The following is a 60,948-nucleotide window of genomic DNA, read 5'->3' as shown; positions in this document are numbered from 1 at the left end:
TTGCTACATGGAATTATTGAGGTGAAACCTGTTCTGCCAAACTCTGTATACACGTCATTATCTTGAGGAGACCTGAAAGTCACCGGTAAAACACCAGGTCCTGCTAAGCAGCACTGCTGGTGTCTGTTTGGGTCACAGACACACCTCCGGACAGCAACATGCACCGGTCACACCGTACTGACCTCTTGGCTGTGGCAGCTGAACTGTAGCAGAGCTGAACAAGCACCAAGGCTTTTCCAAGTGCACCTCCTGCCTGCAGAAGACCCCTGTGAATTTTTTGACACAGACATGATGAAACTTGTTTAAAGGACTATTACCTTTAAGGCTTATCTTTTATGATTGATGACACATATTCTGGAAAAAAAGGCACATACATTTGCTTTCAAAATTCTGCTGTTCCAGTAGACCTGAAAACCATAATGTGACTGAATTGTGTTACTGTGAGCCTATTCAACTACAGTTTCTGTTGTAAAGAATCACACTTTCTGCCTCCCAAGCCATTCAGTGAAAACCTATGTAATGACTTGAACAGTTTCAGCTAACACCTCAAACTTTGCAGAGGGATTGCAACAATAGTCCGTGCCTTTTGATTTATTATTACTGGTATTAACTAAAAAAAAAAAAAGCACATGAGCACAAAGCCAGTGGTATCAAGAACAGATTTACACCCAGAGCGAAATTAAAAAGAGAAATGGAAACTGGGGGCGATGCCTGACGATTTTTGTTTTTTCTCTTTATACCCTTTTTATACCCTTTTAATACATTTTTTTATACCCTTTCCCATTCCTTATACCTTTCACTCCCTGTACCTTAGCCCTACATGTCTATAACCCTTGAACTCTGATTTTTAGCCCAGTTTGGGGTTCTCTGGGGAAGATGAAACATTCCTACTATCTCAAAACTAGAGGCTCCAACCTTAGATGGAGCCTTCTCTCTGGGAACATGTTTTTGTAAACCAGACTGTAGCCTCACTTGTGGGGGGATAATTAGAATAGGGGGCAATTATTTCATTTGTTAAGTTTCTTATTGGGGGACTTTAGTTTATTTGTGAGGTCCATAAATTTGTATATGCATTGTACATGGGGTGTGGTCCTCGGCATGACGCCGCCTTTGACAAGTGTGCACTAGGATCCTATCAAAACCAAGGTAATACTCTTTTTCCCTATACTGCTGTGTCTGCCTCTTATTTTTACCAGCTTTTGAGACATCAGGGGAGATGGTGGAGTTCTGGAATGCAACCCAACAGCTAAGCATGAAATAAGTGGGAGAGGAATAGTCACTACAACATACTAGTACAAAGAAATCTTTACTTACCAGCTGCTCATTAAGCGGGTTTGTGAGGGTTTTTCAAGATTGAAAAGTTGAATTTGAAGAAAGCAAACACCTGCTGGGCCCAGACAGCAACCACGTCTGAGGTACTTTCAGGCTCAGTAACATATTTGGATTCCCATTTATCCTGGTCTAGATACACCCCGGATTCCTATTTAAGATCACATTGAATAAGAGCAAGGAATAGACCTGTTAGCCTCTTATGTAAGCAGCCTTTTTTGTATCATCTTGATTTTCTTCATCTCAGCACTGCAAAATTTGGTTTGTCTTTGCTGCCCAGGAATGCTAAAGAACAGCAGGAACATGGAAGGTTAACGCACAGACCATAAAGATACTGTACAGGAGCGTAAGAAGAATCATTCTGAAGGCCAATAAATTGTACCAACTATTTTTTTTTTTACCATGTACTTTATTTTCACAAGTTGTGTATGTCATTCAAGTTATTCATTCTGTATTTTTATTATGTGTATTCAAGATGTGGGTAAGATGAAGCACACAAATGCCTGTTGAATTGCAAGCCTAATCCTGTAAGTTGACACTTCCACACTGTATTTCTACTGATGTGTTCTTACTAAAAATAAAACCCTAAAACACATGATAGCAGAACAATACCAAAGCAACAGTCACATGAGAAATTTCTCCACTTGTGGCTTCCTCAAACAGCATATAGAAGACTGACATCTACCACTGACATCACCAAAGTCTTTTGATACATATTTTGCATGGTAATGGGCATGAAAAACTTCACATCAGTATTTTACATCAGTAGTGAAAGAGTGAAAACTTACCAGGCCTCAGTTCTGGAAGATCAATCTGAAGCATAAAATCTCTAAGGCTAGACCCACAGCCTAAAGCCATGGCAATAGAGGTGAATTCCCCCCAGTTCCAATATGTCATGGGACGTATACCTTAATGGCTACTTAATCTGCCAGTCTTGCCAGACCCCTGTTTAATTATTTCTGCTTAAAAGTCAGTCACTTCACTGAGGCAATGCTCTGCTTTCTCTTTACAGTTGCAACTGCCTTGTATTTTCTCTCTCTGGCAGATGCCTCTCTCGTGCCCCTTACGGGGGAAAAAAGTCAATGTAGGCAGGCCGTAGAAGGATGGGAAACCAGACATAGAATATAGCCCGTCCTTAGGCAAGCAAACAATACCAGCGGCCTAGAACAGGACATCCCCTTCAGACTGAGACATTTGTTTTGTAATGGAGCCACTCAACCACAACAAATGGCAAGAAGAACTGCAGTCATTTCGTTCTATCTCCCATCATGTGCCTGTTGCCTTTTAGCTGCAGTGCAGGGAGTTTCAGTGCACTTCAAAGAGGGTTACTGACAGCTGTATTTGCTGCTGGCTGCCCTGCCCATGGCAGCCTGAGACAAGTTTTAAAGAAAGGAGTACTTATCACACCGACATGCTTTTCGAGAAAGAGACTGGATGAAGGCACTAGTTTTCTAGTTTACTTAGCCAATGAAGCCATATCAGTACAGAGCTATGCAACTCTGACAGCTTGGAGGCTCACTGAAAAGAAATAACACTGGCTCTCATGAGGTGAGAGGCATTACTGGACTACCTCACTCCTGTGTGAGGTACTTAGACCCTAGGATGGTGCCTGTTACCAATTTCACTAAGAGAAGATTCTATGTATCACTGCAGTTTCACCTCATTTCAATTAAAATGGAAGTGAACTGAATATCGGGGTGAATTCCACATGAAGCAAGCAAGTCTCTTTTAAAAAAATGCAAATAATTAGGGCTTACTAATTAAATTTTTTATATATTCACTCTAGGCAAGTTCACTTGCAACTAAACAGCAAGGCCTTTTTCCTTGGAAAATGCCTCAGTCACCCAATAATTACAAATTAAAACACAGACCATACATTTATAAACCATAAATTCATAAGCCACATGATGAGCTAAACCAATATCCTTGGGTTATGTTGTGGCTGGGTTCTCTTGTGCTGTCATCTGAGAACTCAAACCCTAACATTCCTGCTCATTCCAAAGTGTGCAGGAGAAGAAAAACATTAGATATACTCTTCCATCTGTAAAACACGAATAATTTATTCAGATAAACCTTAAGAACTGTCTTGAGCATCACAGTATACTACTGTACAATTAATGACACTTTCAGAAATCATGCATTCGGTGCAAAGCATAAATTTAATGTTGAATGCCAGAAGATGTTTTTTCATTACTTCAAAGCAGCTTATGATTGACAATAAACTTAAAAATAAATATTATCAGTATTAAGAACTCCATCTTTTATATAGCTTTGAAAAACTCTGGATTGCTGGGAAACAATCTCTGATAGCTGTCATAATCAGGAACATTCCTGGCTGATGTAACACATTTCAGCAGTGTACTTTTAAGTGCAGTGAAAGTATTAGCTTCTTCCACAGAACAAGTGCATGATGGTATCACAGCACTCTAAATAATATCAGTGAGTTCATTTTAGTCTCTTTTTTCCTGGTAACAATATTTCCTCAGGATTCTTGCTTTCTTGTTGGTTTATCTATATAAGGAGTGTTGTCTTGTAGCAGATCTTTCCTGGGTATGAGTACTGAAATAGAAAATAAAATACCCAGTAAGACCATAGTCTTATGGAAAATACTATTTCAAATTCTAAAGTTGTTTTTACATTTACAAACAAAAAATCAGATTACTAAAATGAGGATCTGAACTTCTGGTAAGCGTAAAAGTAGCACCATGATATCTATCTAAGACAAAATAATACTAATATTTTACTTTCAGTTGGTCACAATAATGTTTACCCCTGTCTCCTTTTATAAGCATTGAAAATTTTGATATCATTAAGAAGCCATAAAAAATTATAGTCTTGCTGTAACTTTTAGCAGGAGACTGAATGGCATTTTTTTCAAGCCTGAGTCATATTATGCTCAATTTGACAGTTTCAAAAATTAATACTGAATTTGGCTTAGCTCCCTCTCCCAAGTCTTGGAATCTGATCTATAATATTTGTCTCACCAGTTTTACAGGCCAATGGGAAAAGAAAGCATCTAATAAAAGTTACTGCCACTATATTGTCACAGAACTATTCTGTGTCCTTTGTTACCAGGTCCCCCATCCTGTTCTGTTGCAGGCCCACATGTTCTCTCTTCTTCCTTCTGTTGCTGATACACCAGGCTGTCCTAACCCCATCCTGACACACTCCCAACAGGATTAGATTACAAATTAGTATTTGAACATGAATCTATGTGGCTTTTTCAAGGAAAGTTCTGCCTTTCAGTCCCTGCTAGAGTTCTCGAAATGGCTCTTCGGAGGTTGTCACAACATGTTTGGATTCCCAAATGTCCCTCAGTCAATGCTTTTATAAAACAACAGCCTTACTGTGACAGAAGTCTTGAACAGATAAATCACTGGTTAAACTGTAAGAAGTGAACAATAAATGATCAGGTCATCCACTGGAGTTAATGTCAAATGTGGAGTTCTACAGGTATTTTGGTTAGCACGTCACTGTTCAACATATTTGTAATTATTTTGCAAAAAAAGGGTTTTTAATTATACCATCCCGAACAATTTCATTAAGAAAATGGCTTACTGTGAAAAATGGAAAGACATACTTAAGACTTGACTGAGTAACCAGTAAATTTACAGACAAAATTACACCAAGAGACATGCAATGCACGCAGGTTAAGAAAAATACTAACTTCACAAAGTAACTAATAAGTTCAGAACTGATTATGACCACTCTGATGAGTTTAATGAGTACAATTTTTTTAAAAAAAATTAAGTAATATGTATGCTTGGCAGCCAAAAATTAAATTTAGAATTAGCAGTGACCAGGAATTCAGTTGAAAATGAAAGAGAAAACATTATTGTGCCATCGTTGTGTGTATAAATGCCTCCTTGCCCACAGCATTACAACTGCGCTCAGCTCTAAGACAGCAAGGCCTTAACCATCTTGAGAGAATCGAAAAGGGTGCAGTGAATAACAACAGAATAATCACAAGTATTCACCTGTTGCTTCTGAGAGAAGTTTTTTCATGGGGGAAGTGAACAAAAATAAAGCAATAAAGGACTTAAAAACTCATGAACAACTTGGTAAAAATTAACAGTAATTGAAGCCCATTGAATTTAATTTAACCAGAAAACATCCCTGGCTCAAGAAGTGCTGCCAGGTGTGAAAAGCTGAAAGATGTGAAAATTCACTTTGTCTGTTTCTGGTCTTCAACTGCTATCTGTCTGGAATCACTGTGGAAGACTTGACATTGGTGCAGACATATCTTTGGCCTTGATGATAACTGCTGTTTTAAAGTTAAATGTTTTACCAAATCTAAAACTGAAAATTGTTACAAAACTTTACAGAAAGCACTAAACAGAAGTAAAACGAAACAATTTACACAGCTCAAGATTTCTCCTATTCTCCACCACACAGCTGTAGGCTAAACCTACCTACTACTTCTCTTTTTGACTGTAAAATAAAAGAACTTCTAAACCAGGAATCAAGATGTCAGAATTTGATAGGCTTTGCATCAAGGCCATCACTGTGTCACAAACCTTACACGGCACAATCTGAAATTGTTGGAAAAAAATTTTGGGATAGAACACTCAATCCTCAAAGAAAAAGCTGTTCTACAGGCAGTGTACATACTGCACTTGCAAATTCCGCCTCAGGAAGCTTCTCCCTATTTGGCAGAGTAAGCACCTACAGATAGGTGCTGTGGCTACTGCCTTTAGACATACACTGACTGACTAGCCTGAACATGCATGCTGACTCGCTATCTAAGTGCTGGCAGTCCCAATAGCCGTAGCTAGTTAAGGCCATTAAAAGTAGCCACTGCCTCTTTTCTAACAGACTCCATAGTTGTGTAGAAACTTTGTACCTCTGAAACCTCCACCTGTCCTACTCAGTGACATAATATTTAAGTCTACATTAAGGGTTTCAGCAGAGAATATCAGACAGGCTATTTGCCTCACTATCTCTTTACTTATTTTCACATTCTATATTTATTTACTGAACAACAATATATTTAAACACCTTTTTAGCATGCAGGCTTACTCACCTATTTTGTCAGAATCCGTGTGAACTGCCTGAATAACAGAAGTTCTGAGAATCACTTCAACATCTGAACCTATTTTCAGAAGCTAGTAAAAGGAAAAAAAAGAGAGGAACAACAGAGTAATTTAAATTATATGTGACTATTCCTGAAGATTTTTTCCATACTATAGACAACTATTCAAATAATAGAGCCATTCAGTCCTATTATTCAGTTACTTATTTACTACATATACATATCTTTTGCCTTGGGGATCCTGCAATAACTTACAGACTGATATATAAGCGGCCTTGACACAGAGCAGATAGAGAGGGAAACTCCAGCTCAGTAACATACAGCAGTACATACATCTATGTTCCCAATTAAAACTGCACATGAGTAAGGTGAAATGCAACTACAAAACAAATTAACTAGTTTCCAATGATCAAAGACATTTGTGAAAGCCTCAGTAACATTTATAATATAACATTTGACTTCCATTAGAAAGGGCAATCTCACTCTTTTAACACTACTGCTCTTGAAATAAGGAGACAAAAACAAGGGCAAAACATTACATGAATTAAGAATACTGAGGCTTCACAGAAAGCTGTGCAGAAACAAGGCACTACCTCAAGATTAGCAGAGGCATTAGAATTTGGCAAAAGGCCTAGAATTCCTTTGCTCACTAAGAGGATAAGCTGAAGCACCCTTGCTAGCTTTGCTGAGCCATTAAGAGAAGTCTAATACTTGTTTGCATGATACCTGTGTCAGAAATAAATGGAATTGCTCAAGTGAGACACTTGAGGAAACATGCTTACACTAGGAAGCGGTGCATACCAACTGAAGTGGATCTTTGCAAAGGCTAGAGCTCAATACTTGAAATCTACACTGCATTTCTTCTCATGCTTCTCTCTTTCAAGGGCTTGAAGCAGGTACCCTCCACTTCCCCCTGCTGACAGCCCATTAGCAGCCAGGCTGCATGCTCCTGAAGTACAGCTTCCTCTTCAGACTGATCTTAAGGGAATTCTGCTATTTCCTCTGACACTGCTTTACAAAACAAGACAAATCACAGGAAGTGGAAATAACCAAGGTAAGTTCTTAAGTACACTCCTGATTTGAACTAGAACTGAAGCATTAGATTCAGCTGTCACATTTCTCATTCTCATACTGGAGACACTTACTTCAATCTCTTTGTGTCATTGCATCCTTGATATGTACACTTAGGTACAGATACAAGTACTTGCTGTCATATTAGAAGACACTGCAGCTTTCTATCCTGGCTGGTTAATATTCCATTTTTCAGTCGCTCTCCAAAGCTTAACGCTAACAGCACCATGTTTATGCAAGCATGTGCCCAAACTTTCTCAAGTCCTGTGTATCATTTGATTCAGTTCCTCTGCAACCAAGTTTATTCAGTGTGTACATGTAATAAAGATGACAGCTTCTGTGATGTTCTAGGAGTGTGTAGCCGGGATTGAAGCCAAGCATTTCTTTCACTTCAAGTACCAACTAACCCATACTAAAGTTTCGTATGTGTATTTTCTAAGTTGCCAATCCTAACAAACACGGATTTCAAAATTACAGCAAGTATTTTCCCCGCACATCTGTTAAAAAAACCAGCCCTGAACCACATAATTTAGCTGATCAGACAATGGTAACACAAACACTGAGTACTACTACAAGAGGCTGATAACAAGCTGAAATTCTGAAGTCCTAACTAAATGGTCAGAACTACTTATGATACTGTTTCACGGCTGGTATGAGGAAAAGGTTTACATTTATTTCTGCAAGGGATGGATGTAGGCACTTTCTTCCAACCAGTGCCCACTGACAATGTATATACAGTCTGATAAAAGGCGGAATGACAAGGACTAAGTTAGTCACTCTGTATGGATGTTAATAACTAAAATTATCTAAAATACAAAAGTTCCATTTTGGGCCTCAGTAAGTATTAAAAAATGACTCAGCAGAAAGTTTTAAGGTGACAACTGAGCAAAGGTAATGAACTTGGTGAGTTAACAGAATGCTCTACTTGTAATGCACGATGAGGAAAGAAGAAAAAGATCCCTGTAATATAATTAATATATACTAGTACTACTATATTATACTACAATCAATCATAATAATTTTGCTGGTTTTTGCCTTCCACAAAGATGCTGACTCATTTGTGATCTGTCAGCAACAGATTGTTTAATTTCTCTGTATGTTTCTGTGTTTGTCTACACAACAATGATCAGGCAAATTTAAGTGACCACTTTAAGGCAGACAGATATTATGAGCAAAGCATAAAATATTTACATGAAAATAGCAACTTTAAAGATTTTCTCATATAATTTTATTATAAACTTCAAAATAATCCCATTGAACTATCAGAACACACTTTCTACTTACGTGTTTTTGTATGCATAGAATTCTGTAACATACTATTAATACCACTGGAGGTATCTATACATTTACAAGCAAAGATCCATGTAGAAGCCTTTCTAAACCAAGCTGGTTTTCATGATGTCTCAATGTATTTACATTGGTTTAGAAATACTTCAAGTAAAAAGTTCATTTCTAAATATTCTCATGCAAAGTAGAAAAACCCCAAACAGAAAATAAGAACACACCTCATTTATCTTCTCTTCAGAGGTCTCCTCTCGGTTATTTCTAAATTCTTCATTTATCTTTTGTCTTGCAGCTAAATAAAGTAAACAAAAAACTGAAGCATGAGCAAAAATTGTATTATGAACCTGTCACTGCCCAAAGTTAAGAATCTTAAATCCTTTACAGCACCTTCCTGGGGCACTCTGCTTGAAGTATTTCAATGTATGATTTCCATGCAGTTCATGTGCTGTCGCATTTTAAGTTGACTGTATACAAATAAAATAAGATTCCCTATTTAGCATTCTGTATTGCATACATTAGGTGGTTTATGAAAAAGCAGCATTAATCCCTTGAGGAAAAGCTTCATAGAGAATTAATTCTAATGCTTAGTACAGTTAAACTTAATTTGCTGTACTGAAGAAAAGAAGTTAAAAAACAAAAGAAAAAAATCTCCTAGGAAGATAAAGAACATTCAAAAAAGAGATGTTTCCCTTCCAAAACATGAGTGCTTGAGTCTAACAACCATTTTTTTGTTTTAAATTAGAGGATGCCTGGTTATGGACATGAAAGTTTTCCCAATGATTACTTAAAAAAATATGGGAGTAATTTAAAGAAAGATTACGTTAAGAATTCTCTTTCTCTGTCTTCCAGGAAGAAAGTTCCACAGAAATATAGGTAAGTACACACCACACAAAACAAATATCTCACCTTCAAGGGCTTTGGTATCATTTTTAAAAACTTCTTGCCTTGTTCTGTGTAACAACTTAAAAAGCTTCAAAACCTGCCAAAACAACATCAATAGAATTAACTTATTTTCTAGCAGGACTGTTAGTTAAAACAACATGATAAAATTGAAAATGTTTTCATTGAAATTTCATGTTATTTTCAAGTAGTAAGGAATTTGATATGGAATCAGTATCTAAGATGTGTTACTTCAATTCCTGATTAAAAAACTTGCAGCCAAAGCAGATGTGTTGTCATTAAAATCTTAGACAGGTATTTCAAATTACCCTAAGATGCTGGCACTACAACCCTAAATAATAATCTGGCATGATGGAAATATAATCCTGGAAACTGCATGGACATAAGCATTATTTATTGTGCTAATCAAATAAAGCCAACAGAACTGGAATAACTCTAAAAGTCAAGTTACTTAAAGGCACTGTCAAGGGTACATCAGTGGATATTCTCCAGCTATTGGAAAAGACAGAAATAGAATGGATGGCTGAAGTCTTCTCACATAATAATCTTCTACAGGTGGTGTGGCAAAACCAATGCAAAGTCCTTCCCTTAAATGTAACTGCCAGGTTAGCAAATAATACTTCAGTGAAAGCAAGCACTCAAAAAATTAGGATTTACAATGTAGAGAAGAGACACCTGAATATGTATGAAAAGCAAAACCCCTGAGGACCACAGCTCACAGTCGTAGTTTTGGTTGACCATTCATACAGACTAATTCCAGAAATATAATAAATTCCTGTAATAAATGCCAGAAATCCTCAGATCATTATGAGACTTTTTTGGTGTTTGCTAGAGACTATAGAGAATCTCTGACAAGCACCAGCACAAACAAAGCAACAATATGATAACAATAAGCCTTTTGAAGCTCCTTCTAGTACTTCCTATCATGTTTTGGTACCTGTAGAGGGCACAACTCCAGGTACTTCATAATAATCTTTGTTTTCTCATGATTAGTACTCCAACTATTTTTTAGAAGGACACAGAGGAAACACAGGGCTGTAACTCAGAAATCATGAATAGAATCATATTGCCTTTAACTGCACCATTCCCTAGATAGGTGAATCTGTGGAAAGTAAACTCACAGAATTAAAACACAACAAATAGATTTCTTGCTTTAAGGATGTATTTAAACAGATTTTAACACCCTAAAATTTTTCTACCCCATAATATTTTTCCCATCCCTGCAAATAGCAAATTAATCTTACAAGCAGTTTTATGTTGAAGACTTGTATGGTAAAACTTGAAGTTTTTAATGGCAATTTTGAACAATCTGATGAACCATTTTCAAGCACCTTCCTACCCTCAGAGCACTCTACAGCTTCCTCACAAGGTGAAGAGGACAGGCAGGCACTGATCTCTTCCCTGTGACAAGTGACAGGACCCAAGGGAATGGCCTGAAGTTGTATCAGAGGACATTTACGCTGGATATCAGGAGGAGATTCTTGACCCAGATGGAGGCTGGGCACTGGAACAGGCTCCCCAGGGAAGTGGTCACAGCACCAGCCTGAGAGAGCTCAGGAGTCTTCTGCACAACTCTCTCAGGAGCATGGTGTGACTCTTGAGGATGGTCCTGTGCAAGACCAGGAGCTAGACTCAATCACTCTTGTGGTTCCCTTCCTCAACCCAGGATATTCCCTGATTCTATTTCTGAAAATTCCTCCTGGAAAGCTTTCAACACACCAGCTACAGAATAGCTGTATGAGATGGCCTTGATCAAGACATATTAACGCAGACTCCTCTGACCTCTACAGTCACCTGGTTTAAGAGAGAGATCCACGAACACCTCATTTTACTGTTCTCCTAAAACTAGGCTTCAAAACACTTCTCAAAGTGTTTTCAAAAACCGACAGCACATTACACCGCAGCAATTGAAAGGTTTAGTAATTCTCAAGTCTTTTTACCCATCTTACTCTCACGAGACGTGCTTTTGATGTATTTTAACCTCTGCTTATCACACCTCGCTTCCTTTTCCCGCAACGGCCTTCGTGTGCAAACCCCTGCTTTCTTTCACCTAGCTTTGTGTCCTTCTAGCTCTGAAAGCCTATGCCTTTTGGCTCCACAAAGGCTCCAGAGCCCCAGGCACCCGGCACGCAGCGGGAGGCTCCCGCAGGGATACGGTGTGCGTGTGTCACTCGCCTGCCCGCGGCTGCCCATGGCGCCCGCCGCCCGCACCGACCCGCCGCCGCAGCCGCCGCAGCCGCCGCACCGGAACCGCCGACCGCCCGAGCCGCGCCCCGCCCCGCGCCGCGCTGCTGCCGGTGCTGCCGCCAACGCCGCCCGCCGGACGCCGCTCGCCGCCGCCGTCGTTCCGAGCAGCCTTTGTGCCCCCGCCTCGCTGCCTCTGCCTCACAGACTCACCGAAGGGACTTCAGCTCGGGCTGGAAGGGACCGCAGTGGCTGATCTGGTCCAGCGTCCCTGCTCAGGCAGAGACATCCCAGAGCACCTGGCACAGGATTGTGTCCACGCAGTTCTGTTGCCAGCGGGGGGACACCACAACCTCACTGGGCAATCTGCTCCAATGCTCGCCCACCCGCACAGTAAAGAACTTCTTCCTCGTGTTCAGGTGGAAGTTCCTGTGCACCAGTGTCTGCCCGTTGCCTCTTGTCCAGTTCCTGGGCACCACCTAGAAGAGCCTGGCTCCATCCTCTGACACCCTCCCTTCAGATGCTGATAGACATTGATGAGGCCCCCTCCCAGTTTTTTCAAAGCTGATCAGGCCCCGCTCTCTCAGCCTCTCCTCATAAAAGAGGTGCTCCAGTCCCACCTCCCTGGCCCTCTGCTGGACTCACTCCAGGAGCTCCATGTCTCTCTTGCCCTGAGGAGCCCAGAAGTGGACACAGCACTCCAGCTGTGCCTCACCAGGGCACAGTACAGGGACAGGATCACCTCCCCTGCCCTGCTGGCAACGCTCTTCCCAATGTACCCCAGGATTCCACTGGCCTTCTTGGCCATCCAAACAGTGCTGATCCTCGGTATGCCAAGGCTTGGTGGGAGGCTGCAACTGTCTGTAAAAGCAGCTGAAGGCGGTCCGCAGCAGGCAGGCAGTGCTGCCCAAAGGCTCCTCAGTCCATGGGAGCTGTCAGTGGCCCCCGGACCCTTGCCCTGTTAGGGGAGCCGCAGGGGGGATGGAGGGCTGCTCCCTGTCCAGCACCCCCTGCCCAGGGTCTGCAGAGCACTGCCCAGAGTAGCACAGACCAGTGCGTTCTACCCATTCTTCTCAACAAAAATCTGATTGTTTCGAATGGGTAACTGGACAGCCATCAGTTTGTGTGTGATACCTAGAATGGCCAATAAATGATGATGTTTGCTGCTGCTTCAAATCAGCTTTTATTTTCCCAGACTGTTTCCTTGCTCTTGAAGTTAAAACAGCTAATGGCAGTTCAGAATCCTTCCTTACCTGGGGTGCCTTCTCCTTTCCCAGTCTATTTTTTCACCACTTCAAAAGAAAAGTTCTGGTTACAGTTCTGTGTTTCTGCACTTCTCAGTAGCATCTCAGGACCTCTCTAGTTTCTAGGTACCCAGCAGTACTTAGGCCAGCTGCCCTTTTCAAGGACACTGTTGGTGTCCTTGGCAGGCTGGCAGGCTTTTCCTCTGCTGGTGTTTTCTGACAGGCATTTTCTGCTGTTCAGTCATTTCCCCTCTCTAGCCAGGTCACTATTTTGGCTACTCACATCAAGTTCCCCGCAGCCCTGCCTTATCTTACTCACACCCTGACTGACCAACCCAGCCTTGGCCTGACCATATCATGGCCATGTCTGGTATGCCTTTAAAACTCAAGTGCCATTCTCTAGAAAAACAAACAAGCTTATAACTCAGTAACACATCATTCAGCATTAGCTAAAGGCAGCATAAAGATTTTCCATGTAATCAGCTTTACTGCTTACTAGACCTCTAGCTTCAATATGGAGTCTATTTTATAGTTTAATTGCAATTACACTGTAAGCTTGTAATTGAAATATGGGAACACTAAACTATTACTCAATAATTTTAATATTTTTATCAATTATTAATTAATACTTAATCACAAGCTTACTTAATCTGTTAAATCCTTCTTACTGTGTAACTCAAAAACAAACTTTATCTGTTAGCAGGAGAAGTGATGTTTATTCACAGATTTGTTTCCAAGAATAATTATTGCATATGTGAACGAATGAATGAATTAGACCCTTTGAAAAGACCTTGCTTTATTCAAAATAATATAAAATTTGCTGGTTACATGCTGAGACAAAAATATATGCTGAAGACAACTATATGAAAAAAAGCTTTTGCTTTTTCAGAGAGACTTCTAAACTTGTCTCTATTTCTTCTCTTAACATAGAAATATGCTTTCTAGACTGACTCCACAGCAGCCTGTGGAACTACTTAAAATATACTACCATGTGCAAATGGATCCTAAATAAGAATTTGTATGTGAAACTCCTGTGTCTGTCTAGTTAGTAATATCAGATCTTCTATTCTGTCACAAAATATGTTTAATTCCTGATAAAATGGGGGAAGAAAATTAATCATATATTTACTGAATAACCTTGGTTCAACAACAATAAAATTCAAAGAAATTTGTCCCTGAAACACCGATTCCATCCTTTTTTTTTGTTGTCATAAATCTCCAATACCATTTGTAGGACATATACATGTCAAAATATCTTTATCCAGAACTAACAACAGAGGAAGAGAATATAATTCCAGTGTATAATTCCAATATGCTTTATCAGAGCTTTGTTTAAGGTATCTCAAGATAAACTATTTCAGAGTTATTACCATTTTATTACCAGAAATATGTGACAAATTCTGCTCCTTTTGTACCAAGTTAAAGCAATCAGCTGTGCAACCTTATTAGGTTTAAGCCACTTAGCAGTGTTTATTCCCTGCCTCGACCCAAAATGCTTTCCTGTGAGGTTTTTGTCTAGAGGCAAATATATAAAAATGTCCTTATTAATATTGTCCTAGACAAACCTTCAGGGAAATTAATCTATTTTATCTGTGAAGTTTAGAAAATCATAGAATCTAGGATGGTCTGGGTTGGAAGGGACATAAAGATCACCTAGTTCCAACTGCCCTGCAATGGGCAGGGAGACCTTTCACTAGACCAGGTTGCTCAGAGCTCCATCCAGCCTTGAGCATTTCCAGGGATGGGGCATCTACAGCTCCTCTGGGCAGCCTGTTCCAGTGCCTCACCATGCTCACAGTAAAGAATTTCTTCCTCATACCCAATTTAAAACTCCAGTCTTGCAGTTTGAGGCCGTTCCCCCTTGTCCTGTCAGAACATGCCCTTCTAAAAAAATCTCTCTCCATCTCCCTTATACCCCTTGCAGGTACTGCAAGGCTGCAACTAGGTCATCCTGAAGCCTTCTCTTTCAAGGGTGAACCATCCCAATTCTCTCATCCTGTACTCATGGGAGAGGTCCTCAATCACTCTAATCAGCTGGGTGGCCTTATCTGGACTCACTCCAGCAGGTCCATGTCCTTCCTGTGCTGGGACCCCAGAGCTGGATGCAGCGTTCCAGGTGGGTCTCACCAGAGCAGAGCAGAGGGGCAGAATCCCCTCCCTTCCCTGCTGCCCATGCTGCTTTGGATGCAGCCCAGGACACATTTGGCTTTCCGGGCCGTGAGTGCACATGGCTGGGTCATGTCCAGCCTCTCATCCATCAGCACCCCCAAGTACTTCTCAGCAGGGCTGCTCTCAGTCTCTCAGCCTGTGTTGATACCAGGGGGAGCCCTGACCCATGTACAGGACCTTGCACTTGGTCTCGTTGAACCGCATAAAAATGAAGCTTTGTTGTTATTCTTTTAGGTTTCTGGTTTTTTCCTTGGGTTTTTCATTTCTCCTATTTCATGACTGTTGTCATATAAGTAAAAAAAGCATTTACAACTAGATATATAGCTGTGTAACTTTGTGATGCCCTCTGTGAATTAGTGCTAAGCCATATTGATCAGTCTGTTTCATGGTTGTGAAATTATTTATGTGCCGAAGGGCAGGCACATTAAACTGCCCTTCTGCAGGATCCATCCTGATTCCAGGAGTAGCAAACACCTGCAAACTGTATGGAAAACCTAACGGCAGCCCAGCCCGGAGCGGTCTGCAAGGGGTCGTCCCAAGAAGTCACTCAGTTATTTGGGCTGGATTTGATAAGCAATACTGCTGCCCGCAACAGCCTCTCTTCAGACCGCACTACTTCTGCAGACGCATTTCACTTAGCAGCGTTGATCCCTGCGCGGAGCCGCCAACAGTTCCTTCCCGCCGGATCCCTCCGCGACTCCCGGGTCAGCGAGGGCGCGCCAGCGCGGTGGGCGGGGCCAAGCGGGACAGTGACAGACGAGACCACCAATCAGGCAGACGGGCACGGCCGGCTGCCGGCACCGGCCCAATCAGCGCCGTGGGGGGCGTGGCCGCGGGGAGGCCAGGGCTGGCGGGCGGCGGGAGCCGCGCGGGATCCGCTGTCATGGCTGACGAGATCAGCAAGGCGCAGGCGGCGCGTCCTGGCGGGGACACCATCTTCGGGAAGATCATCCGCAAGGAGATTCCCGCCAACATCATCTACGAGGACGAGCAGGTGCGGGCGGTGCAGGGGTCGGGGGCGCCCTGGAGGCGCTCGGGAGCGCGGCGGGGCGGGCGGGGCCCCTCCGCGCCTTCCTGCACAGTCCCTAGGGCTCCGTCGGGCTCCCAGCCAAGGGTCGGGAGTTCGCACAGCTGGTGTGGGAGGGTAGCTGTGATTCCTTTGCCACCCGCAGGCAGCCTCCGAGCCGACCACCACGACTGGCTGCTTTTGCAGATCAATAGCCTTACAGAGGCTTGTTGAGCTCTGCCTGCCAGGCTTTGGCAGTGAACCTCCGAGACTGATTGCTGGTGCATCATGGCATGTTAGGCCCTAAATGGGTGCCTAAATTTCTCCTAATTAGCTTTAGAAGAAATGCGGAAGTTATTTCCAGGATGTAAACTAACTAGTATTCAATATAAGGTCCTCTGCCCTTCGCCCCAAACTGAAACACAGGGGGCCCGTTAACAGGGGTTTTGCTTTTGAAAGAAGGGGTTATTCTCAGTGTAGAATACAGACTCGCTAAGGGTGCAGTCTGTCAGATTTATGTGCTTCAAAGTCGCGCATGCCTTGAACCAATGTTTTCTTAATAGATGCACAAATGTTGCAGTTGCCACTTGCTGTAAAGAATATTGGAAATGTTTGCTTCTTTCTGAAAGTCATGCGTGTGTTACTGCTCTGTGTTTTCGTGAGGGTGTTCGTTCTTTTTTTTACCCGGGTCAAAGCTGTGTGAGTTTTTTCTTCAGCTGTAATGGCTACAGCAGAGTAACCTGAGCACTGCTTGATTAGGAATCAGGCGATTGACTTTGCTGAGCGTACAACCAACTTTGACAGCCATTGGTGCAGAATATTTTCTGGAAGAGTCATTCTCTGCAGCCCCTCACTTGAATTTTACTTCAAAGTGCACAGAAAAGTAGGACTTGTTCTAGATTTTAGTTGATTGGTGGGTGATCTTCACTTAGCTTTGTTGACTTTATGGATGTAATTTTAGAGGTGGCTGGAAGTGTTAAACGGAGAACAGTAAGGAAGGCGTTTAATCAATAATTGATCTTCAGAGAAAATGAAATACTGAAAAGTACGAAGTCTCTGTGGAATAGTGCCTTATCGCTGTTTTTCCAGTTGAATCTAAACTTGCTGAAATGAAGATTGGCTTCCCATGTACTCATGAACTTTTGTGACTCTGCTTTTTCCTTAATGCTACTTCTGCTTTCTGTCTCATAGAAAACTATTTACTTCCAGTCTTCTGCTCCTTAAATTCTTTGACACAGTTTGGCCATTTGCATTCTGCCTCTGTGGGACTACATATAATAAAAAAGCTGCTTACAAAATGGTGAACTTAAAGTAAGATTTATTTAATTGGGTTAAAATTAGTTTTATTCATCAATTATTTGCTTACCATCCTGCTCTGTTGGGAAGAAATGAGCAGTTCATCAGAGATTCAAAACTGGGCGTTATCTTCTTAAAGATACCTTAAAACTGGGCAGAATTGGTGTATAAAAGATGAGTGGACTTTTCACCACCTTTACTTTTGACAAAGGCCACATTTCTTCTCAGTAGAATAAAAATGCAGTATAGTTGCAAAGAAAATTATTTGTATTGATTCACAAAGAAAAATATCTAGGAAATAAGTATTTTGAAGAATTTAGGTATGTATTTTTAAGTATCCACTGTCTGTGACATAACTCAGCCAGTAACCACCAGGTGTTTTGCTGTTAAATGGGTTGGGTAAGTCAGAGGTGTCCTTGGACTAACGATGGCAGAGTGCCTGCTGTGCGTCTGCACATTAGTCATGGTTGCAGTAGCAAGTCCCGTTTCTCTGGTTGGCTTTTGTACTGAGAGTCATAGTTTAATTTTCTCTTATCTATTAGCATTTCCTAATTTGAGATTTAGATGATGCGTGCAATGTCTGGTTGGTTGTCGCTTTGGTATTTGGGTAACTTTAGTTGAGATTCAGCTAATCACTGCAGACAAATACAAATACAGTTTTTATTTCACAAGTGATGTCTTTTTGTCAGTGTGAGAATGTCTGAAGCAGAGCCAGTGTTAATGCATTACTCTGGAATACTTGGTGCTGTTGAGAACAAAAGTGTAATATGGCCTCAATCATGTAACTTCAGGATCTTTGGAATTACCTTGCTGCCTTTAACCAAGGAAATATTCAGGCGTAACTGGAAGATGATTAGCAACTGTTTGCCATTTGTTTTATTAAACATGGTGTTAATAAAATAAAAAAAAGCATAAATGTACTTTTTATAGGCATGCATACCAACAGCTCTGCTAGTTGTTATGCATATGTTAAAGTAATAAATCATAAACCTGACTACATATTACTTTGATGAGAAGGCTATAGCTTTTAAACAGTACTTTACAGAATAGTGATTTTTTTCGTACCACTAGGTCTTCGTAAGTAGTGTTTTGTGTTTAGAAATTAAAGGATGTAGAATAATGTATCACTCAAGAAAAACTGTTATCGCTGCTTATGTTTGGGTATCTGATAGTCTGCTGAAGTATGTGTTTAGAGAGGCATGTTGATTTACTGCAGCTCTTACCTTTCTCCAAAGCAAATTATATTTTACCTGTTTGCTGCTCTTCCAGTGCCTCGCGTTCCATGATATTTCACCCCAAGCTCCAACACATTTCTTAGTGATTCCGAAGAAGCCAATTGTCAGATTGTCTGAAGCAGAAGATTCTGATGAATCTGTAAGTACTCTAAAGGTTTTCTGTACACCCAACTGTGCCTCTAATTACTTCATAATGTATTAGGCTTTCCCCATTTTCCTCTTGACATTTCAAAGAGGCAAAGTAGTTTTCTGATACTATAATCCTTGCCCTCTAGCTTAAAAAGATAATAATGTTAAGGTTTTCCAGTAAAATTAGCCAGAGAAAGCAAACTACATCTCTGTGTATGTATTTTACATGCAAAATGAATTGGTATTTGTTATATTATAATCTTGATGTCTGTTTTCATGGTTTACAGGCAATAGTACTTACTCTAATATGGGTTTGGGGGTCTTTAGCAGGTCAGAGGTGAAGAAAAGGAAAGTTAGCTGAAGAAAAGGAAAGTTAGCTGAAGAAAAGGAAAGTTAGCTGAGTGGTGCTGAATATTTCATTTGTAACTATAAACAGCAAGCTCAAAGATTTTGTAAACTTTACATGGTAAGATAAAGTTTATTTTCCACCAGAATTATATATATTATATGAGGAAGTAGTGGGGGCTTTAACCATGAAGTAAATTTAGCTTCTATGACACTTTTGTAGTCTGTTACAGCCTGGCTTGAAAAAAAATCTGTAGTTCTATTTTCCCCCTATATTACCCATAGTCAGTCTTTATAGTTTTTCTTGGAAAATGTCAGTTGCAGGCAAACAACTATTTGAAGAGCAGTGGCTGAATTTCTAAGAATTAACTTACTGGCTTATGGTTCTCTACTCTCATTCCTTCCCTTCCTGCCCTTTCCCCTTTTCTGTGTGTTTTCTCTTTGTTTTTTCTTTTTTTTTTTTCTTTCTCCTCCAGCTTCTCGGGCATTTAATGATTGTTGGCAAGAAGTGTGCTGCTAACCTGGGCCTGACCAATGGATACCGAGTGGTTGTGAATGAAGGGCCTGAGGGTGGGCAGTCTGTCTATCACGTACATCTCCATGTTCTGGGTGGTCGTCAGTTGGGCTGGCCTCCTGGCTAGGATTTGTGCACCACTGGAGTTAACTGCATGCATACAAGTTACCACCACATAGATTTAATATGTTGTCCATCAACCTAGCCACTGTTAGTGTATTTTTTTTTTTAATGTGTGTCTACAGAGGGTAATAAATGCTCTGAACAACATTCGCACAATAAAGATTAAGCATGTGGGAATCGTCTGTGTCTGGTGTGCCTTACTGATGGAAACAATTCTGAAGGTGAAAAAGGTGTTTTCTGGAGTTTAAAGTATGTAACATGTTTCTGTCTCCTAACAAGTCTTCTGTAGTTGTCTGATTTACTGAGGCATTTGAAACCTGAAGGTGCAACCACTTAGCAGAATTTCATGTCTTCTGGGAAGAAATCTTCTAAGCTTTTGGAATGTGGTACGTAAATATTTGTAAAGCCAATGTAGGCTGCTGCTGGAACTCCTTGAAAAAGTGCAATTCCAAACATGCTGTGTGCAAGGGATTTGTCAGTACAGTGCAGTATGTTAGGAGCACACTCCTGTTGGAGCTCTCTGTCAATGGCTGCATTGTAAGCCTCCATTTTTCCAATGAGAATGGGTAAAACAATAGTCTTAATGGCAGCTGTGATAGTTCCATAGCAAATGGGTACTTAAGTCATGATTTTGATCAAATTGAGGATTTAAATGAAAATACTGAACTGTTGTAAGTTGTTCAAGGCATTTCTTGGCACATAAGCAGCATGATGTAGTATGCATATATATATATAATTTTAGATGCCAGATTTTAATGAGGAGATCTGCTCCTTCAGTTAATAGTGTTCTGTGTGTTGCTGCATACAGTTGTTCATGCAACACAGTCGTCAGATCTCCAACACAATAAATTTTCTTGAAGTTAGGGTTACGGATGTTTCTACCAGTGTAAATATGGAACAGCTGCGCTTTCTGATAAAATTAAGTCACAGCTAACTAGTTTTATGATGAAAGATACTTAAGCCTCTAGACAGATGCCTTGAGAAAATTTGGTTATTTGTGAGCATCAAAAGTGTTAAAGAAATGTGGGAGCGTGTAAAGGGTGTGCAAATAAAGGCAGTGGATTATATTTTCTGTTCAGATAAAACTTGGAAGTTTGGTAAAGCCACTCAAGGTCATTCAAGCAGAAAATAATCTGTAAGTACTTCTGAACATTCTGAGCTTTCAGAGTTTTTACCCGAAGATATGACTTAAACTGGAAAATCAACTAGTACTTCTGAAGGGGATTGTTCTATAGCTGAGTTAGGAATAAACAGGTGGTTCTGTAGTGGTAGCATAATGGCTTGTCTCCTGTGTGGCTTGTGTAGAAGTGAAGAAGAAAATCACCCAATCCCCAGAGGTACAGTGTTCCTGAGCAGAAGCTGAATGCATATCACAAAATGAGGTATTACTAGCAGACACAGTGGGGCTGCAGTAAAGGTTCATGGCTGGGAAACTGGCTATTGGAACAAGTTCATGGAAGGCACTTAAGGATAGTGAGATGAACCATTGACACCCAAATGTGGGAATAGTCATATGATGTGTGTCCTGCTTTGATTTTCCTAATTTCTGTTGTATGTGTACCTTTTACCAACATGGCATATGTGATTTGAAGTATGACTGGTGGTTTTCACTGCTGAACTCTGTTTGAAAGTAACCCAGTAAAACTTGTGTTGCTTTATGTGGAATCTTGGAGATGTACTTACAGATGTATGTACTTCAGGACGGTAAGAATGCTTCTAAATGAGGGCAGAACTGTGAATCTGTTGCCAAGGTAGCCATGAGGCTAGCTTGCTGACCAATTTAATTGTGCTTAGGTTTCAGATGAGTGCCTTCTGGATTGATGCTCAAATGATGAATTGTACTAAGGTCTGTCAGACAGTGGTATACTCAATGTGGGAAAAATATAATGGAAAGAAAACATTTCTGTCCCTAATTTATGCCTTTAGGAAGTGGGAGAACTGGGCATTAAATGACCTTTTCTACCTCTCAGACACACTTGTCAGTTTGTTGCTAAAAGGTAGAGCAGTCTCCTTGTCATCGATTTTCTTCTGCTTGCATTGCTTTTACTTTTGCTTTTTACTTTTGTGGCGAGGTGATGACTCCAGTACAGCCGATCCATCCTGTGATTTCTAAGGCTACTGAGCAAAGTGAGATGTGTTAACTGTATCACAGGGAGGCAACAAACTTTATCTGAGTAAAAACCAGGGTGATGGACACAAAAAAAGTAGAGTTATACTGCATGTCCTTTGACTCTACATTAGTGATGGACCTGAAACACCCAGTGGAAGGTCTTGATCTCTTCTCTCAAGTAATGAAATATAGTTGGATAACAAAGCCTGTGACCCATTCAAGGACTTCGCCTTTATATAATGTTCACTGGCTGAAGGTGGAAACAATTTACCTGAGTTAAATGCAGGCTGATGTATAATCTGCATCCACTTAGTGGAATGCTTGAGCTAGGCAACATCTATCGTTAATCTCTGTAATCTCCTTGTTTGGAAGCAACCAGGAATTTTAATGGTGCTTGTCATTTCAAGAAGGCTGCACTATTATTGTAAGCTTTAGTGGTCTCTGGAGGAATTTGTGTCTAATCTTCCAGGTAATACCACTGTTACACTGCTCATAGTCAGAGACAACCTGACAGACAGAGAGAGCTAAACTGCGCATCTGAATTTCTTGTCAGTTTTTAAAATGTCTTATACTGAGTTTGAGGTAACACTTCCTAGGTATGAAATTTTGTATCCTTTTAGGTATTGAGCTGTGCAGTCTTGTTGAGCCAAGCTGGCCACTGGTACCCATGCAGTTCTTGAAAACCCCATGACAGTAACTCTTGCAGGTTTGGACAAGTCATCCTGACTGAAGCTGCAGTTGTCGTATTTTTTCCTTTCTGTTTGCTGTTTTCATGGGTGTTAAAACTCGTTTTTGCGGGCCACCCTCAGTTTTTGTGGAATTTCTCTCGGGAGTACTGTGTTGATATTTTATCTGATTATGTTTGTGTTTGCCATGGACTTAAATACAAAGTTCTGTCTTGTTTTATTTTCTGCTTCAGTTACTGGGGGAAAAGCCAGCCATTGCAACAATTCTTTTTACTTCTTAACAGATAGGAAATGTCTGGTAAACTAGGCAAAATTTAATCTTGTTTTATTGTCATTTCCAGTTACAAATTTCTTTCCTTTTGGGAAACTAATAGTGTACTCCAGCCAATTTATAGCTGAGCTTGAAAGAACTGGGGGAAAATCAAAACCTAGGCTAATGCCGTTGGGCAGAACTGTTGGCCAGTTTTGATCATTGGGTATGTGCCCTATACTTACCTGTTACCAAGGATTGGAAGAGGAAATGTGGGCTTCATTGGACTGTGATGTGCTTACACAGGACACTTGGGGTAGTTACAGGACTGCCAGGTGGGAGAAAAAACTTGGCTCTGAGTCTAAAATGCAGTCTTTTGGGTAGAAGTTGAAGAGGGAGGGGCATTTTAAGGAGAAGTCACTGCTTTAGTAACTGGGTTAGGACTATGTCTGGCAATAGGAAAGTTGGGCAATACTCCTTCAGGTGGCAAATTGTCCTGGCAAACGGAAGGATCTTGAGAGAAAGAACATCTAGAGATTGCAGAAGAAAGAGACTACCTCATCTCAACTTGTAAAAGTGAAAAAGAGCCAGCAATTCTGCATGCAAAGGATAAAAAAGGTAAGTATTAGCCAGCAGGGTCTTCATGTTCCTTATGCTGGAAACCCGGCAACATCTTTGAAAATAGTTGTACTTGATGACCTTGGAGGTCATTTGCAACCTTGATGATTCTGTGATTCTGGCATGTTATGGAGTAGATGTGAACATGGTTAATTTTGTCTTGCTAAACAAGCTTAAAACACAGACTTACTGCAGAGAATGCCCTTAGGATGTGAAGGGTAAAGGGACAAAAACTGAGGCTGGAGATGTAGTTGCTGACCCCTTTTTCAGGAAGAATTTGTCCTGTTGGTTTGGCTGAAGGTCAAGGTCCAGTCAATGTGTTACAACAGAGTTCAGTAGCAGAGAAGACACAGTTGAGGATAATTATACTCCAGAACATTCAGGTATTTTTATTTTGTTACCATGTTGTCATGGTAGCTGTAATTCTATTGTATTTTCATACAGCAGAATCATAGAACATGCCTAGTTTGAAGGGACCCATCAGGATTACAGAATCCAACTCCTGGCCCTGGGCAGGACACCCCAAGAGTAACGCTGTGTGACTGAGAGCATTGTCTAAGTGCTTCTTGAACTAGACAGGCTTGGTGCTGTGACTGCTTCATTGAGGAGCCTTTTCCAGTGCTTAGCCACTCTCTTGGTTAAAGACCTTTTTCTGATATCCAGCCCAAACCTCCCCTGACTTAGCTTCATGCCATTTCCTCAGTTCCAGTCACTGGTCACAAGAGATTGGTACCCGCCACTCTGCTTCACCTTGTGAAGGTGTTGAAGACCTTAGTGAGGTCTCCCCTCCATCTCTCCCAGGCTGAACTGACCAAGTGACCACAGCCACTCTTCATACGGCTTCCCCTCAAGACCCCTCACCGGCCTCGTGGCCCTTCTTTGGATGTTTTCAATAGCTTCGTGTCTTCTTCTTATTGTGGCAACCAAAACTGCCCCCAGCACATGAGGTGAGGCCACCCCAGTGCAGAGCAGGGCAGGACAATCCCCTCCCTTGCCCTGCTGGTGATGCTGTGCCTGATGCCCCCCAGAACAGGGTTGGCCCTCCTGGCTGCCAGGACACTGCTGACTCATGTTCAGCTTGCCACTGACCAGGATCCCCTGTCCCTTTCTGTGACACTGCTCTTCAGCCTTATTCTGAGGTCTGTCTGTACATACAGGGTTGCCCCATCCCAGGTACAGAATCTGGCACTTGCCCTTGTAAACCTTCATGTGGTTGGTGATTGCCCAGCACTCTAATTTGCCAAGGTCTCTCTGCATGGTCTTCCTGTCTTTGAGGGAGTTGACAGCTCCTCCCAATTTAGTATTGTTGGCAAGCTTAATATTCCTTTGAGTCCTATGTCCAAGTCATTTATGAAGATTTTGGAGAGAAATAGGCCTACTGAATATAAAAATTCTATTACTGTGAAGAAGATAATAAATTGTCTAGAAATGTAATAAAACATCATACTAATGTTTGAAAGATGGAAACTCTATGTGGAAAATTCCCACCCTTCTGTGTTATAGTTGAGAAGGAGAGCATTCTACCTTGCCTTATGACTTATATTTTGTAGAAAGCTCTAAAGGTCTGTGGTCTTGTATCCTGTTGCAAAACAGGAACAAGTCTTATCAGCTCATTCATGAAATGTACATGTGCTTCAGGTATTTTATTTTTCTTCTTTGAGAGTGCCAGTCTTTTAGTACTGTTTTACATAAGCAGGAAGGTATGGTAAGTATTTTAGAAAATGTTAGCTAGTGCTTTCTGAGGCATCTGATCGGACCCATAGGCTTTGGTTTCTTACAAGGTAATTTTTCCTTGCAGAGTGGGGCTACTGCTTTATATCCCTATGCTTCTCTTTTATTCTTATAGTAGGATCTGAAGTGCAGTGTGTGGCATGTGTGGAATAGCAATTCCAGAAGCATAATTTCAGGAAGAAAATATCTGCGGGGAAAAGGAGAAAGAGAGATGATGAAAAAAACCTCACCTTTTTTTTGCATGGCATCGTATATTTCTGGTGTTTTTCTCTCTGGGTACTTTGCTGAGTGCTCAGGTGTAGAAATCTGGAAGTGAAGTTGTGTAGCTCCCGAGAATGGTTGCTCCTCCGTGGTTCAGCTCCAAGCTGGGTAGGGGTCTCCCTCTGTCAAAAAACCCAGTGGCAAGCCAAGGGAAGCTCAGTGCCTTCATTTGCATCAGAGCTTATCCTTTTACCCGTAACATTTCTGTACTCTTGCACAGAGGTGAGGTTCCAGTGAGCTGTGGTGACAAACCTGACTTCACAATACTTGCATAGGTCTTCCTTTCTGTCATATGTTGATTGGAATGCATTCAGTGATTAGATTGCAAGTTGCACTGCTGGTTATTAATAATACTAGTTCTTCTTCCTTCATAATAATTTCTGGAAAACGATTTGACTTGATTTAATTTTTAGTCCAAAAGCTATATCCCATAAATTGTCTGGATCTTATTTTAGTTAGGACAGTTGGGTTTATGCTTGATGGAATTAATTACCTCATTGCTGCCTTTTTTGTAGTTAGAAAAACCTCATTTGATTCTTAATATTGTGGGGTTTTCTATAATTTAGCAGCACAGCAGCATCCACAAAATTGCTTCTGTTTTTATTCACAGTAGAACAAAAACATGCATTTGCTTTTCCAGCTGTGACATGAAAACACTCAAATTTTGAATCAGAAGATGTGAATTAAGTGGGAGTTATGGTACAGTTCACTTTCTGCTCTGAGGCACCTTGTTGATTTCATCTTGGTCTCCCTGGAGACTCCACTTATCATTTAGTCATAAGCTAGCCTAGGGCCTTCCTCTGTTATTTCTGCACAAACAGAATGGAATTTCAGCTTCATGGCCAAACAAGATGCATTGTGACTGTATATCCAGTGGTTAGAATACTTATTTATATTCAGTGAAGCTTAGGTTAGAGAAATGTGGAAAACACTGTCACTCTGGTTCCAGAAGATGTGTTGAACAGTAACATGAGGATAAAGCTAATGTTTTGCAGAGGAAGATGGGAACAACAAGAGGTAGAATTATATTCCTGTATTTGAAACTCAACTCCTCTATCTCATAGTAACGGCATTTGGGATGGAATGTACTGACTAGTTTAAATGCAAAACATTGGATGCAGGGGTAAACATTTTGCAATAGTTAGTATTTTCCTTCAGACAGCTTTTCAATGAAAAGAAGAAAAAAAGTCCTGACTGTGTGATATATGTCCTGATCTTGCTGAGGCAATTGTATGTGATGTCTGATTCTGTGTGTGTGTAAGTTATGCTGTAACCATACTTGCCCTCTTTGAAAAAATATAGGTAAACACAGACCTTTCTGGAGATAACCAGGTCAAACAAAGTGTTTCCTTGCACATTTAAGCACTTATATGTCAAGGGTGGTGTTCTGTCTGAGGTTTTTGGACATGGGTGAGGCACAGATCTCTGTCATTTTTAGTATCATTATTTTCAGACAAGAATGAAAGGCCATGCGTGTTACAGAATCCATCTGCGTAAGTAGAATAGTGTCCTGTCTATTGCAGAGAAATAAGAAATGTTTATGAAATTCTTTCAGACCTTTACAGCAGCACATTTACCTTTGTAAGAGGTTCTAGTTTAGATTGTGTTTATCATTAGTGGTACCACTTTTTCATCAATATATTAAGAAAGTGGTTTCCTGAGTTTATCCCATGTATTATTGCAGGAAAAAAGGAAGTGTAGCAGAATAATAATCCTTGTCTTTAAAAGAGCAGACTTACACTTCTTGAGTCAGCTTGTAGATTAGATCCCATGAGAGGCAGGTGTGGAGTGGTCTAAGACAGCTTTTTGATTGTCAATAGCCTCCTTTGGGCATAGCAGCAATGTGTTTTGAAGTTCACAGGCTGAGGGGATGTGTCAGGAGGTCCACGTGGTTGAATGGGCAGCTCTGACTGAATTCTAGTGCAGAAAGCACTCATACACCAGTGGAAGGGGGTATAGGCTGCATGAAAGAAAGAAATTTCTCAAATGTTGTAGAAGAGCCAAACTAATCTGGAGCTGGATTTTGTGGTGGTTGAAAAGGGCAGCAGACTGTGGTAACTGCCTAAGCAGCAAGAGCAGTTTAAGGAACATGTAGACCTGCTGAAAAAATTAGGTGGTGGACCTAGGGACATAGGAAGTAGAAAAACTGAGTAACATTTTTTGCTTTCGTTACTGGTAAGGTCTGCTGTCAGGTCTCCTAAGCTTGTGTACACAGAGGCCAAGTTTGGGCCATGGTAAAGAAAGATTGAGTTAAAAACTTCTTAAACAATCTAGAGTTACAGAGAAGGTCTGAGTGAGGTGCATCCAGTGCTGCTAAGGAAATTGACCAATGTCACTGTGAAACCTTTCTCTGTGACATTCAAACAGTTACGATGCCTGAGTGAACTACATTATGACTAGAAGAAGGCACATATCACAGCTAGCCTGAAGAAAGATAAGGTGGATTTGGGGAATTTCAAGACTAATTGAAGTCCCCACAAAGATCATCGAGCCAGTGTTGCTGGAAATAATTTCTGGGCCCATCAGAAAAAGGTGATCGGGAAAAGCAAGCACAGAATTACCGGTTCAGATTGTGCCTGACCAGCCTGATTGTCTTATACAATGATGTGATTAACAGTGTGGGTGTGGAGACAACAAAATATGTGACACAGCCTCTTTGTATCTGAAGAGGAAAAACGTGGTAGAATTCCAGGTGAGTGGAAAACTGGCTGGACTAATGGGTTCAAAGAGTAGGGGTTCAAATAGTGTCTGGTTAGGAATGACATTCCTCAGGGGTTTGAATTTCTAATATTTACTGTCTTTATCAATCACCTAGAAAATGGTGATTGATAAATCACCTTACTTTTCCCATAGAAAATGGGATGGAGTACACCTTTAGGACATTCACAGGTGACAGAAAATCGGGGATGGCAGTGATTGATAAGATGGAAGTCAGGACTGACACTCAGAGGCCCAACAGGGGACCTTTTGAAGTTCAACAGAGGTGCTGATCGCTGCACTTGGAAGGGACCAGTCTCATGCAACAGCTACACTAGGGATTGACTGACTGCAAAGCTATCTTGCAAAGCAGGATCTCAGAATGCTGGTGGACAAGAAGTTGAACAAAAGTCAGCAGGATGCCCTTTGTAGCAATGGAGGCTAAGCATATCTTGTGCAGCATTAGGAATGTTTAGTTGAGGGAATACATTAATCCCCTCACTTATAAGATGGTAGCTGAAGTACTTTGTGCAGCTTGGGGTCAATAGCACAAGAAATATGCTGATGTACAGGAAAGAATCTAGTGGTGTGCCACTGAGGCATTTGCTGAAGCACATGGTATTCAAAGAGAGTCTGAGAAGTTGTGTTCTTTTCTCTTGAAGAAGGAATGGCTTGTAGGGGGGCTTTCTCTTTGCAGCTTTTTAATGGATTGTTAGAGAGAATAGATACTTCTGGAGGTGCAGAGGGAAAGGGTAGGAATCAATGGGCTGATATTGCAGCAGGAGAAGTTCTGAATAGGAATATTAGGAAAGATTTCAGAGTGAGAAAGGTTAAATGCTGGAGAAAGTTGCTTAGAGAGACTGGAGATGCTCAAAGCTTGACTAGACAAGACCCTGAGCAATGTTATATGACTTAAAAGTTGGCTCCCATCTGAGCAGAAACATGGACTAGACAGCCACTGAAGGTCTCTTCCAACATTGTTCTGTGGTTCCATTAGCAGCGGCATAAACATCTTCTATGAAGAGTCAAAATAAAGTGAGGGAAAGAACAAGAAAGCCATAAGGCAAAAACCCAAACAGTCAAAATTAAAGAATTTAAATAAAAAAAGTTGAGGAAGAAGAGTTGGTTGTATCTGAATTCCTGTAATTTTGGAATTTAAATGTAATGAGATTCCATATGTTTGTGTAGAATTTATGACATATCTTACCCTTCTGTCTTGAGGCAGGGAGAAATGCCATATTAAGCTGCTCATTGTTAGCCACAATTAATTATAAATCAATGTCTGGAAACAATCAGAATGAGGAACACATTTCTTGCAAGCACAAAAAAAAAAATAAAAAAAAAAGAAAAGAACCCAAAGAAATGAAACAAAGGAGAATTAGAGCTCTTAGGCAGTTAAGAACAGATCGAATTTTCTATGTTGAAAGTTGCATGATTGTTTCTTGTTTTACAGGATTGTAAAATTGTAAGAGAAGCATGGAAAATGTCCCCTCCACCCCTTGCATTCCCTCATGGATTAAAACTATCTTGGGATGTTAGTCCACCATTGTTAATTCCCATGTGAACTCAGGAAAAGCAGATTAATGTGATGTATTAATAAACTGTCTGGGAGTGGTTACAGACAAAAAAAAGCTGTTCTATAGGTATTGTAGTCTGAAACTCCAATCCCCAAACTTCTGTTGTATCTTAGTCTTCTTGTGTCTTCTTAAGAAAAAGTGAAAACAAAGTTGTACATGTTACATACTTGCCAGTATTGTAAATCTTGATGCAAAGATTTATGAAGTTAATTTGGTTAGTTGGTACTATGATGTAATCAAACAGGAAAAAATATTTTATCCTCTGTCAACTAGTTTTTCTGTCTTTTGAAATTATAATTCATGAGGATTAAGGAATTGAAAAATGACAGTATATCATGGTCACAAATGTTTAAAACCATCTTCATGGCTCAGAAAGAAGTGGCCTGCAGCAGTTGGCTGGCTAATGTGGGCAGTCGTGGCCAGACACTGAAATTCTTCCTCTTTTCTTTCCCCATGCAAAATAAGTTATTGATGGCTAGCACTACATTTTTTCTGACTCACTGTGATCAGTCTGAACTTTCTTGTGGCTCCCATTTGAAAAACTGTGATAGATTTAAATAAAATAATTCTTAATTTAGTATTTGATAAGGAAATTTTTTATTAGTTGTTTACCTTAGACTGCTAGAGCTTATGAAATATACTGCATCTCATGTATTTCAAAAATGATGTGACAAAATGAGATGAAAAATTGAATAAATTTAAAAAGTTCAATACATTGTAAAGGAACAACAGATAACTGAACACAATAGAGTGAGAAAGACTGTGACAATCAAAAATTTAATAATTATGTATTATATATAATGGAAAGAAAGAAGGTGAATCTCAAGACAAATAACAGGATAATGGAATACGGAGAGATAGGAGATGAAATAAATATGGCTCACTGAACATGACTGCAGGTCCAGATACTGAGTATTCCAGTAAGTATAACTTTAATGTATATTTTATTGAAGTGTTTTTCAAATGCTCTTAGCAGACCGTTGTAATTTACACTGGTTTCAGTGGGATCCTCATTCAGCCCTTCCTGAGCACTTGTAAAAATTCCTTATGTGCTGTCTGGCTATGCGAGGGCATATTAAAATATGAAAATATATGAAAATTATTGTGGTAGTGAGAAATATCCTTGTCCAATGAGAGACATCCTGATTCTGGTGCGTGCTCCTTAGGTGAAACGGCACGGACTTTGTAAGCGGGTTCAATGGAAAGCGCCACACCCAAGTATCCCCAGTGCAGCGCGTTGTCTCTGGCGAGCAGCATGCCGCGTTTCCAGCGGCGGATGGAACTCCGAGCGGGTTTCCGCGCGGTGCTGCCCGGCGCGGCCGCGCGGGGGCAGCCTAAGCCCGCAGTTGGCGGCGCGGGTGCCGCGGCTCGGCGGGGCGCTGTGACAGTGGGGAATGAATGCTAATGGCAAAAGTTGTAGCGAAAGACAAGAGAGACAGGCGTCTAAATGGCTTCTGCTCTGACGCACAGGATTCTCGCTTTGCAAAACAGCATTCGCCACTTCGGCGTGGTTTACAGCGCCCTTTCTCAGGGTTTTAGCTTTTAATTAGCTGGATACATTCTTAGGAGCTGCAGTGTTAGTTTTGAAAAATTCTTGCGGGTGTCCTTGTGCATCATGCGTTAATTGCTCTTGAGAATTCATTACATACACTCAAGTTTATATGAACTTGATGTTTCTGGAGGGTCCTTTCCAAGAATTATCAGGGTAAGTGCTACAAGAATGACATGTGTTTCATGTTTTGAAGGTGGCATGTGTAAAAACTCATCTTCACATCTATTATATAGTCACTGCAGGCACATAAATCATAGGTGGTTATATAACTCTTTGCAATAGAGATCCTCCCTTTGTTGTCTCAGGATTTGGACAAGTACTGGATTGTTGCAGCATATCATTACACTTCTAGAACTATATCAGAACCTTTAGCGGAAAAGGGTTATTAAAATCTCTGACTAGTAGCTCAAAATAGCTTAACAACCACTTAACTGTAATTATATAACAATGCAATCTGTTTTTCATAAGTACTTTGGATTTATGCACAATACTATAAAAGCCCCTACTGAATAATACTGTAATCACTTAATAGTGACTGGAAAAACTTAACAATTTTTCTAAATCACTCTTCAGGTGAAGAATTGCATTTCAGTTAGGAGCAGCATTAAGGTACAAAATGAGGGACTGTATGCCAAGAGTTGTCAAGGGTATTCTGAATCTCAGTGGCTCTTTAATTTTGCTGTTTGTTGTGGGTTTTTTTTCTTTTTTTGGTAATATTTTTTACCCTGCCAGTGATATTCTTGTATCTGATTCACTAGCACCTTCCATATGTTTTCATTTAAATGGCAACTGCTGCCTGCATGCCTCAAAAACTTAGTGAAGCAGGAACCAATCATGTGTATGTTGTCATGGACAAACCCTTCAATTAACCCCGATAGCTCACAAGATGAGGTCCTTGAATATTCATTCAGTCAGAGGTGCCTGTTCATTTGCAAGAGCATAATGAGTATATGTGTTGCTGAATAAATTAATCCAGATTAAAGGGGAAAAAATCCAGGAGTGCTATCTATAGGTTAGGTACAGACCTATGTTGGAGTGGAAAACACAGTAAAAAGTGTGTTGCAATTCTAAAATAGAAAGGTTTAGCAATAAGTATTGGAAACTAATGAGAAGATTTTTACTTCAGGTTACACTGCTTCATCACCTGTAAATATCCTTTTCAGTCTACAATCAAAACATCTGTTTTCTTTGTGCATTTTTGTAGGAGCTGTATATGTGTGCATGTCTGTGCATTGCTGCTGTTAAAACAGCAAAACCAAGAACACAGGACTTACTCATGGAGTCATAAACCAGATGAGACCTTTAACACAGTATGTATCTCATTTCTGGCTTTAGGCTGCCAGTGATCTGAAAAGGTAAAAATAAAGCAGGGAAGGATATATTTTCTGAATCTTAATGTCCAATTCAAAATAATTTTGAGAACACTACTTTCAAGATGTAAATAGTTTTAAAGCATATGTAATTCCAAATCTTTTAGGAATACTTCTTTGAAGAAGTACATTGCTTTATGGGTTTTGTTATTAAAAAAAAGGAAAAAAAGGGTAGTGAAAACTGTGAGGTATAGTTTGGCCCTTGTGTTGGGTTTGCATGCCAGGTTTTGGTAGTGGGCCTGTTTGTAGGGGGATTAAAGGGCTGGCTTCTGTCAGAAGCTGCCAGAAGCTTCTTCTGTATCCAGCAGAGCCAATCCAAGGAATCTCCAAGATGGAAGGGCCACTGGCCAAGGCTGGGCCAATTAGAAGTGATGGTAACACCTCTGTGATAACATATTTAAGAAGAGGAAGAAAAAAATATTATTGCACAATTGTAATTGTGGCCAGAGAAGAGCAGAGTGAGAGGAGCGAGGGCCCTGCAGACACCAAGGTCCATGAAGTAGAGGCAGGAGATGCTCCAGGCATCAGAGCTGGGATTCTGCCGCTGCTGGTGCAGCCCATGGTGAGGCAGCTGTGCCCTGCAGCCCATGGAGATCGATGGGGATGCACAGATCCACCTGCAGCTGGTGGAGGAGCCCATGCCAGAGCAGGTGGATGCCTGGGATCAGGAAAGCTAAGACACAGCTGGAGCTAAATTTTACAAAGGATTTGAGAAAGAAATAAGGGCTTCCACAGGTATGTTAGTCAGAAAAGAAAGACACCACTCCGTACACCCTTAATAAAAGAAACAACTGATATGGAGACAATGTGGTGTTCGAGAACTGCATTGCCTGAGTTTTCACTGATAATTCTCTTCCTGCTGCTATCAAGTCCCTGCATGTCAAGGGAGCAACTAGAGACATGAAGTTGCATCTACCGTAAGAGATCAGGCTCAAGACCTGGCTCTAAGAAATTAAAAATACTGGACAGAATAGATCCATCCTAGAGTCCTTAGGGAACTAGCGTATGTAATTGGTAATCCAAAAGCTCAATATCTGATTAGAAAAATTCCTGAATGGTGTCCCTCAGCGGTCCATATACTGTCCAATAGTGTTCAGTATCTTTATATCAACATAGACAGTGGGAGTGAGAATGTCCTCAGCAAGTTTGCAGATAACACCAAGATGGAAAGAAGGCCAGGTGGAAGGGCCTTTAGCTGTGTCAGGGCAGTGACCAATATCAGTATTTGTTGGGAGGTGAATGGATTGATGACAGCTCTCAAGAGAAAGACTTGGCCATATTGGTCAATGAGAAATTAGGTATGAGCTATCAATTTGCACTTGTAGTGTAGAAAGTTAATCTCATCCTGGGCTGCGTCAGAGTGAGCATGGCCAGCAGGTACCTGGGGTGATTCTTGTTTTCTGCTCTTGTGTGATCTCACCTGGAGTACTGTGTCCACCTCTGGGGTCCCCAGTACAAGAAGGACATGTATCTGTTGGACACTGAAATGATCAGAGGGCTCTAGCGTCTATCCTGTGAGGAAAGGCTGAGAGAGCTGGGGTTGTTCAAGCCTGGAAAAGAGCAAGCTGCAGGGAAAACTCACAGCGATTTTTCAATATATGAAGGAGATAGCAGAAGGACAGAGAAAGGATTTCTGAAATTGAAAAAGGGTAGATTTAGAATGGATATAAGGAAAATACACTGGTTTAGCTTTGACACTTTTGACCATTCTAATCGAAACACTATTGTTCAGGTGCAGCTCAGTTTATTTTTATGTTTTCACGGAGAAGAGATACGGATGAGAGATGGAAAGTGGAAAATTAATTTGGGAACAATTACTTTTAATTTTTTTAGGACTGCTAAAGGCACTATAAAGTCACTGAGTCCCTAGGGAAATAAAATGCAGCTTTGAGATGCCTGGCAATCCAGGAAAGAGCACAGTCATAAGAGGCAGTGCCTCTGTATGCTGATCTGAAGAAGGATTGCTTAAAGTTCTGGCTTCTCTCCCATGAAAAGAATCAGTCAGAAAGCCACAGATCTATTTTCTGTCTTTCTGGAATATGTAAGTTTCCATGTTGTTGCTCATTTCTGTCTCATTTTTGAAAAGCCCTGACTTTGTCTGCACTATAGTGGTTTCAGGAGTTCATAGCTATAACTTAAAGACACCAGACTTGCTTTTCTTTCCCCAGGCTTCTGCCACTGCTTGCACTTCTGTTAGGAATCAAGGATCTTGCACTGTACTAAGCCTTACTTTCTTATAGGAAACTGTTTCCTATAAGTTGATTAAAATTATTTTAAAGTGGAAATATTTCTGGTAAGCTTGTATCACTGACTGAGAATTTCAGGGATCAGTTTTTCACTAGACAGCCTGTGGGTTCAATACATCTTTTAAAATATAAAACGCTTTTTCTTATCTCTTTTTGAGATAATTTTGATGTCTAGCTGTTAGCTAATTGGTGAGTTTTGTATATGCATTCAGCAGAGTGCTTCTGTAGGAAAATAGGCTGCATTCTTCCTTCATAGCCTGTTGCCAGCTTTCATGAGGCTACATCTGTAGAAATGTCACAAAAAATGTGCACTTACAGGTAGAAGAGTGATTTGAGCTTAGAAAAGTTCTTTGTAAGATATTCAGAATGTAGCTCTGCTAATAAATGGAAATAACCAGCACCGTAATAACACTAGATCCTCACAGGGAAATGAGATCAGAAAGGAGACAGAATTAGCTTAACAAGATGTTTATCTTGCTTCTAAGTGGAAGTTAGAGACTTGCAATGACAAGATTGTTAGAAAGGTTAAGGCTCTGCCTATTACAACTATTGCTGCTGTTTCCAGAAAACAGCAGATAGCTCTTGGAAATAAGACTGTTAAACATACGAAAACTATGGGTTATTTTCTATTTATTCTGATGATGCTATATGGTGAACACTAACATATCCTTATCTACCAAAGTATCAGGTAATACTGTGAAAGCTAGGTGTGCAATGTAATATTAGTTGCTTCACTGCTAATTTCTGCTTATATAATTGGAGTTCGTTGGGGGTATTTCAAAGATGCTGGGCAGAATGCTGAGCTTAACTGAAAGATTTTAGTTAGCTATGTATAAAAAATATGTTAGTGTAGGCTTCCCTACACTGTTTCCTGCTATACCTGAGCATTAGAGTGAATAGTTAATCAATGCTTCTGTTTGCAACCTGTCTACCACCTCTGGCGATGCAGTGGCAGTGATAAAATTTGCCAGTCTGTTTGATAGAGGTGAATTGTTTTTGGCTGTCTGTTCAGGGATGTAATCACTAGAGAAAGTATGGAAAGAAAGACTGAATTCCTCAGGGCTTGAATGTAGTGATTGGAAGGCTCAGGGCAGCATGCAGAAGCCTATGTCAGACTGACAAATATCCTTCTAAGGCCGTTCATATGGGTACCCCATCTAGCAGTATTTGGAATGAGCCAGAGGTGGGGCTGGGAGTTGAGAAGATACATCATGAGCAGGCTCTGCTCTGATACAACAACCAGCAGTTAGAGCAGCTTGGTGGTACTGCTCTGAATCTGAGAACAAGGACCATCTAATTTATGGAAGTCCTTCTTAATCCCTGGTGAGCAGCAGAGAATCAGAAGTTTGCAAAGTGCTCTCAAGTAATTTTAACATGTTTCCCAGTGTGTTTTGTCTCTTTTTGGTGGATTCTGCATCGTGCCTTAGAGGGTCTGTACTACATCTTGCACTGTTTTTAAGGTCACCCTGTATCTGCTGTATTTTCATTGTTTTGATGGCAACTTTTTGAAAGCACATTTCCATAAATGAAGTCCAGTGATAGTAAGAAAAGAGACTGTGACTGAGATATTCCAGTAAGACTAGTGACAACCGCATTTTCTAATCTGGGGAAGAAATTTATTCTCTTGTTATGCTGGCAGAAATGAAAGAATTCCATAATTGAGGGAAATATTCTTTCTATCTGTGCTTTTCTACAGACACAAGTGAAAGCAGTAGGCAGAGGTGATGAATAAAACATTAAAGCTAAGGTTTACTGTATGGTTCTGATATGAAAATTTGTTCATAGTATTTCCTGAAAATTAATTAATACACAGGAAGCACAGCTGATTCCTGATTGCTCATACATCGTGCAATTGCAAGGTGGAAATAAACAAAATAATTAGACAAGCTTCATTGTTATGGGAATGAGAGTAACATTTGTTTATCGGTATTTCAGCTATACTCCTACCATCCTGAGACTGAAATTCACTGTTAGACAAAAGCTGGTCTCATACCTCTGACATGTTATTTTGAGGATTCCATGGTCCATGGAGTCTGTTTGTACTGAACCCATTGTAACAAACTGTCTTGTTTTTGTGATCTAACGCTGTAAACGATATATTCTGCAAATGGTTTTCTGGTATTTTTTCTTTCTGTTAGTTACGCTGTTGAAGCGGTCCACCTGGCTTCTGATATATAATTGCAAGTATTGTGTTTATTGTTTTATTGTGCAAAATAGATTTGATGTTCTGATGATTGTTTTGTTGGTTCTGGACTATTTCCCTTTGTAAAGCTGTGTATCATTAACACGACATCAGAAACAGAGTCAGCCTTCACTGACAGAAGGCAATTTCAGCTCACATCCTGTTTTTCCTCTATGGAAAATTTTGCATCCTTTCCAAACGAGATAACCATCACCTGAGTTCTGCAATTAGTTTGTACCTTTAAAGTGAATATTTGTAAAATGGGAATAAGTAGTTAGGATAGGTAGATGGATAGATAACTCAATGAATAAATAATTGGGTTATATAAGCATTTTGGAAATGTTACCATGACTCTCCTATCGGAACTGTCAGATCTTCCTTTCAGTGCATTATTCTTATTATAAAAATGAGAGTTTAATTGAATGCATTATATTTTTCATGCCCCTGTTTTACTTCTGTGAAGACAGTCTTTTTGCTCACTGTTAGGAGACTTAGAAGAAACTGCGTTTTTTTCCACTGCCAATATTTTTTGACATCATGTAGTGATATAACATACAGTGACACATTTAAAATCACTTGAAATCCTCTTAAAATGAAAACTCTAAAACGTACATAAATACTGGACTACCTTATTAAGATTTGAATGTGTCTTCTTTACTTACACATAAACTGAGTTCTGAATGTGAGCTTAGATTTTTAAAATTAATTATGTTTGGGTTTTTTTGTAAACTACTCCACTTTTTTTCTGACTTAGGAAAATTTGGTGTTTCATGAGAAGTTGCATGATATCAAATTAACACAAAAATTAAATTAATCTTTTCAGGAAGAATCATGCAAAAGGAAGTAAGGGAATGCTGGGTAATTGTGTTGAGAGGATGATCCTTTGTAATATTAACGTAGTCCTACTCAAAATAATGAGATTTTAAGGTGCATCTGTAATATCCAACAGCTTCTTCTCACAAAGGAAAAAGGAATACTCATTCAGAACACAGCCACCTTAGGAATCACTCTTAGTATTGCTCTTCCACATTTATTTAGTGAGCCTAACATGGGTCTGTGATCCTTCAGTCAAATGTAGGGGTATGACTTATTTTTGAGAAACATCAGTCAGAAATGTTAGAAACTCACGCAGGAACTGATGTTTACGCTTACTCTGATGTAGTGTTCCAGCACAGGAAATGGCATGGTGACTTTTAAGGAAAGTCATAGGACTCTCCTTAACTCCAGACTTCTACTGGTAGAGTAATAGGACTTCCTGTGTTTTGTTTTCATTAGTGGAGGCCAAAAAAAGCTTTCATCCAGGCCTTACTCATGGAGCCTTTCATATCACTGAAGACAGTGAAACTGCTGCTTGTGTTTTAAATGTTCCCAAAGACAAATATTTGACAGAGAGCTAAAATGGTTTTGCAGTCAATCTTCTAAGAAAGTTCAAGAAAGATGTTGGGTATCTTTATATGGTGGTGAATTAGATGATATCTGGGTAACTCAATGGCACACACCGGAGAATTCATTTTGTAATACTACACTTGTTATAAGCATTTTATTTGCTTCCTAATTTTAAGTCATATATGTTTCTTCCAGGTATTTTCCAAGACATCACAGTTTGTCTTACATTAACCCTCTTTTCCTTGTGGATCTGTCATATCCATATTTGGGTTTTGTGGTTTTTGTTTGTTTGTTGGTTTGGTTTTTGGTTAGGATTTTTTTTTTTTGGTTTTGTTCTGTAAAAAAAACTCTAATGAGCTGGTGTCTAGGCATTGGGATGGCCACTCTAACTTTGACTCAGATTTTCTATGCTCGTTTGAGAAAACCACAGACCTCTAAAGGTGCAGCTATTAGATTTGATTTTAGCCAAAACCAACAGTTCATGTTTCCAATGTCATGTGCCAGCCACGTCGGTTGTGCAGATGCAGCTGAGAGTACAACTCCAGAGCAGTTTAGGCCTGCTCCCCATCTTAACTGTCACAAATTTTAACTTCCCCTCTTCATGCTTTCTTGTCCTTTTTCTTGTGCTAGTAATTATACTGTTTACATTGCACAATGAACTATGAGATCATTATGGTAAAATTTTTTGCTACTGCCACCACTAAAATATGTTTTTTACCTTCCTTGTTTCCTGCACCATCCTGAACACAGAGCCAGTGCAGAAGAGAAGGTCAGAAGATGGGCCAGGAAGGGTGCTGCCAGGATTTAAAATGCCTGAGGCTGCTGTGGCACCATACTGCTGCTTTTGCCTGAGGTGTAGACAATAAATAATACATGTCGTATAAACCTGCGTATTTTCCTATTTCTGTAAAAACTGCAAATACTGGAGTAAGATAGGAGCATTAAGACTCACTAGACAATATGTTATTAGTAAAGTAATGTGAAGATGACAAATTAGAGCCTATTTTTCATCTGTTCTGTAGTTGGTCGTGAAAAGATTTCATAGCATCATAAAATGGCTTGGATTGGAAGGCATGTTTAAGACCATATGGTTACAGCCATCCTGCCATGGACAAGAACACCTTTCACTAGACCAGGTTGCTCAGAGCTCCATCCAGACTGGCCATAAACACTTTCAGGAATTAGGCATCCACAACTTCTCTGTACAACTGTTCCAGTGCCTCATCATCCTCATAGTAAAGAATTTTTTACTGCGACCTAATCTAAACCTACTCTCTTTCATTTGGAAACCATTGCCCCGTGTCCTGTCAGTAAATGATCTTGTAAACTGTCTTTGTCCAGCTTTCTTGTACATTGTCTTCAGATGCTGGAAGGCTGCAATTTGGTCATCCTGAAGCCTTTTCAAGAGTGAATAATCCCAATTCTCTCAGCCTATCCTCATAGGACAGGTGCTCATCCCTCTGATCAGCTTGGTGGCCTCCTCTGGATCTGGACTGGCTTCAACAGGTCCATGTCCTTCCTGTGCTGGGACCCCAGAGCTGATGCAGAGTTCCAGATGGGTCTCACCAGAGCAGAGCAGAGGGGCAGAATCCCCTCCCTTCCCTGCTGCCCACACTGCTTTGGATGCAGCCCAGGACATGTTTGGCTCTCTGGGCTGGGAGTGCACATGGCTGGGTCATGTCCAGCCTCTCATCCACCAGCACCCCAAGTACTTCTCAGCAGGGCTGCTCTCCATCTGTTCATCCCCAGCCTGTGTTGGTACTGGAGGTTGGTCTGACATAGGTGCAGCACCTTGCACTTGGACTTATTAAACCCCTTGAGATTCCCATGGGCCTTGTTCTTGAGTTTGTCCAAGTACCTCTGTACAGCACTTGGACAAGCTTGTTTTGAGTCTATAATATTTTCATAATGCCAGATTCACTGTGGATATTTGGGCTACTCATAGACTGCACATTCCATACAGACTCATTTTTTATTTTGTATCTTCATTGTCACTTTGTCTGTCACTGAATGAATTATCTTTTGGGTGATAGCAGAAGGGAAGAGGGAAGAATTACATCAATTTCCTGGTTCCTTGTTTTTTTCTGAAGAAAGTGAAAACTGTGATCTGAGAAGAGTAAGGACAGAGACTGTGTTGGCTGATGGATCAGAGCACTTGGCTGGGTAAACTAGAATTAACCTAATTTTTTTCCTATGGGATTTTGAGTAATTTGCACCATCCTTTTTGTGCACTGTACCCAGCCACAGTGAGGTTCTATCTACATGTTAGCAGGGCCTGTCTCTCTTCATACATTTGTACAGCGTGCAATACAAGAGGGTGGTGGTATCTATCTGTCTGTACACATTGCCATAATAAATCTCTGATTGCTTCCTGGAAACTCAGCCACAATTTGACTAGCTGATGACTGGCAAAGTAGTGCTAGAGTTCAGGTTAGATTGAAATCTTAATCCCTTGTAAAATATTTTGATGCAAAATCAGTCATAGGGGCTGCATCTGGGTAATTCTCTGCCTTATTTACTTGACTTTTTTTCAGTTAAATAGCTTTGGTTATTTTCTCAAGCCCCATCTGCTGATACTTTCCTTATTTAATGTATGTCCTTTAATTGATTTTTTTCTCACAGAGATCTGGAAAAACTGGTGAACTCTGCTTTCCGTTGAGAAATTACTGTGGCATCCATGTGCAGGTCCTGATCCAACTAAGTGCACTTCTTAAGCTGAGGGTAAACTGCACTTAAAATGAAACACATGCCTTTCTGGATTGAAGTTTTAAATGTCAGAGTAATTTTACCTCAGAAAGCCTTATGCTTAAAAAAGAAAAGATAGTTTTATTTTCCAAAGAAGATCTCTAGGAACTTCTGAGTAGATATGCAGTGCAGATTTCTTTGGTTAGCTCAATCATTGTGAACATTTTTGCTTTCATTTGGCAGTGTGAAAGAATGTGTCACTTGGACTTTTTTCCTTTTTTGCCTGAGGGAGCAATCATGTAATATACTGTACATCTTGAGGTTATGTCTTGCCTGTCAGAATTTGTTCTAGATCACTAGTTTGCCTGATGCAAGATGGGGTCAAACCTCATACAAATGAAAAGTGTCTGCGTTGCCAGCTGTGGCAATAAAGCTAATGTTCAATAGGAAAGAAATGTATTTAATCAAGTTAGATTCTTAATATTTTTGTAGCTCCTTGGAGCTAATTTCTGAATGAAGACCAATCTTTTGTAAAGTGTATTACAATAAAAGAAAAACTCTGATTTTCATTTGACAAATGGAACAATCTTAGCTCTTGTGCTCTCAGCTGCTTTTTACAAGCAGGATGTCTTTAATACTTGTCTATATTGGCTAATGATGGAGAAAAATACAGAAAGCAAAATTTTTAGGGGCTAGAAAGTCGGGAAAAGAAGTTAAGATATTTCTCAAAGAGCATAATGACATACTTGTGCTTGCTTTACTTTCTCACTGAAGGTGAGAGTTGTTGGATATGTGTAAGGAAGACCTAATCTACTTTCTGGCTTCTGGATATCCTTATTTCATGGGACAGAGTGCAGAGATAATCGATCTGCACTGATGTCTCCACACCTGTGAACAAATTTGACCTTTAGAGAAATATTTTTGTGTGGACAAGGAAAACAAAGGAAAGGTTGAAAGAAGTGAATGGTTCTCTGACTTCTGACTGAGAACTATTTTCCGGCCAGTTGAAGTGACATCCTCATGTTGCCTTTCTAATACAATAATAAAGGCACAAAGGTCCGTTTTTAGGATTTTGTTTTCAGAACTGATGATGGACAATTGTTACTTGCATTTGTAAAGTGAGGGAAATACAGTGTTTTTCTTACATGTAAATGGAGCAATACAGCATGTGATAGGGGTAACAGTACTTTCACGTGCACCATAGCTTCATTTGTGGACAAATAGTCACCAGCAAATTTTAATTATAGCTTTTCTATTTATAGTGAAATACTATATTGTTACTATTTTTGACATTGAACTATAAAAAATAAAGCTGTAAAAGTCACAGTAATTTATGCAACTCTGCAAGTTGTTCCTAGTACTGTGAAATATTCATTATAATTTATCTAGGAAGATATAAATTCAACCCAATGCTCCTCGACTTCATTGGGGACCAGATCAATAGGATACAGGGAATATATTAGAGGTTTGCCTTTCCCACAGAGGGAATTTGGCAGGGAGAGAACTGCAGTGGATGTGCCTGTTTTCTGTTGAGCTAGTTCAGGCTCACTAATGAATTGTGTGATTACTGACTCTTGTGTGCTGACAGAAATGGAAAATGAGGGCAAATAAGATGCTTGTTACCTGTTCTCTCTGCCCTTACAGAATAGGCAGACTATTTGAGGACAGAGACAAAAGGGTGTTGATTTTATGAGGGGTGGTTAATCAGAGCTTTGTTTCTCTGGACATATCTGTATGGTCATTGCTGGCTTGAAATTTAGGTTGGTGTACCCTCCTCATCCATGCTGCTGACGTGCTGGCATACATACTAATTAGTCTGCAGCCGGCGAGATGCACTGGAGGACACTTCAAGTAAGAAACTCAATAGCTCAGTGCTTTTAGCTAGCTAATAAAACAACATCTGCAGGTGTTACAACACATTACCATGAATTCCAGATGTCTAGCAAACACTGAACAGAAAAGAGCAGTAAGAGAAAAAAACCCACTTTTCTGATCTCTGTGTTTTGCCTGTTTTTCTGAAATGATACTTCACAAGTACAGATTTGTATGTGTACACAACTCATTCTTCTTATTAAAAAGATGTGAATAAAACCAACTTGACCTTAGTGCTCTGAAATCTTTTGACTTAAATGTGAACCAGACTGTGTTTGCTTGTTTTATTTTCAAACAGACCATTTGAGATTTGATTGACAGTTTTCTGGTCTTCATTCCTATAAATGTTTTCCTTGAATATTTCAGCAGCTCTTCAGAATATGTCATGGTTTAACCCAAGCCAGTGAACCAAGTACCATGAACCACTTGCTCACTTCCCCACCAGCAGGATGGTGGAGAGAATCAGAAGGGTAAAACTGAGAAAACTCACGGGTTGAGACAAAGACAGTTTAAGAGGGCAAAACAAAAGCTGTGCACAAGCAAAGCAACCAAGGAATTAATTCAGTGCTTCCCAGGGGCAGGCAGGTGTTTAGCTATCTCCAGGAGAGCAGGGCCCTATTACAAGTTATGATTACTTGGGAAGCCAAACTCCAAACATTCCCCACTTCTGCCTTCTTCCCTCACTTCATACACTGAGCATGATGTCACATGGTCTGGAATATCCTTTGGTCAGCTTGGCTCACCTGTCCTGGCTGTGTCTCCTCCCAGCCTCCCTTGCACCGCCAACTTCCTTGCCATCATGGCAGTGTAAAAAGCAGAAAAGGCCTTGGCTCTGTATAAACCCTGCTCAGTAGTAACAAAAAAGATCTGTGCTAGCAACCCTGTGTTCAGCACAGTCCCACACCACCCACTGTGAAGAAAATTAACTATGCCTCAGCTGAAACCAATACAGAGTGTCTTCTATGTGATGGTCTTGCCCAATTTTTTTGGAAACTGAAATCATTAACCTTTTGTAAACAAATTGCCTAGGTATCCTGAACACATCTAAGAATCAAGCATGTAAGGTTGTCTTTCTTCCATCTTCCCAGGGAATTTTCTTTTCTTGTGCCATTTCTTCAGCCAAGAAGACCATAAAACTTTTTAGTATACATTTATAGTTTCAAGTATTGGAATAGTCTGTTTTTCAGTGTACTCTGTTTCTGAATGTGGTCATTGCTTATGAAAAAATCAAGAAAGTCAGGGAGAAATCTGGTGATACTTCCTCAGTATATTTTCCCAGCATGGACTTTCTGGCCTAGAAGAAGTATGAATTAGGTCTTTTTGCGTCTACTTAAACTTTTTTGCCCAACGGATTTGGTCACTTTCTTTTTGGATTTTAATATGCTTCAGTTATCCACAACCTTTTGCAGCAGTGAATTCCTGAGAGAGGAAAGAGACCATACAGCTTGTCACAGACACATGGGTTTGCAGCCATGAATCCCAACCACAAGACAATACCTCTCTGTAGTCTATGATTAGACCTTTAAAGTTTCTTTCTGAGTGGGATTAGAGTCTTGTTCCTTTCATGGCACTTCCAACACATTTAAGGAGCAGATTGAATCAATTTACTGATTTCAATAAGGATAATTTTTTAGGCTATAAATTCTACCAATATGTGACATAAAAGGAACATAAAAGAAACCGGGCAGCAGCCGTCTACAAGCTGGATATTACAATGCGTAAATTCCACTTGCAAATCTAGCCTATAAGCTTGAATAAGACACCTTGTCCTACAGAATTTAATGTCTCTTCAGACATATTGTAAATCTTCATAATTACACTACCATTAAGCAAAACATTAACCTTCCAAACCCTCTTTTCCTTCCGTTTTCTAAGTGATGATTTTTCTCCTGAACTTACATATTTTTGTGTGTTGTTTAGTAGAGTTTTAGAAAATAAAATAGAATATTTAATCTCTACTGTCTAGTTGAGAGCACCACAAAACCCCACTATGTCAGTATATAATTTCTTCATGTGCTGTTAAGTAGAGTTTTAGAAAATAAAACAGAATACTTATTCTCTACTGTCTAGTTGAGAGTACCACAAAAACCCACCATATCAATATATAATTTCATTATGACTCCATATCATGCAAACTGCAGCTGAGACAAAAGGGAACATTTGAACAACAACTTACAAATAAAATCAACAATGATGAACAAAGGCACAGAGTTGCTCCTGTATTTGAAGAAAGTAAAAAGCTGGTAGGGATAAGACAGAGGCCAGTAAAAACATGAGTTAGTGGGAAAAGATGTGAATATTCCCTATTCCACATAATAAAGAACACTAAGGGCATCAAATTAAAAGTGTCAGGTTTTAAAAGTTGAGGGGACGGGTTAATTGTTTATTAGAGGTATTTTACCACCTACCTAAAACACTGGTATCTTTCTATTTTTACTCTGGGAATGGTTAAGAAACTCAATTGGCATGGCATAATTTTGGATCACACAGACTTTTGCATTGAAGAATAGTAAAAGACTGAAGCAACAATTAAGTGAGGCTTTGCATGCATCTAAGTGCAGTAGCTAAACTGTTGAAGTAGCTTTAGGCAAGGTCCTGAAACCTCTTATATTTGCTTGAGATTAGCTCTTCCTTCCTTAAATGAAGGAAGTTAAACACTCAACTGCTCGATTTTTTAAAATTCCCAGATCTGGTCATCCCTGGGGGCATTGCCATTAGTATCTAAACTATACAGCAAAGTAGTTTTCTTGAGTTTGGCCTTCATATGCTTTGTCCATTCATTTCACTGCTTGCAATGAGTCACGTGTTTTCCATTGACTCATTTACTTTTAGATCTTCCAACTGTGAGTTTGTAGAGTTGCAATCTGCAAATGAAAGATAACCATAGCCAGCTAGAAAATGTAAAATGTGTCTTAGAGGCACAAAATCCTGGGGTTGCTATAATGTCTCATCTTTAAGCAGAAGCTAGGCCAGTTTACATGCAGGTTACATGCAGGCACTGCAGGTTTTAACACAATCCAGTGCTGCACACTACTCCTGCAGAAGCCAAAAATTGTCAGTGAACCAGGATCTTCTTGCTGCAAATCTGTATATCTAGAAACTGTTATTACAGAAAGAAAGGCTAGTGTGCGTGGAAGCTTGTAAAGTTTGCTTTCCCGTTGCAGGGATTGTGGTCCAGTCCTGTGTTTGCAGCTAGGACTGGCTTTAGGTCACTTTCCAAAATGAATCATCTTTGGGGATTGAAAGACAATTATTTAGTTTTCAAGGAGGGATCTAAATAGCTCAAAAACAATTTTACAGACAGAATGAATCTATTTATAGATGGCTGTGGATCAGCCTAATTTTCTCTACTGTATGTTTCTTACTTTTTGCAACTGCAAAGAAGATGCTGATCTGCTCCAAAAGGACTTGGTTTTTAACAATCTTAAAACATTATAGTTGTAAACAAGCAGTTGTATTCTTTCAAACTCTCATTAGCTGAAACTTTACTGTGCTTAAAAGGTGCATGTTTGTCTAGTCTGCAGAAAGCTGTCCTTTTCCTCTCCTTGTCTTCCAAGAAAAAATGCACCTACTGGAGAAAGTAGTGACAACATCTGCTGCTTCAGCTAGACACAAAGTGTGAAAGACATGTGAACTGTGGAGTCTGCTTTGCTCTTGGGTTGATTACATCTTCTGGTAGATCAGAAGTCCTTTAAATGCCTTTAAGAAATGCTGTGCAATCTGGCTGTCTCTCTGCCTGAAAAGTAATTCCCTTTTGTTTGGGCAGGTGTGAGGAAAAAGTTGCCAGGATGCATATGCCTGTGGGGCATGTGGCTGTCTCTGGGACTGACTGTTAACTTAGGGGACCGGAACTGTGTCACTGTTGGACTGCTAGCAGAGTGAAGAGTTAAGAGAGTTTCTTGGTGAACAAATTCTGAATTTATTATTTATTTTAAGAACTTTAATATAGACTTTCACATGTCATTCGGATTGGGCCAATTCAAAACCTCCCCCTAGGCTGATTGGCCAGGCTTGAACCGCCTATCTTCCAAAAGACCATTTCAATAACACTAAAACTTTATCTTTATTTATAAAACACATGAAGAAAAAGAGAAAAATTCCCATGGGAAAGAATCTGTGTTGCCACAGAACTGAGGTGAAATACTGAAGAACAATATTCTTTCAAGTGTAGTGAGAGATCTCTGTAAAGTAAACTGGTTGTCTTTTTTTAGGCATGTAGGTGTGCTACAGAAGCATGTATAGTCAGTAAAAAAGTGCTCTGCTAGAAGGCTCCACTTTTTGACACCACTCTGCAGACATAATGCCATATGAGGGATGACATTTGTTTATGCTGCCTTTGATCTCATTGATTCTGGGATTTTTCATAGCCAAAGACAAAATATCCTCATATATTTTTCAGTCGCATTTATTCTCTAAACAGTGTCTTTCCTTTGGAGTATATATACTGAATTTTTAGTCTTACAATTCACAAAGAAGGAAGTTCTCCCTACTGAAAGAATCTCTTATATTATGGTGAACAGTGTTACAAGTGTATAATTATACAAGCATCCAACAGCTTTGATGGCAAAACTTTCATTGATTATAGTGAGCTAAGTCCTTTTGTGTTAAGCTCAAGAGTGGAGTGTTTTTATGTTGAGTTGGGACCATACCCCAGCAGTTGATGGTGAATACCATTTGAGATAGTAACCTTAAATGTCTTTAAAAACAACATTAAATAAAACATTAAATTATTTTAAACTTCTCATTTGTATTTACAGTTCTTGCTTTCTTGTGGCAGTGGCTTACCTACTAATGTCTCTGGATCCTAGGATGAGGCTTGAAGTTAAGTGATGCCTGTAGAATCTCAGCCATTGAGGTGTAAGTGTAAAAATAATTGGTAATTCTGGTAGACAGAAATTTGCATGCATCCTCTGTTACATCCCCGATTTTCCTACCGATTTTACTTACAATTCAAATTTCTCCTGCTTCTGTAGATCTTAGCAATGTACTTGTTTGCATGTGAACTTTTGCAAATTTTGTGGGTGCTTTCATGTGGTGTTTTGGGCAAGATCCACCTGTCTTCCAAGAGCTAATTGGATTCTTGTTTCCTAGGCCCTGTGAGATACAAGAGACCTGGAAATTATAAGATGATATATAAGGAAGAACTCCAAATCAGATATGACTACTTATGTGAGGATCACAAGCACTTTCTCGTGTCAGAAATAGTTGATCATGCTCTCTACCTTCTATTACGGTAAGAAAAGGACTGCCTCTCTTCTGCTTGTGCATTTTCAATCTTTTTAGGCCTCTAGAAACCAGATGGACTCCAGGAAGAAAGCCTTTTCTTTCTTGCTTCTCTTTGAGCATCAGATGCCTCTTAAAACTTTCCATGAAGAAATTTTTCCAATATAAACATCCCTGATGCAACTTCAGGCTATTTTCTCTTGTCCTGTTACTTGTGACTGAGGAGAAGAGAATGACCCCCGTGTCACTGTGACCTCCTTTCAGGTAGTTGTAGAGAGGTGTAAGGTCTCCTCTGAGTCTCCTTTTCTCCAGAATAAACACCCTTCAAGTCCCTCAGCTGGTCCTCATAAGACTTGTGCTGCAGATCCTTCACCAGCTCCCTTGCACTTCTGTGGATTGGTTTCAGCACCTCAGTGTTGTTCTTGTAGTGAGGAGCCCAAAAGACATTCAACACATCATGGATCCAGGCTTGGATCTTAGGTTCTTGCAGAAAACAAATGTTTATGACCTCCAGAGTCTGCTCTACTCTTGCTGCATGGATGTACAAGACACTTTTTGAGCTGCTTTAGCATACATAAAGGATGTTTGTTTCCAGGTAAACTTCATAGATCTTTTGTTTCCTTTACATCTGTTGTTTTAGCATCTGGTTGGTGAGCAGTGTGATTTAGACAGAGAGGAAAACATCCTAATCAATTTTCAGAGGCTTAAGCACTCTTTTAGTCACAAAACTCAAAAATCCCTACAAATGCCAACTGAAACAGCATTTATTGTCTTTGTTCATAATAGCTACAGCCATTCCTTTTACTGGATAAGATGAGGTTGACTTGCAAATCTGTGCCCTCCTGTGGCTTGTTTTTCTTGATTTCTGAATTTACAGAGACTGGTAATGTGTCTAGGAGTACTCAGAAAGAAACCATGGGCTGGATGTTGGAAGGAAGGAGGCTAAGGCACTTCTTCCCTTACAGTTTGTCATGAGGAGTATGTGTTTCTGTGGGGTAAAATGTTGTCCAAGGGAGGCATTCAATTTCTATCCCCAGGTTGCTCATCACTACGTCTCCCAGGCTGGATCTGCACCACATTTTCATTAGGGCATTGTAGCTGTAGTATTCAGGCTTTAGGAATGGGAAAAACCCATGATACTGTGGGCAATAAGACATAAGCGTTTGAGAGGGAATAAAACTGTCTTTGTATATGTAAGTGAAGGACACCATTCTTGGAGCTGGAGGAACCAATGAGTGGGAAAAGACTAGCTTCTTCAGCAAGATGAGAAGCCATACCAGCATGATTGAAAAAAATCATCCATGAAAAAATCCCATCTCAAATGTCCTTCATTTTGGTGTGTCATTTAGCACTGTGATTCTGACAAGAAATAATTCTTCATGCCAATAGGCACATGAAAACTTTTCTTTCAAAAGCACAGAGAACTGTAGTGTGCCTGCACTAAGACACAAGCATGTACCATGAAGAGACTGGGCAACCATCCCAAAAGGATGAAGAGGACTTGGCAGCTTCCTAACAGGTTTCTTTACCTCACTGTATCAGATCAGTAGTAGAGAAATTTCTGGTTTGTCTTTAAAGACTGTAACTCAATGCAGTCAGGAATGGAAAAGTCTATGGATGGGCCTGCTGTGTCTGTCATGAATATTTAGGAATAAAGTGATAAAACCAGGAGCCGTGGATGGGTTCAACAACAACAGAAATGTGTGTGAATGGCATAGTACTAGGTCTCTTAGAATTTTTAGCAGTAAAACTGTGCTTGTGCTTGTGAATACTTTTTAGCTAATTTTGGAAAGAGAGTTGTAATAATGACTGTAAACCAACATCTGTCTGGTGGCTAGTTGAAGTTGTAAGGGGTCCGGCGGGGTCCGGCCGCCTGGCCCCAACGAGCTCCGGGGCTTCGGGAGACCTCGGGGGCCTCACCTGGCCCAAGCTCTCAGCCCTCCCGGCTGTTCAGCTCTGTCCAGAGGCGGCTGCGGTCAGCCTCGGTGTTCCCAGGGTCGCTCTTTGGAGCGGCAGGGACCACGCGGCGGAGGCGGGTGACTGCCGGGCAGGAACGCCGTGGAGTCGCTGGTCGCTTCCCGTGATAAAGAAAGGGCGACGAGCTGAGAGTCCGCAGTGTGCAGTTTATTAAGGAGAAGCGGCGCGGGGGAGGCACACTGGGGGCTCTCGGGTGGGGCGGTCCACGCAGCTACCGGGCACAGAACCCGGCGGGGCTGGGGTCGCGGCCACACCACGCCGAGAGAACAAAGGGAAGGGGTTTTTAGGGGGAAATACGGGGTTTCCCGGGGAGGAACAGCAGGGGCGGAGCCAACGGGGCTCCGGGACAACATGAGGGACAAGCGGGGGAGCAAATGAAATATAACTAGGGAGGGGATTACAAGCAACTCATGGGGGAAGCCTGGCAACAGAACATTCTAGTGAGGGCAAGCAGCGGGGGCGGTGATAGGGGCGGGGAAGCGAACTTTAAACCAATAAGCTTAGGAAAAACTTTCCAGGGGAGGGAGAGAGCGGTTTACGGCCCGGCCTCCTCCGAGTCCCAGGCGATGGCATCCTCGGCAGCGTCCCCGTGGATTACGCCGACCGCCGGCCTCGGGGACTCGGGATCCGCAGCATCGGGCCGCCGCACCCCCACAGCTAGTGATGTGTTTTTACCTTAATATTAGCGGGTTTTTTTAATTGCTATTTTGTTTTGGCAGATAGAAAACAAATCTTGCTGACGTTTACCCGAAGTTATCTTCTAATGTATAGAAATCGACTGTCTTTAGCCTAATATTTTAATGCTACTTTAATGCTGAGATCACAGGATCAATGTAGATTTAGGCAGTGAAACTACAGACCATGCAAATACTTCAAGGGGTATTTAATATTTGGTTATATCTAAGTATTAATTTTAGTAATTTCTTTAAGGTCTGTCACAAGAGACATAGACTTGGTCTTTGCCTTTAGGTACTTGTTTCTAGAAGAATAAAGGTTAGAGTGTAAGCCAAGAAATACAAAGGGCAGTGATAACTTAAGGCATTTAACATATATTTTAGAATAAGAACCACATTGTTATTTTGTTCTTTGAAATACCCTAAATTTTCCTTTGCACTAAAAAGTAATATTTCATAGATGTGTGTGAAATCCAGGTTTCTAACATAATCTTCCTTATGAAATAGGACTTTCTCTTGTCGGTGTTCATAATAGTCTTTCTATATGTGTTGGAAAAACAAGTGCATACACGCTGGTTTTGCTAAGATACCATTTTCTAGAACAAGGTTTTGTATGGTAATTGTATGGAGAGCAGTGATTGATCATACAAATAAATATCAAATCACAGGTGCTTTTGATACAGAGTACCTCATTGTGGAAGAACTACCTGCAAGGCAAAATTGCAGGCATGGAACAAATTTGTAAAATTCCCAATATCTTTAAAAGCCTATGAGAATAAGAAAGAGTACACTTCCTCATTGCCTTTATGTCAAAGTTTTAATGCATATCAAACCCAAAGTGGAACTTCACCCAGAGACAGTTAAATAAGACTTACCATATTTCTTACAAAGTCTTTATATGAGACAGAAGAATTCATATGGTTGTGAGTTAATTTACCATATAAATTCTTGTTTCCTTTGTCTATAATTAAAGTTGCAATACCTCCTTTGTAAATTAAGCCTCTTTTTTCACATTATGCTGGAATGTGCTGATGACAAGAATTCCATTCATGTAGTAATTTTGAAAACTGAGAAGAAAGAAATGTGTCACTTTGTATTGAATTTATCCTATCTAATTTTAGTTATCTCTTCATATAGGGTGCTAGGTGCTTGTATGGATCATACTAGTTTACCCAGCATCATGATCATCATCAAAAATCATCATCATCATCATCATCATCATCATCATTATCATCGTCTCTTTTTTTTCTTTTTTTTTTCCAGTCATACCACAGCCCTGTGTAACTGTGACAACTCTGAAGAGCAATGTTAGACTAGTGCTGGCATGCTGAAGTCATATATTACTTTAGTCTCTTCTGAAAGTTATAAATCTTACTCTGTACCTCTTTTCACCAACTACCTCTCCACACCCACTTGGGGTCTTACATCCATTAGCAAGGAAAAGAGCTACAATTGTGTGACCAGCCAACACTTTATAGATTAATAATAAATGTTTGGCTAACACTAAGTTGTCTCCAGAGGAGGACTGACTTGCCTCAAAATATTATCCTCCAAAACAAAAAAACCCCCTGAAAATCCCTAAACTAAAATGTCTCTGAAAAGGAGAAAATATCGGAGTTTACAACACTTACTCTTACTTGTCTTTTTTTCCTGGAGCCTTGATAATAAAGCCCATTGACCATTACTGGTTGTTTAAAACACCTTCATTCCAAATCAAATTTAGAGTTACATTAATGGAAAGACAATAAATGGAAGAGATTAATAGACAGTGGATAAATACGGTGTCTGTGTTGTCTTGGTCAACCTTGACACTCATGATCTGATGTGGGTCTGAGCAGAGGAAAGCAGTCTTACACAGGGACTGGTGGCATAAAAAAATCCAGGTTCAATCAAAAATTGAATAATTTAATATTGCTGTGATTTTAATATCAATATACAGTATTAACAATTGAATATTGTTCATATTGTATATGAACTCTCTACCACAGCCAAAGACCTTCTTAGTTAACTTCCCTTTCAACTGAAGTGGAAATGTTCCATTGCATCACCGACAGTATTGACAACTCTTCTCCGTTTGCTGATAAGTTACCTGGTTGAGCACTTTCTTCCAATAAAAATATATGTGTAATCCTGTTTTTGAATGGCATTAAATGTTTTCTGAACCTAAAGTTATGAACTAGATTTTTTTTTAATAGCTTTGCTGGGAACCTTAAAAAAATGTGGTACTTGAGCATTGTAAAATAATTTAGCCCTTTAAGTTCTATGATAACATCAGCCATGGAGTATAATTTTGACAAACACAGCTGTTCCACATGCAATCATAAAACTAAACTTTAAAATTATTCAGAAGAATACTCATGTCTGAATGAAGCACATGGAGGCAAGCCTATTAATTCTCCTCAAAAAGCCTCATATTAGTGCGGATAATACCTTTTTATCATTACTCCTTACTTGTAATATAAAAATAATTATGATTCACAGTGGTTTCCTCATCATGCTGTGACAATAGAAACATTATATGAAACATCTCACCTTCACAGTCCAGTTTTTGGAATTTAGTACTTAGTGATGATTACTGCAGTGGCTTAGAAAATGAAGGGGCTAAATTTTGCCCATAAGGTTTTCTACTGCAAACACAAAGATCCATCTGTTAATGCCTAAGTAGGCTTTTGCCATTTTACCATCTTAGGAGGTTAAGTAGTCAAAACACTGGTGTGCTACCAACTTTTCTAGTTACCAATGCAAAACACTGCACCATGAGGTCTGCTATGGGGCAATGAGCTCCAGCTCTGCAGGATTTAATGCAGTATAATGGGTTGAGGAAGAAAATATGGCTTTGTCTTTGTGTTATTTTCTCCCCTTGTTTTTGACAGACAATATTTTTGAGTGTTTTGACAGTTTATTGTAAAAGAGAGAAACCTCATCAATCCATCCTTCATGTGTATGCCCAAGAATAGACTTTTTGCAGAGAAAGATATTGTGAGAATCCTTATGTGTATGGAATTCCTGGTCAGAACAAATGAACATGTCCAGCTTGGATATTACAATTGCTGTAATGCTATAATTTGAAAAATCCCACAGCAACATGATTATCTGTTCTATGTTTTCAATTTACATAGTTTCCTCTGAAAGTAGGTGGCCAAAACAACCAGAGACTTACTTTTTAAATTGCTGTCTTTTCAGAGGGCTAATGCTGGAATGGGAAGGGTTATGTGCCTTCTGCATTTATACAGCAATAAAGTATCTAGCCCCTATATTGATTTCTTCCATCTTTCTTATCAAAACGTGTAAATTTGGAATGAAAGGGAAAGTAGAATCCTGCTCTCTTGTAATCTTGGAATTAAAAAGAAAAGAAGTTTTTCAGCATTGTCTGAAATCTCCCGTTTTCTATAACTTGACTCTTGAGGCATCAAAGAGATGTTCTTCTGTCTGTGTGCTTCTTTTGCAATTACTCATTCACCATTAAATTTTAATGCAAAATGCAGCTGAAGTTCAATATGGAATCATAGGGAAAACAGAGTCCACATTGACTTTGTGTATGGCAAAATTTGAGAATCTATGGCTTGACAACAAGGAAAATATTTTTCAGTCAGTTTTTCAGTTCAGTACAAAATTTTATTGTCCCAGTTATCTCATACCAGTTCCAGCCCAGTATTCCCAACAGCCTCCCCACCCTTTTTGGTGCACACTCGATTGCCAAACTAAATTAGGACCTATCTGTTCCTATCCTTCTCTTTCACACCATACTCAGTATTCTCTTGCAAAGCATCCCTGTTCTTACTGACCACATTTATCTCACAACTGGGAAGCATAGAGTCTGATATCCATTCCTGCAAATGTGGTCATATCAAGGAGAGGTTGAATCAACTACTGTACCAAACATGAGAAAAACCCACTCCCAGTGTCTGTGAGCATGTACTTAACAGGAGCTGGAAGGTAGTTATAAATATCCTTCCTCTTATCTGTCAGGTGAGATGTGTGGCTTTGAAGCCAGGGAGCCTCTGAGCTGGAGATGAACTTAAAGCAAAAACTTCCTCATTATTTCCCATCTGGAATATTTTTGTCTTCCTTTAAAATTTTCTACTAAGAGTGCTTTTATATGTGTTATCTTCACACATTTCCAAAGCAGATGTTACAGGGCATTAAAGTGTGAACTTGAGAAATGCAGCAGAGAATACATAGGGGTTTGAATGTCTGAAATAGCACTGAAAGAAAGAAAGTTCTGACAGCAGACGTTGATTTTTCAAGTCTGTAATATTTCCTCTGTGACCAGAAATTCAGTAACCTCCTAGAAACAGCTCTCAAGACTTTCAACAAAATAAGTAGAATCCTGAGTTTTCTTGCAAGATTTATCATCATAAGCATCTCTAGGACTCTCTAGGTAGCCACTGGAATAGAACTGCTGCTGGTACTTGTGAACTGATGCTTCTTGAAATTTATGGTGCTAATGGTACAACAGTGTGCTGTGATCATGATGATATGTAAGTAGGAATAAGTTGCCTTTATGGATTTGCAGTGAAGTAGCTGACTGGGCCAGCATGTGTTGGTTTTGACTGGTTTAGAATGGAGAGCTGTCTGAGATCTCTTTTCAATGCAAGGTTATGAAAGTATAAAAAGAAATATACTGCTGAAAACAGCTTAAAATCGGTGACTGCTTCCTATAAACTGAATGTAACAGGGTTGATTTTTTTTTGTTTTGTTTCTATTTTTGGTTTGGTTTTTTTTCTGAAATGGACTTTAGGAAAAATCCAAAAAGTGTCAGATTTTTAAGCAGTGGACAAATTGCATACAACTACAGGAAGGAAAGGTCCTGAGAGAAGGCAAAAAAAGGCAGTGGCTGATGTAGCATGTCCCAAACAGCAGAGGAAGGAAGAATATGGTCCTGTACATGGCAGTTGTAGAGTACTGTTGCAGAAAGGAATGTTGGATTATTTGCATGATGGATGAAGGAACATCACCATTCAAGAAGATCCTGCATAGTTTGGAACTAAATTTTCAGGAGATAACTCTGCCTTTTGAATTGCTACAAAAGCAAAATAGGATCATTTTTCTGCAGCATCTTTACGAAGCTGAAGTTTCTTCTTTCTGCTGCTGTTACTGGAGAAAAGCTTGTGTGCTGCCCAGAGTTTCCTAGTTTTGATGAATGAAACTCCAGCATGCTTCCCTGTTAACTAGAAGGGGGATATCAGCGTTGCTATCCCCTGTGGAACATTTTTCTGTGGAGGACTAACTTGATCACTCTCTATTTCATTGCCTGCCTGCCAAATGCCCACAGACGTTAACAGTACTTAAAAACACTCCTAACACCATACAAGACTTGAAATTGCTTGGGTATTTTTTGGGCACTGAGATTGTCCAACTATGAAAAAGAAGGAAATCAGTCACCAGGGAACCTCTCCATTAAGAACTCCTTCCCTTCCCTAACACAAGGAACTTTAAACAAATTAATGGATTTTCCTCCCAGTAGGCCATGAACTGAATTACTTCAGACAATTTGACTAGCAAAATGGGCACAAAGAGGTGATTTCTTTTTTTTAAGGTGTAGCTTTGCTATTCCTATATAGAGAAAACCAGAATGGAATACATTTTCCCAGGTGCTACAGTAGATCTTAATTCCCTCCAATAATTGGTACTAGGGAGGTTTTAAAATCACAGTTGCACTTTTTTCCCCCTTGTCCTACATCTACAGTAGTGAAGCTATAGAGAGCATCCTGATTTCAGTCCTCCTTGCATGCAACAATCATGTTCGTAAACTGCAGCTGTAGTCTATATGGTATGTATTGAAGAGTGTAAAAGGTTGCAGCTATAAAATGCAATTTTACAGAACCTCTAAACAAAGAATGACTTAATAGAAATCCTGCCTTCTGTCTCTGATACACCTACAAAAAGTTTAATGCATCTAGTTAGAAAGATTGGTTATTTAAAGTGTTCACAGACTGTTGTTAGGTAATTAGACTGTTTTGGCATTATTATTTATGACATGAGTAAGTGCACTTCAAACAGTTTGAAAGAAATCCAGCAAAGAATGGAGACTTATTTATTCCTTAATGCGCTGCCACATGAGCAGGCATGCAATCTACAAATATCCCTCCAGATGGCTCTAGGAGCAGGTGGGACCAATTTGCAGTTGAGAGTGTGTGAAGTGCTGCCTGATGGTGATGAGATCAACTCGCCTCGACTGACCTAAGCCATTGTCAGGTACTGAAGTAAACGCATGGCAGAACTTGCAAACTTTATGTAGCTTACTGCTGCAAAAGGAGATGAAAGCAATGAGTTTGTATCAATATTTAGCAGTCCTGCAGATACTGTGATGCCGTTGGCCTGATCCAATGAACAAAACAGCCAGTTTTCCACTGCTGGATAAATGTTTTATCTCAGTGGTTTTAACAGACATTTCTGTGGCCAGAACATCCCTATATTTTTTTGCAAAACTTGTATTAATCCCTGTGCAGTTGTAAATCAGCAAATCATTTGTTTGGAGAATTGTACTCTTCTTTCTTGATTTTTGCCATCTTTTGGTAATACTTATTTTTGGGTTTGTCCTGAAATGTTCTGGGGATATGTGATTTTTCCTTAGGCAGATTTAGTGTTAATCTTCTAAAGTGTTTTGGAATTGAAAAAGTATCAGAGGAACATAAAAGAATAATGTAATGATAATAGCAGTTTAGGGAAAGGATTTAATAGGATAAGAAGTAGCAGTTTTTCTTTTGTTATTTCTAAAGTGGTTCATTAAGAACTTACTCTGTAGAGAGAATGCCCAAGTAAGCCGTAACAGAAATGCCTGCCCGTGTGCATTACTCCTGGTGTAAGTCCTCTGACAGCTTGTGCAAATTTTACACAGCCTGTAATTATCTGTACAGCTGGAGTAGCCTTGTGTTAGTCTGAATCTTGATCTTAGGCAGAATGTGCCTTTCAGGTTTATGAATAAGGTGATCATGAGCATGTTTGCCTTGGCAAAGTATTCCTTCTGCTATGGAATTACATTACACTAACAAAACAAACTGCTGTTTTAAGAATTGAGGGTGTTTTGGTGAAGAGAAAATATCTCTTAAGGCTTTACAAAGATATTGTAAATCTATGTATATTTTAAGCATGTATGTTGTGAGGAGAGAGGTACTTATAAGATATTTATTTGGGAATGCAAATGTGTCGGCAATTTTTAATTGGCTCTTGCCGTTTTAATTATTCTCTAAATCTGACAGATACATGCTGAGGCACTTCTGCATCAAATTTTAAACCAATCTCAGTTTAGGTTTCATCTGACAAATGGTCACATTAATATTGTAAAAGCCTGAATATCTTCTTGGAACCTGCTAGGTTGCAATGTCATGTAGACATTGCTCACATGAGTAACCTTGTACTTACTTTTCTCTACTGGACCTTTAGTTACTGAATGTGGATAGCATTAAAACCTGTATGAGAGGACAGCTGGTTTGAAAAATTAAAATGGCATTGAGTGGCAGAGGAAGGGTGGAAATACCATTGCCTTCTTTTGTCTTTCTCTCCTCTACAAGCAGCACTCAGGGCACTCAATATGGCCTTGCTCACTTGACGAACTACAGCCATATAGTTGTTCTGTTCTCTCTTCCATTCCACTTTGACCTTTCTGGACTGATTACAGGCTTCTCAGCAAGGTAAATGTAAATTTGGCCAAACCAAGAAGGAAGACCAAACAACAAAAAAGCTGTCTCAAAACAAGTATCTGGGACAAATGGCCAGCTGAGACCTCAGAAACTGGGCTTCCTGCTGAGGAGGATGTGAAAGGCAGCGCTTGCTTGTGAGAGAGACTATGATCACATCCACTTTGATCCTTCTCATGAATGTAAAGGCAGCAGGAGCAGCAGCTCTAACCAAGCCCTCTGTATTTAGCTGTGCAGGTAGGAGGCAGAGGATGAGGTTAAGTGCAGCATATGTTGTCTGGTTATGCCTGATAGGACAAAGATCTAGGTGGCTGGAGTAGGCAAAGAGGTAATTATTACAGAGGTGCATTGAAGCAGTCTGTAAGTTTTAATTTGCCTGTGCCTAAATGTGTTTTGAAGTTCTGCAGCAGCTTACCAAATGCAGAAACAGGCTCTTTCAAAATTATGTTTTTCTTGTGACTCCAGTGTCAAGTAGTGCATTTAGGACTTTTTGAAGTTAATATAGCAGTTGATGTATTGCATAATAAAAGAATAACACAGCTATGTTGGCTGGATGGTATGTTGTGCCAGAAACTCCAGGGTTGCAGCAGCAGACACCCGTATATAGGCACAGGTTGGCAAGGAACTGCAACGAAGCAGATTTTTGTGTGGGCATGTAAATTCCTTGTTTTGAGCATAGGCTGGAGTATCATAAATATTAAATGACAGTGCTCAGTAATCTATCTCATGGAAGGTTGATTTACTTAATGGATAATGAACAGGGACTTAGTATCAAAAACATCCTCCAGCCAAAAATGGCAGTTTATGTTATTCTTTTTCATTCATAGGCTGGGTGTGTTAGAGTGTTGGGAAAAGACAAAATACTTGTTTGTATGAGAATATGAATAGTTCCTCATTTCTCTCTAGATACCATTGAAAATTTAACATTTGAAAGAAAACACCAGTACACATTGCTAAAGCCATCCTTGCAATGAAAAGCTGTTAAGGATTTCTTACTCACACCATTGCCTGCTGCATATGCATAGTCAAACTAGGAAATCCAAATTACCTTCAAAATAATTTTCCTCAGTGAGAAAATTTGTATTCAGTTATTGAGCTACTAAACATGATGATGTAAAGGTTTGAGAGTCACAACTTCATTAAGGCCATGTTATATTACTTACACACCAAAGCAAGCATAACCGTAATTGATTAACTATATTTAAGTACATAAAGGAGAGAAAAAGATGCATGTCAGTTATTTTAGGTTTGGGGTTTTTACCAGTTTTGCCTTCTTTATGCATTTCATCCCATCCCAAGACTGGCTAATTTTCAGCATTTTTAGATAACTATCTCTGTTCTACCTAACTGGAGTATTTCTTGGCTCTCTGGTATTAGAATATTCTTTGATCATCCCCTCACACTTTTCTTAAATAAGGTGCTTGAATCAGGTTTGTTTTCATGGAGGTGTTGTTTTGCAGAACCATTTTAAGATGTTGATGTGTACATGCTGGTGGTGCTAAATGTCTTTATATGTATTTGTGAGTGTGTGTGTGGCTCTTGCCACTGTCTGGAGCCAGCAATCTGAGCCCCTGTTAGAGTTTCAGATAAACTCCTTTGGTTGCAGTGCCTAAAGGCATGCAGCCAGGAGTTGGGTAGGTACAGGTGTCAGATCTCCTCTTCCTCCTCTTAGCACCTCCAGCAGAGAGACGGATGAATGAGCCATGAGTCAGCTCTGGAAGTGTTGCGCTCCTAGTGCAAGTTACAGGGCGCTGGCTCTGCTCCAGTTGCTGTGACTCCGTGGAGCACCGGACCGCCGTAGCTCGGAGGCTGAGGCGTGAGCTGTTGGGGCAGGTGGGGCTGCCAGTGCTGCTGCTGACCTGGCACACCCACCAAACACTCATCCCGTGCTCTTACATCAGGTGCTTCACCTTCAGCTTGTTCACACGAACCCCCTTCCTGCAGTTTCACAGCTGGATATCTGGAATGGGTGGAGAGTATGGTCATCTTATTTTCTCATCAACATTTTCTAAGGATGTTTCTCAGGACTTGCCCTTGGCTTCTCCCTATGGTTTTTATCGACTTTTTTTTTGTCATAGTATCTAATCTAAAACGTACTCTCTGTCAGTTTAAAGCCATTCCACCTTGTTCTGTCACTAGATGGCCTTGTAAAAAGCCTCCCTCTAGCTCTTCTATAGGCCCCTTTCGGGTTCTGGAATGCTGCTGTAAGATCTTCTCAGAGCCTTCTGTTCCCCAGGCTGAAAAACCCCAACTGTCTCAGCCTGTCTTCATAGGAGAGGTGCTCCAGCCCTCTGATCATCTTTGTGGCCTCCTTGGACTCACTCCAACATGTTCATGTCCTTCTTATGTT

At 40.1% G+C, this 60,948-nt stretch overlaps 2 protein-coding genes across 2 annotated transcripts; one reads left to right on the top strand and one right to left on the bottom strand.

The window, feature by feature from the left end:
- Positions 1–3,371: 3,371 nt before the first annotated feature.
- LYRM7 (LYR motif containing 7) lies at positions 3,372–11,881 on the bottom strand. Its single transcript, XM_085042459.1, has 5 exons — positions 11,792–11,881; positions 9,623–9,695; positions 8,938–9,008; positions 6,353–6,434; positions 3,372–3,888 (listed from the first exon to the last, which is right to left on the bottom strand). Exons 1-5 carry the CDS (start codon positions 11,807–11,809, stop codon positions 3,812–3,814), a joined length of 321 nt encoding a protein of 106 aa, XP_084898585.1. The 5' UTR covers positions 11,810–11,881; the 3' UTR covers positions 3,372–3,811.
- Positions 11,882–16,038: 4,157 nt separating this feature from the next.
- Positions 16,039–20,038, top strand: HINT1 (histidine triad nucleotide binding protein 1). The gene is made up of 3 exons (XM_085042354.1): positions 16,039–16,207; positions 18,785–18,889; positions 19,701–20,038. The coding sequence occupies exons 1-3, from the start codon at positions 16,097–16,099 to the stop codon at positions 19,863–19,865; spliced, it is 381 nt and encodes a 126-aa protein (XP_084898480.1). The 5' UTR covers positions 16,039–16,096; the 3' UTR covers positions 19,866–20,038.
- Positions 20,039–60,948: the final 40,910 nt, after the last annotated feature.

Source organism: Lichenostomus cassidix, chromosome Z, assembly GCF_008360975.1.
Source record: "Lichenostomus cassidix isolate B80296 chromosome Z, HeHo_3.0, whole genome shotgun sequence".
NCBI classification, from domain to species: Eukaryota; Metazoa; Chordata; class Aves; order Passeriformes; family Meliphagidae; genus Lichenostomus; species Lichenostomus cassidix.
This window is presented reverse-complemented; position numbering and strand designations above follow the sequence as displayed.

What these genes read in the sequence shown, in the direction of transcription:
- HINT1 (XM_085042354.1), top strand. Translation starts at nt 16,097, where the DNA reads ATGGCTGACGAGATCAGCAAGGCGCAGGCGGCGCGTCCTGGCGGGGAC. An exon ending in TCATCTACGAGGACGAGCAG is followed by an intron (nt 16,208 to 18,784) that starts GTGCGGGCGGTG and finishes CTGCTCTTCCAG; the next exon opens with TGCCTCGCGTTCCATGATAT. An exon ending in CAGAAGATTCTGATGAATCT is followed by an intron (nt 18,890 to 19,700) that starts GTAAGTACTCTA and finishes TTTCTCCTCCAG; the next exon opens with CTTCTCGGGCATTTAATGAT.
- LYRM7 (XM_085042459.1), bottom strand. An exon ending in TGATACCAAAGCCCTTGAAG is followed by an intron (nt 9,009 to 9,622) that starts GTGAGATATTTG and finishes TACTTTATTTAG; the next exon opens with CTGCAAGACAAAAGATAAAT. An exon ending in CACGGATTCTGACAAAATAG is followed by an intron (nt 3,889 to 6,352) that starts GTGAGTAAGCCT and finishes TTTCTATTTCAG; the next exon opens with TACTCATACCCAGGAAAGAT.